This window comes from Acomys minous (assembly GCF_964271855.1).
Source record: "Acomys minous genome assembly, chromosome: 5".
NCBI classification, from domain to species: Eukaryota; Metazoa; Chordata; class Mammalia; order Rodentia; family Muridae; genus Acomys; species Acomys minous.
This window is the reverse complement of record NC_140494.1, coordinates 21,666,647-21,738,735: the sequence shown is the minus strand read 5'-3', so window position 1 is coordinate 21,738,735 and position 72,089 is coordinate 21,666,647. Positions and strand designations below refer to the sequence as shown.

General features: G+C 45.0%; 1 protein-coding gene across 5 annotated transcripts; it reads right to left on the bottom strand.

The window, feature by feature from the left end:
- Positions 1–21,313: 21,313 nt before the first annotated feature.
- Positions 21,314–65,937, bottom strand: MSRB2 (methionine sulfoxide reductase B2). Of its 5 annotated transcripts, none has more exons than XM_084781509.1 (5): positions 65,760–65,937; positions 49,526–49,626; positions 42,208–42,284; positions 31,399–31,546; positions 29,565–30,267 (listed from the first exon to the last, which is right to left on the bottom strand). In XM_084781509.1, the coding sequence occupies exons 1-5, from the start codon at positions 65,920–65,922 to the stop codon at positions 30,163–30,165; spliced, it is 594 nt and encodes a 197-aa protein (XP_084637635.1). In that variant the 5' UTR covers positions 65,923–65,937; the 3' UTR covers positions 29,565–30,162. The 5 variants fall into 5 exon arrangements, with proteins under 5 accessions (XP_084637638.1, XP_084637635.1, XP_084637634.1 ...); XM_084781508.1 differs by lacking the exon at positions 65,760–65,937 and adding an exon at positions 53,157–53,361; XM_084781510.1 differs by lacking the exon at positions 65,760–65,937 and adding an exon at positions 52,912–53,058.
- Between the last annotated feature and the right edge of the window lie 6,152 nt (positions 65,938–72,089).

Genomic DNA, 72,089 nt, shown 5'->3' with positions numbered 1-72,089 from the left:
AAGATGGTGTAGGAGGTGGGTGAAGTTAAGTCCTTTCTGTAAACGAGATGGATGGAAACATGATGGCCATTAGCACCATGAAGATGACAGCATTTGAAACTGCTCTCCTTCTTCTTTGTGAAGACACAAAGGAAGACATCATCTTGGGAAGACATCATCTCTGGAAGACATCATCTCAGGAAGACATCATCTCAGGAAGACGTCATCTTGGGAAGACATCATCTTGGGAAGACATCATCATGATCCATACAAAGTCTGCTGGTTCCTTGATCTGAGATTTCTCACCTCCAGAATTTCTAGAAACAAATGGTTTTGTTGTTGTTGTTGTTGTTGTTTACTTATAAATTACTCACTTTCAGACATATTATTGCAGCAGCAGGAAGAAATTAAGATAGACCCTGTTTTCCTGTCACCAAAGCTAGTGACAGCGTATCCCTTTGAGCACCTCTTTCCAATCGCATCTCCTTCTGCCTCTCTAATCTGTCCAAAGAACCCTGCACAGTGCTACTAGGAACACCCAGGGAATGTCCCCATATTAGCAACCTGTATTCTATCTGCACCTCTAATTCCCCCTGCTACCTAGTCCGTTAACTTAAGAGTCTATGAGGATGTGCACATGTTAGGGGAACATTATTCTAACCATGCTTCTTGCCTGAAAATGGTTGCCTGGTCAGCTGTGAGCTGTAGAAGAGAGAGAAGGCTCTGGCTGCTAGTGGGAATAGGAGGCTCAGCTTCTATGTAATACAAGTTGCTCCTCTCAATCTCCTGCTTCCTCTTGGCGAGGCAGAGTATAAGTGATGTGACTGTACCCTTCAGTCCTGAAAGCTGAGTGCCTGTATTTACTGAGAACTTCCAGAAACTGTCAGGCAGCAATTTGAATTGTTGTCAAGACAGTGTTGTATGGAGTGTTTCTTCACGTGTGTATCTGAGCTTATTCCTTAGTCAACATAATGTCACTGTGGACAACTTAAGAAGGGGACAGATTTGTGACTTCAGGTTCATGGTTACTTGACCCCATTTGGGGGCAGGTGGTGGCTTAGTGTAACCTGTGGGGTGTGTGATAGAAGAGAAGAGGCTTCTAGAATACCTGGCCATGACTAGAGAAAGCTGCTTTCCAATGCTCCCCAGTGATCAAACTTCCTTCCACTAGATCCTTTCTCTTAGTGGCTCTACCATCTCAAATAGCACTTGCTTATCACATAGGCCTTACCTGGACATCTAAGGTCCAAACTATAATAAGAGATGCCTAAATGTTGCTTCAAGGAGTGGAAGGGTAGAAATCCCAGGTAGAGGGATTGAAATATTAATACCAGCAAAATAATTGTCATCACTGCAAACATGGGTCCTTCCATATGCCAGATGCCAAGAGTAAGCACTGGGCACATGTTGGCTTACTGTTGCCAAAGTCAATGCCATTTATTATAAATTCCATTTGGAGTAAAAGGAAATGTCCTCATGGATGGGCCTGCTGTGGTGACCCAAGGAAGGGAGCCAGGAAGAAGAGTTGGTGCCTTGGAGCTGTCCCACTCAGGGGACATCATTTGAAAGGAGGTCACCATTCCTTTCAGCTGTGTAACTCACAGAGCGCACAGGCTGTCTGCACCTTCTCCCTGCCAAAGGGAAGCCCGGAAAAAGGAGACAAGAAGTCGGTCCATTCCTGATTGAGCAGATTGAAGATGCCTTTTCCCAGGGGTTGATGGCATCACTGTGCTCGGTGCCACCTGGCCCCTTTGAGGCCCCAGCCATGCCAGGCGAAGGGTAGGGGGCTGGGAGTGGCTAAGGGATTTAGCTCCCTTTTGTCCCCAAACTTCTGTTTGGGTGGGGCCGCATCTGTTGTGGTGGATGGCTGTCCTGTAATGAGGCCAGTGTCCTGGCTGCTTCTGCCTCTGGCCTCATTGACACCACACCAGCCTTGCTTGGTGGCATGTGCTCTGTGCCCTGTTTGTCGAGCAGGGTGGGCAGAATCTTGAGAAGGGTCTGCAGGCCACCACTTCTTAATTTCCAACTGTGGTCCTCTCCTTCTGGGATTATCACGTGATAAAACGAAGATGAGGAAGATGAAGTAAGATTAAGTGCCTTCCGCATCAACGTTGACATTTGCCTTTTTTCATGTTCAAATCATTTCGCACGTGTTGTTTTCTAGCTGATTCCCAGACGGCGGATCCCTTGCTTCAGAAGCCATCACACTGAGACCTGCAAGAAGATGGACAGCTGTTGGTTCACTGTCGTTGTCATCCTAGAGCTGAATTATGGCAGCAATGAGGTAATCCACTGACTTCTGATGTCAATGGGCCTCTGGTAGAAAATGCCGAGATCGGAGCCGTGCAGAAAGCACTGCTTACTTTGTTGAAGGCTGGCTTCCTCCGGGGTTTTTAAATCATAAAAACAAAACTTCACAACAGAAAATTCTTCAGCTATTTTGTGAGTTGATCCTTCATGCCTTCCTGAACAATAACTATTTTTTAATTAATTGCAGTAAAATAAAGACTAATGAAACAATTGCTGAACTCATTCTGTTGTCTTTCTCCCGAGGAGGAAGAACACAGGTAGTCACCCCCTCTCAAAGCTTTGATTTTCCATGCTGCCCCCTTGGGCTATTTCTGGAAAGGCAGAAAGAGAAAAGGAGAAGGAAAGAGGGTTTCACAGATGTTGCAGGACCATCTGACTGTCAATGAAGCCCAGTGCGTGCGTGGCTTCTCAGAACCACCGTATCTGCACTGCTCTGGAGTGTCTTGTTTTCAAACCCGCTTTCTCCCTGGCTGCCTCCACCCCACTTCCGCTTTCGCTATTCTGTGGGCGTAGCCGCCATGAAGCAGCTAAGGCAGATCTACTTCACAGCCAACAGCTCTCCACTCGGCTTCAGTGACAATTGTGGGGTCTCCCAAGAATAGGAGTCAGCCTGGCCTGATACCTGGCATTCAGGTCACAGGACTGAGGCCAAGCAGACAACTTTCCCATCTAGAATGTGCATTTAGTACACTGACCGAGTGCTGTAGCCATCTGTATAATCTGTAATCGCCTCCAGTGAGACACTGCAGTTCTTCACTGTCTTTCCCAGAGCCTGTCACTCCTATTTCCAGGCAAACATGGCTCTACTTTCTGACTACCTATATGCTGGAGAGTTCATGTCGTTGGGCCCATGCGATATGTGGGCCCTGTGTGACTGGCTCCTTCCACTCAACTCTTGTGCAGCCATGCAAGTATCGTTATGCGATTCCTTTTTCTTTGCCAAATCATCTCATTAAGTAACTATATCACATTAGCTGATGGAGGATGGAGTTTGTTTCTCCAGTTTGACAGAAATAGAAAGGCTATGATTATAACTATATATAATTTTTTAAGGGAACATGTATTTTATTGGGGGAGGGTCCAAGTGCAGACCTGTCACGCCTCGCTTGACCCGCAAGAAAGACACGACCACCAGTTCTTCTCTCAAGCGGTTTATTCAGGCTTTGTTTCTTGGAGAATCCCCCGAGCCACTCCTGTCACGCTCATTTATACCACCCAAACAGCCAATCACACTAAGCCACGTCTCACATGCTGATAGGCTCGTAGAGGCGGAGCTAATGCAAGCAGCGGGCGTCTTCCAAATAAGGACTTGTTTACCTCCACCGTGGCAGCTCTGGCTGCATGCCAGGCGCCATCTTGGGGCGAGGTCCACAAAGGGCTCTGTGGCTCTCCACACAGACCTTTTCTAAGCACCTGAGCCATTTTGCATTCTCACCACCAGTGTGTGAGATTTTTTTTTCATATTCAACCTCCTCTTCATCATCATCTCCTTCTTCTTCTCCTCCTCTTCTGCTTCCTTTTCCTCCTCTCCCTCCCCTTTCTCTTCTTCCTCCTCCTCCTCTTGAAGGAGAGATAAACCTGTTTTCATTACAATCCCAAGTGTGGGATCGGAATGGTCTTGTGAGAGAACAGGTGATGTTAATCCACTTGAAGACAAACCACCTTGTGCTGGAGCTTGATTGTTGTCAGCTGAAAAGATCCCGTGAGCAGACTCTGGGAGGAGATATATAAATGAGCCCAGAACTGGAGAGGAGGCTTTTGGAGACTTGGGACAGTTTTTGGCTGTTCATTACTCCACTTCAAGATGCTCCTAGAGAGAACCGCTCAAGGGAAAGCTTCGGGGCTCCAGCTCCTGCTGAGGTTCCGGGTTCTGGTTACTTCAGGTTCCAGCAGAAGAAATCCTGCTGATTATGCCAGGAGAATTGTTCCTCGGAACTGATATCCTTACGGTTTTGTTATTGTGTCCATTAATCCTCTTTTCCTATTGCTTCGGTTAGTCGGGTTATAAGTGATGTACGTTTGGTTAATAAGTTGTAATAAAGTATATTGGTTAAGAAAAGTGAGCCTACATCCTCTTCCTCCTCTTCCTCCTCTTCTTCCTTCTCCCCCTTCCCCCTCTTCCTTCTCCTTTTCTTATGAGATAAAATTTTTCTGTGTAGTCCAGGTTGGCCTTTAACTACTTCTTTAGCCTCCAGAATATTAGAATTATAGATGTACACCATCATGCCTGGCTTAAAGCTCTTTTATTTTTTACTCATTCATTGTGGTGTGTATGTGTATATGTGTATATGTATAGTGTGTATGTAGTGTGTGTATACAGTGTGCGTGGTGTGTGTGTGTGTGTGTAGTGTGTATATAGTGTGTGTATATAGTGTGCGTGGTGTGTGTGTAGTGTGTGTGTGTAGTGTGTGTGTGTGTGTAGTGTGTGTGTGTGTGTAGTGTGTGTGTGTGTGTAGTGTGTGTGTGTGTGTGTGTGTGTGTGTGTGTGTGTGTAGTGTGTGTGTGTGTGTGTGTCTGTATTCATGTCAGAGGCAGACTTTGAATATCTTCCTTCATCATTCTCTGATTTGTGAGTGTCAATGTGCCTGGGCATCTACTTGTCTCTATTCTACTAGTGCTGGGATTACAGGGGTGCATCCTAATGAGCTTGTGCAGCAAGCAAGCATTTCTCCCACTGAGCTTCCCCAGCTCAGTTTCCCTTTAATTCTTTTCCTAATAGGCCCCATCCTCAGCAGTGTGCCCATCCCCAGCAGTGTGCCCATCCCCAGCAGTGTGTGTGCCCATCCCAAGCAGTGTGTATGCCCATCCCCAGCAGTGTGCCCATCCTCAGCAGTGTGCCCATCCCCAGCAGTGTGCCCATCCCCAGCAGTGTGCCCGTCCCCAGCAGTGTGAAGGGCTGACTCACAATGGGTTGTCTGTATTTCTGCATGGCTAATGATGCTGAACAGCTCCTGTGTTGATTGGTCATTTGTATATGAAATTTAGACATAATTCAGGGCTTAGGGGTTGGTTTAGATAATCAATCATCCTGGTTGGATTAGTGAACACCTAGACGGTGAGTGAATCTTCAAAGCCTTTACCAGATCAACTAAGTGGACAAAACCTGCCTTTAATGTGGGTGCCACCATTGCAAGGTCCAGGTAAGAATGAAAGGCGGGAAAGGAGAGTAACAGGTCATTACAAGTGTTCCCTTTTCTGTCTTCGGACCCAAGGAAACATGAGAGGTCCCCACAACCCACTCCCTTCTCCACCCTGCTTGCTCTGCCATGAAGGACTGTAGGCTCTTGAACCGTGAGCCAAGTAAAAAAAAAACTCCTCCCCTTTAATCTGCTTCTTGTCAGGTATTTGGTCACAGCAAGAGAGAAGCTGCTGCTGCAGACAGTCTATTCTCTTGAAAACTAAGCTGCTTATCCTCCCTTCCCTCTCTATGTCCCCTGTCACTTTCTCTAATAGTCCTTCCCTTTTATTTCATAACTAAAAAAAATCTAGTTTCCAAATTTGAGAATATTTGTCCTCTTGAATCTTGTCTGTTTTGTTTGACACGATGATTTCCAGATCCATCTACTACTATCTCGTGAGTGACACAGTCTCGTTCCTTGTGCATGAAGAATACTCCATTAAGTGCCTGTACACTACGTTCTCTTTACTGATCTGTCTGTTGCTTGGCTATTGCGGAAGATGCTTGTACAGGCACCGATGTGGGGCCGGCAGGACGGCTCAGGGGGGAGAAGCCACTCGTTGCCAGTCCGATGGTCTGGGTTCTGTTCCTGTGGCAGCCGTGGTGGAAGGAGAGAGCTGACTCTCAAAAGCTGGCATCTGCACAGGGGCCGTGCTGAATGCACCCACATCCGTAAGCAAACAAACCAATACATAAGTAATCGTAAATAAGCACTTAACAGGGACAAGTAACAGACATGGGATGCTGACTTAGATTCCTTCAGGCGCCTACCAGGAGTGGTCTAGCTGGGCCACATGGCATTTCTCTGTTTGGTTCTTTAAGAGTCTTCATGCCAATTTCTGGGATGGCTCCAACAGCCTTCATTACCACCCTCTAGTCTCATTTCCCCCAAATTCTTGCCAGAATCTTTTGTCATTTGTTTCTCCAAGAATAGCTCTTTTGACTTGGGTGAGGTAGAATTCCAATGTGATTTTTATTCAAAATTCTCTGATGATTCGAGCCCCTGAGCACCCAGGCTAACTTTTTTTTTCTTCAGGATTTAGTCCTTATGGCTTATCTACAGTTTTACTTCTTTCCTAAAGCAATCTCTCTTTGACTATTTTCCACGAAGGGAGACAGAATTCACGATCAAATACTTAACCACCACAGTACTGTTTGCTAACGTCTGCGGCCAAAGTAAGAACATACGGAGGAATTTGCTTTACGAATGCTGTTTCTCTTTCTTTGTTTTCAAACGTCTTGGGCGGGAGGGGGTGATGGAGCAGGAAGGAGTGCAGCTCAGTGGGTTTGAGGTTGATGTCTTAGCAAGGGAAAAGGGCCTATGAAACATTCTAAAGCAGTCCTTTGGCTCCCTCTGGTGGAAAAATACGGAATTACTTGTACGGAGGCATCCCGAACCGGGTGGCGGGGAAATCACCTCCAAACCCTCGGTTGTATGATAAGGATGGAGGACTGCTCTAAAGACTTTAGATAAGCCTTGTTAGACCGAACTTAGGTGGTAAAATAACTAAGCTCTTTGCTAAAAGGTTGTGTGACATTTTGACAATATTTCTGCTAGCTTTGAAAATAACCATTTCTACACCCTCTCCAATGCCTTAGAATTCAACAGAAACCTCACATAGTAAAACTTTCAGTAACCCCAATACTGCTAGAGAATTGTGAAGCTAAGGTGCGCCCTCTATTATTTTAGATACTGTCTGTCTTGCAGGCGCGTCTTCATTTCGTTTAGAAGCCCCAGAGTCCATGCCTATACAAGGACCTTTTCTTAGCCTTTTAGAGTTGTAAATCCTCCCTCCCTTCACGAGATTGTAATTATACATCTACATCGAGTTTATTAATAGTAACAACTAAGATGATGCATATTTTAACCCATCTTTCTTCCCTCTGGAGCCCAAGGAGCCCGCCGCCTGGAGGTCAGAGCCGGTACTGCAGGGCTTCCCTTCAACTGCCTCCTTCCCAGGCCCTGTGCTCTGGTGTTTCTCTCTTTACCACCCTCCTTTTTATGCTTCTGCACCATTAATAAGATGGTACCTCGAGCTTACTCCTCATTGTGATGGCAGTCACAGGTCGCAAGGAAAGAGACATAGGTCTGGGGATGCATCTTGCTGTCTCAGGCTTCTGCTTTGGTTAGCTGGGGGCGAGGAGGGGCGCTTTGCAGGGAATGCATCAGAGCTCTTCCCCACCCCCTTTCTATCGCCTCTCTCTTTAAGACGAGGTAGATAGATCTCAACCCTACAGAGATCCACCTGCCTCTGCTTCCTGAGTGCTGGGATTAAAGGAGCGGCGCCACCACGCCCAGCTTTACCCCGTTTCTTGCAAACCCTCAGCACACCATCCCCAGGAGGCGTGGTCCAAGCTGACTGTAGGCCGGTGGGAGATGCACATCTCCTCCAAGCCAAGTCAAGGGTGGCCTCAGAAACTCACCTATCTGCGGGGTTTTCTCTTTGCCTTAATTCAACACATTGTTCTTTAAAAAAAAAAAAAAGTGTTGAAATGAAAATAGTTACCAAAAAACCAGGTCCCTGCTCCACAGACCTCAGTCCCATGTTCCCTACCTATGTTGTTTAAAGGAAACCTACATTAAAAATTGCTTTATGTTGTTGTTGTTGTTTACATCCTTTTTTTGTTTTGTTTTGATTTTTTTGTTTGTTTGTTTTGATTTTTGGTTTTTCAAAAATAGGGTCTCTCTCTGTAGTCCTGGCTGTCCTGAACTCACTTTGTAGACCAGGCTGGCCTCGAACTCACAGGGATCCGCCTGCCTCTGTCTCCCAAGTGCTAGGTACCATGTACCTTATGCTGGATTCTGAAAACTTCTGTCAACAAGGAGTCCCCTCACCCCCACCCCCGACCCTCCCACGTGGAGTAAAAAACACAAGCAGCCATACAGAGGCAAACTGTGTGACTTGCACAAAAGCAGGGTGCAAACGTGGAGCCAGAACTTACCAGGCGGCGGCGTACGTACTGTTTCACGAATCTGTTGCCTGGGTTTCCCCTCTTGTCCGACTTCGCTTTCTATTGCTGTGGTAAACACCAGTGCGTCTTAGTCACTATCCTGTTGCCGTGAAGAGACGCGATGACTGTGGCCAGTTATAGAAGAAAGCATTTAACAGGGGGCTTGCTTGCTTCCTTCCGTTTCAGAGCGGGAGTCCGTGACCATCAAGCTGCGGAGTATGGCGACAGGCAGGCGTGGTGTCGGAGTAGCAGCCGAGAGCTCACATCACGTTCAGGCAAGTTTCTGCCAAAGAGAGACAGTCTGGATCTGGCACAGGCTTCGGAAACCTCAACATTCACACTCAGCAATACACCTTTAACTAACAAGGCCACACCTCCCAATCCTTCCCAAACAGTTCCGCTAACCGGAGACCATGCATTCAAGCATATGAGTCTATGGGGGCCCGTTCTCATTTCAACCGCCACAATGAGTGGAAACAACCTGGGGTGGGGTGGAGCTTTTATTTCATCTTACAGATCTCAGTCCATCTCTGAGGAAAGCCACGGCAGGAACCTGGAGGCAGGAACTGAAGCAGAGACCACGGAGGAGTGACACTTACTGGCTTGCTCTTGATGGCTTGATCAGCCGGCTTCCTTACACAACCCAGGACCACCAAGCCCAGGGGTGACACCACCTAAGGTGGGCTGAGCCCTCCCGCATCAATTATTTCACCAAGAAAATGCCTTACAGACTTGCCTGCAGGCCAATCTGATGGGGGCGTTTTCTCAACTGAGGGTCCTCTGCCTAGCTCCTGTCAAGGTGACAAAAACTAACTGGCATGTCCCCTTCCTCCCTGTGTCTCTTCCTAGTCTCTTTCCTTCTTCCTGTTTTCTCTCTTTTCTTTTATTCAGCACAGTGCCTGCATGATGCAGGCCTGTAAGAGTCTTCAGCCTCTGCACGACTGAGGTGAGGACCTGGGCTGGCTCCCATGGGCCAATGAAAGGTGAAGTAGGGAAGGGAGAGGCGGAGCCCCCCCCCCCACCTCTTTCCAGTGGGCATTAGTCTGTGGCAGTGTGTGACACCCTTGTTTATGCACAGCCGTCTGATCAGTCACTCTCCTGGTTAGACCGTAAGCAGCCAGTGGGAGCATGAATCCATCGCCGCTCTGCTCCTTTCTGATTCTACCCAGCCCAGGCTAGCTGGCAGGTAGAGTTTTTATCTTGGTCTTTTGCAGCTGTTTCTCATGGGGCCTAGTAGCAAAAGAGCAATGCTCTGACCTTCTCTGAAAGTCTTTTTTGTGAGATGTTTGTTCAGGCAGTGGTGGCACCTAGAACATTCAGTTCTAGGACTGTTATGTGATCCTGTAACGGGCTGGTATTTAGAAAATTATCTCAAGATTTACTGGCTTAAAACAATCTCCTTTTTGTTCATTCTACTTTGTCGGCCTCAATCCAGGCAAGCTCACCTGAGGCATTCTCTCCACGTGAGATAAGATTGATACTTAAAAAAATTTTTTGTTTTTGTTTGTTTGTTTGTTTGTTTGATGACAGGATCTTCCTCCCTATCTGGGGTTGGCCTTGAACTTGTGATCCTCTTTCTTGTACCTTGGAGAAACTGGGAGGCAAGTTTATGTGTCTGCTGACTCTAGCTTTCTGGAACTTCCTCCTAGATGCTCCAGTGAAGCTGTGAACAGTTGGGAAGACACTGCTGGGATCTCAACCATTGGCCATTATTCCTAAATGTCTTAGTTAGGGTCACTATTGCTGTGATGAAACACCATGACTAAAAAACAAGTTGGGAGGAAAGGGTTCATCATCGAAGGAAGTCAGACCAGGAACTAAAACAGGGCAGGAACCTAAAGGAAGGAACTGATGCAGAGGCCATGGAGGGGTGCAGCTTACTGGCTTGCTCAGCCTGATTTCTTATGGAACACAGGACCATCAGCCCAGGGATGGCCCCATCCATAATGGGCTGGACCCTTCCCCATGAATCACTAGTTTAAAAAATACCTACAGCTGGATCTTTTGGAGGCATTTTTTAAAAAATTGTTCCCTCCCTTTAGATGACTCTAGCTTGTGTCAGGTTGGTTTAAACTACACAGACACACAGACATACATACACACACACAACACACACACACATACACACACACACACACACATCCCAAAAAGCCTATATTCATTACATTTTGGAAAAGACCTTGTGGAATTGATCTAAAACAGATCCGTGAGACAAAGGGGTAGAAGAAAGCTCCGTGGGCTCATAATGGCCCTAACAGATGGAGCCTCTGCCTGCAGGCACTGGCTGTTGGGCCCGGCCAATGCTTAGAGGTTAGGTGTGCCCTGGCTTGCTCTAGAGAAGAGGGCATATCCAGGAGCAGGAGTAGGGTGCCTGGGTTGGGAAGGGCTGCCTGCTTCTGAGCAGCGTGCAAGTCTGAGTGGCGTCATCCCTCTATCAGAGAAGTCATCCACAGACAATTAGAGCTGTTGATTTATTAGTGGCTGCACCCACAGATCACACCCCTAAAGAGGCTGGCGCAGCAGCGGGATCCTGTTTCCTACCCCGAGCAGAGGGCATAACTGTGTGCACCTCAGCATAGACTCCCAGGCTTGCTTGCAAGCTACCCCGAGGCACCTGGGAGTAGCGTCTACCTTGCGCCCTGAGCAAATCGGCATCCGCTTTAGTATCTGTGGGCTGCCCGACACTGCCAGGCACTTCTTCTGGGGACACAGAGTGGGTATGACCAGAGGCCTGCCGGATGGATGGTGCTTCCGGGTATGCGTTCTTGCCGATCTGTTTGGTCCTTATGGTTCACATGCTGGTCCTCCTGAACCAGCTGTCCTTGGCTCGAGTCTACTCCTTAAACTGACAGAAAGCAGCTGTGGGAACCACAGGACAAAGCCAAGCCCAACTCCCGCAGGGTTTGTTTCTTCCATCTGGGCAGGTCGTAATTAATTGTAAAGATCCTGCTTGGGTACCCAAACTCAATCTTATTTCAAGTACACTCTAGTAGCACGCAGATAGCAAATCCTACTTATCCTAAAGTGTTAGGCACGGCGTGAGAATCAGTCAACAAACTTCTAAGGTTTTCTTGGTTTTCTCCTTGCCCCTGAGGCATAAGGAAGATTTTACAAACTTCCTGGGTGGGAATGACACAGCTTTTCAGTGGAGGAAGCAGGATTCACATGGGTGTGGAGCGATGAGACCCTGGAGTGGTGACGTGAGTCATGTTTTTCTCTGACCGACTTGTCTAGGGGTGCACAGCAGGGAGGGGAACTGGGTTCTGAGAGAAAGCCAGGCTCTAGTCTCTAAAATCTATCTTCTTTTTTTAAAAAATTATTTATTTATTTTTATTTTATGTGCACTGGTGTTCTGCCTGCGTGTGTGTCTGTGTGCTGATGTTGGATCTTGGAGCTACAGACAGTTGCGAGCTGCCACATGGGTGCTGGGAACTAAACCCAGGTCCCCTGGAAGAGCAGCCAGTGCTCTTAACCACTGAGCCATCTCTCCAGCCTTACCCTGTCCTGGGATGATAGCCTTGTGTGTAGTTCAGAATGGCAGAAGTAGGTATGTCCAATGGAGGAACATGTGTTAGCCAGACATGGCACAGCCGTAGAGAGAGGCACGGGCTGGAGGAGCACAGGGAAGAGGGATTGTGTGGGAGGCGCCCAGGACACCGTGCTGTGGAAAGCCTATCCCAACAGTGAACGTTTCCACAGTCTTAGCTGTCTACAGAGACAGATAAGGAGACAGAAGAGTGAAGGAGGATTTCTAGCCCTTGGCATTGATCCACAAGAGCTCGGTCTGGCAATGTGAATGCTGATGGTAGTGTGCTAGGTTGGGCTGTAGCTACAGCTCGAGGCGGTGTGCAGAGAAAATGGGCACGGCTGCTTTGAAATGAGTGCGCCCCTCAGCCCAATAAATAAACATCTTGAACAACACTGACAAAGTGATAATGCTCATTGGTAGACCATGCCATTAGTATGCAGGAGGCCCCGAGTTTACTCCCCAGGGTCAAAAAGACACATACGAGGAAACTCAAGAAGGAATTCTCGCATTTGCTATAGCCATAAAACATTGGAGAAGACCTAAATTTCAACAATGGAAGAATAAAAAAAAATGATACACTGACCTAACAAAAACCACATAGCCAGTCAAGCAAATCTGTTAATGCCACATATAACTTTAAAGCCATTTCAAGTCAAGCTGAGTGAGGTAACCCAGACCCAGAAAGACACGTATGACATATACTCACTCATAAGTGGGTGTTAGCCACTTAATTCAGGATAATTACATTACAATACAGAGATTGATGTCCCAACCAAGGTCCATGTAGGATGTGGACCTAGACCCTGTGCTCAGATGTAGTAGACAGGCAGCACAGTCTCCTTGTGGGTCCCACAATATGGGGAGTAGGGACTATTTCTGACATGGCCTCGAGCCTCCTAATGTTGATTACTTCCCCCCTGGCAGGGTAGCCTTGCCAGGCCACAGAGGAAGAAGACACAGGTAGTGCAAATGACATTGGATAGGCTGAGGTCAGATGCCAGGCAGGGAGGGCTCCCTTTTCTGAGCATTGGGGGTGGGAGGGAGAGGGCATGAGGGAGGGGGCTACAATGGAGATGTAAAGAATTCAAACTGCAGAACAAGCAGGGAACTTATATTGCTAATCCCACTACATGGGGATAGCTCTGAGACTGGCTGAGACATGAACGTCTATGCATAGACAAGGCTTCGTGTTGGTCACAGAATCCCTGTGACTTATTAGATGCCGTTCTTTGTATGGCATGAATGAAGATTTGCAGATGTCTTACTTCTGCTCATACAAAGAGAAGATAACCAGCCTTAACTGTTCTGTGCATCCTGCACACCACATACAATTATAATTTTAGAACTGTCTAATGCTTGTGAGAAGTTATATGTTTTCAGAACAAAAGAACTGGACACTGAGGCTGGATCAGACTTGACATGATTCATTCTTCTCAGCATGCTGGATGCTGACATCCTGCATCCTTCACGTTCCAGCCCTAGGCATTTCAGTTGCTGTTACCCATCAGAACAGGATAGCTTCGTAGAAACCCAATTGGTCCAGCGCTTCAGACTGTCCCTCATAGGACTCCCGGTCAGCCTGGAATTTCTCAACATTTAGAAACTGGACCACAAATGCTCTCCCTGGCTTGTTTAACCATTTTCCCCAACTTTATATGGGCCTCTTTAAAGGTATTATTATTCATCCCAAATATGCGTAAAGAAACCTTAAGAGAATGATGCCTCGTTTCCCCTAAGGCGGGGGGGGGGGGGTTCAGTAGGTTTCTGTTTGCTCTTTTGGGCTATAGATGCTTGTTTTCATCTGGAGTTGGTTATAAGTTATTATTGGTCTTATACAGAGAGAAAACTAGGTTGGACTCAGAGATGTCTCTCTTTTCCTTTATCTTTCTTTCATAGGTAAGGAGATATGAGCTGAAAAGAAAGAAGGAGGATATAGAAAATATATAGGGATGATAGAAAAAAAAGTAGATTATTAAATCTACTCCTCAACTTAAGGCCTTAATTGTTACTCACAAATAAGGTTATTTTTAATTCATTGGTATAGAATTTTGTATATTGATACAAAGTAAGTTAACTTTGATACATTGGAATAGAATTAAAATTTAAGATTATGCTCCACATACATTATATATATGTATATGTGTGTGTGTGTGTGTGTGTGTGTGTGTGTGTGTTTCTACTCTAATATAAAGTATTGAACCCATACAACTCAACTATAATACAAAGCTTAATACCAATAATTTGAAAGTGCTACTGCAGACTGGTTAGGATAATTAAGTAATGCAAGTTAATTGTTGGTTGATCAAATCATTGTCATGTGAACTACCAGTCTGTTTTTATGACAGGAATATACAGCCTAGGTTTGGCAGATGGATATGATCCTAGATATAAATAAGGTAAAGTAGTTAGATAAGGTCTTCAAAAGCCTCAAAGACCTACAGAATATGGCATTTAAAGATTTTTTTTATCATTCTAAAGATTCTTTGACAAGAAGACAAGTTAACTCCTAGCAACATCCAGCCTGCCTCAAAGATGATGAGCATCAAAGAACCTCCTTATGGAGATGGCTCCAAATGCAGCAAATCAGCCACTGGGCAAAATGTCCTCGTTTTTGCCACAGACAGAATTCTACCTAAAAATGGGCAAGCTTGGATGCAGGCAGAGTCAACAGCCAAACTCTGCCAAGACAGGGTAAGCAAGTCCTCAATAGTTCCTGCCTCACAAATATGTGTGTCAGATATATTGGGCCAGAAGGCTGAAGATGACACTCCACCATTATAGAGAGTTTTGGGTGAGTGTTCAGGCAGCAAACTGTCTCTGTCATTTTTTCATTTTGGAAGCTGCTAGCCTGCACTTCTGGTTTATTCAGGTAATTAAATTTTATTCCTTCTCAAACCTCTGATGGGATTGAAGACCAGATAGTTTAGTCTTACAATTAAGTTTAGTTGTTTAGGGGTTAAGATGTTTTTCAATCTAGATAGATGTTTTAAGTTAGTAGAGATGAGATATGATAGATATTGATTTCCATTCAGAATTTTAGACTCAACAAGATGGGAATGATGTTACTTCAAGTTTGCCAAATACAAATAGCCAAATCACTATGAGTGTAACATTTATATAATTCCTGATTGTCTTGCTGTTCTTCCTGCTGTATGTAGTTTATTTTATTTATGTGTAATAATATAAATGTATATGTTAAAAATATAATTAAAAAAGGAAAGAAAAATACATTTCAAGTCAATGTGTTTGGCTATATGCATGTCTGTACATCGCATGCATGCAGTGTCCCCCAGAGACCGGAAGAGCCCTGAAGCTGAGCTGCAGATTTTTGTGCGACACTACATGGATACTGGGAATGGATCTGAAAATTGCAGGGTGGGCGCAGGAAGTTCTAGACCAATACGCACTATTTATGTTAATTATATAAAAGCACACGCAATTCTGTGCTGCTTGCTTGTGGGGAAAGAAAAAGGGATCAGAACATCAGAGAGGAATAAAGAGGCAGTATTTAATTTACACACACATACACACAAGCAGACACACAGACAGAGGTGTTGTGTATTAATACCTTCTTACTTACTTCTTTACAGGCTAGTTCAGGCTACACATCTTGTGTCAAAAAATTTTAAGCCATCGCCTATGTGCTTTTATTGCTTTGTGTATACATGTATATATGCATGTTACATGTGTACATGTTAGCCAGGCAGTGGTGGTGCACGCTTTTAATCCCAGCACTCGGGAGGCAGAGGCAGGTAGATCTGCGTGAGTTTGAGGCCATCCTGGTCTACATAGCGAGTCCAGGACAGCTAAGGCTACACAGAGAAACCCTGTCTTAAAAAAAAAAACCCAAAAAACATGTGTACATGTTAAATGTGTGTATGCATGCTACGTGTGTGCATATGTATGTTACATGTGTGTTGCACGTATGAATGTATACATGTCACAAATCCTGCCTCAGCCTGCTGAGTGTTGATATTCCAGGGCTATACCACCATGCCTGGATAAAATGTCTATTTTCATCAGCCCCAGATGTGCCTCTGTCCTCCTGATCTGCTCCCCAAGCTGGGCCCCATCAGGCTGCTGCCCTGAGCCCGATCCCCCCATTCCCACCCCCACCTTACAACATTCCTAGGCCTGACCCAGGAACAACAAGCCGGAGTTGGGGGTATCAAAACTAACAAGCTCATAAAAATGCACCACGGGGCCATTGATAGAACGCAGCTGCCAGCCTAGAAGACCCAGCCAGAGGGGACAGAGGAAGCACAATTCAGAGACAGTCTGCTGTTTCCCAGTGGTGAAGTTCTCTCTCTGTCACCAGTTCAGGGAGGAACTCACCAGCTGTGCTTCTGGCTGCCATGCCCTTCCCTGCCCTGGAATCAAAACATACGTGGAGATGGATTTCTTTCTTTCTTTCTTTCTTTCTTTCTTTCTTTCTTCCTTCCTTCCTTCCTTTCTTCCTTCCTTCTTTTCTTTCTTTCTTCCTTCCTTTCTTCCTTCTTTCTTTGTTGTTGTTGTTGTTGTTTTTCCAAGACAGGATTTATTTGTGTAGCCTTGGCTGTCCTGAACTCGCTTTGTAGACCAGGCTGGCCTCAGACTCACAGATGTCCATCTGCTTCTGCCTCCCCAAGTGCTGGGGTCGCAGGCACGTGCCACTGCACCCAGCTGAGACTGCTTTTTCTTAAAAAACGTGCAGAGAAAACTTTAGTTCTGTGTTAGCTACTCAAAGTGAAATATGTTTGGCATGAGCAGGATATGATTTTCCTTTTTGAAAAGGACATAAAGCAACAGAGGAGATGAAATCGCTCTCTGTGGGTCTGTGGAGGCAGAGCTGATCCTCTCAGCAGAGGTGACGTCAGTCTTTGCGGTCACAGCTGCTTTCCCAGATATGCAGATGCCTGGCCTACAGTAGGCAGTCAGCTGAGCGACAGAATGGACCACAGTCAGCAGTCTGGTTGGGTACTGAATTAATAGCTTCCAAGAACTCAGTTAGGATAACCTTTGCCCCATGACTCAGACAACGCTGATCTAGGTTTTTTCCTCTAGAATGATCTACTTTAGATGACAATTTGTCTTGCCATGGTGGAAGTACCTGGCAATACCGACTCTCTTTCCTACTAAATAGCTGTTGTTCAATGAGGAAATTAAAATCAAGCAAGTCCAGGACAGCCAGGGTGACACAGAGAAACACTGTCTCGAAAAACAAAAAACAAACAAACAAACAAATCATTCCTAGGTACTTTTATTTTTGAGCCAACCTTTGTATTGAGTTTTCTTTTCTTTTCTTTTTCTTTCTTTCTTTCTTTCTTTCTTTCTTTTTTTTAGGCAGTCTCCTTGAGTAGCCCAGGGCCACCCTGGATTCAAGATTTTCCTGCTGTTGAGCACTGGGTTACAGACAGAGGCATGGGCCACCAATCCTAGTATGAACCCGGCTTGAATCAGTTTTTATACCGTCTAGACCAGTGCTCTGAGTCGTAAATGAAGATAAAGATTCTCCCACCCTCCCTCTCTCCATCCTTCTCTGCCTTTGTCTTGTCTACAGAAAGTGATATATCACCAGCCCACCGTTGCCAACGAGTTTTACAAAGGTCCATGCTGACCTCAAACATTTCTTTCCACAGGAAGGAGCCAAAGTTCTAGTCATGCTTACTTAGCATACGTATGCATGTAGTGTACACACACACACACACACACACACACACACACATGGATAGCATATATGCACACATGTAACATATATACATATACATACCACACATGTGCACGTGTAACATATGTATATGTGTAACATACATGCACACATATAACATATATGCACACATATGCCACCAGAGTGAAGAGGAGCTCCTCTCTGCTTCCTGAAGTCAGCGCACCAATACCCGAGCTCCAGGTGCCTCTGCAGAGTCACACTACCGCAGGACCAGCCTCGCCAGTGTAAACTCCCATGCAGTGCAGGGAAGGGATCCAGACTTGTCGATACCAAAAAGTATAAATGTTTCTCATTTATCTATTGAGTTTTTAAGTCTTTTTGTTATTCGAGGTCTTTGAAGAGATACCATGACCATGCAGCTCCTTTAACAAAATTATTTATTTATTTATTTACTTACTTACTTAATGTATACAGTGCTCTGTCTGCATGTGCACCTGCAGGACAGAAGAGGGTATCAGATCACATTATAGATGGTTGTGAGCCACCATGTGGTTGCTGGGAATTGAACTCAGGACCTTTGGAAGGGCAGTCAGTGCTCTTAACTAAAGAGCCACCTCTCCAGCCCCCAAGGAAACTCATATAAAAGCAAATATTTCATTGGCACTGGCTTACACTTTCAGAGGTTTATTCCATTGTCATCATGGCAGGAAACATGGCAGTGTGCAGGCAAACATGGTGCTGGAGAAGGAGCTGAGAGTTCCGCATCTTGATTGGAGGCAGTCAAGAGGTGACCGTCCCATGGGGTGTGTCTCATATGTATGTATGTATGAGACCTCAAAGCCTGCCTCCAACAAGGCCACACATGGGCTCATGGGGGAGAATCCACTCAAACTACCACACTTGATTATGAGATCTCAGATAGTGTTTCTCCCACTTGCTTATTTCTCTTAACTTTTATTTTTCTGCAGTGTTGAGGGTTGAACCCATGACCTCATCCATGCTAGGCAAGCTCAGTACCACTGAGCTATACCCGTAGCCCTCCTTATAAATGTTACTGAGTGAAACCAGAAGTTGCCAAGACCGTCCCTCTGTCCCCTCAACACCTGCTTGGTATTAGCCCATGATCAGCTCTGTGGCTTCTCTTTCCCCTTGGCTACCATGGCATCATGGCCTTCTGCTCTTCACCCTCTTTGAACAGTCCTTTCTACCCTCTCAGGAGCTTATGTGCTGATGGCTCTTGCATCTCTGCTGTCACCTTACATCTTACACCTTACGTCATCCTGAGATTCTGACCCTTGCTTCTACATGGCCTCTGGGCATCTTTTCTGGGATGTCTCTGGGCATCTTCTCAAGTGGCCACCACCCACCAGTTACCAAATTCTGACACATGGGTATTACTCTTCATCCTCCTTTGGCATCTCTCACTCACTGAGAGAACCTAGAACAGAAGACTTTGCTCCCCCCAAATTTCTCCAGTTCTGCATTTCCTGCCCATTCTAGAACCCTCATCCAGACAACAATTATTCCTGTTTTCTTCCTATATCTCTTCCAACCCACCCTCGCCATTCCACATAGAGTGAGTTTCCCGAACATTCAAATCTGATCAGAAAAGTTCGCTACTAAACTTTCGTTGTTGTTGTTGTTGTTGTTGTTGCTATTGTTCTTGTTGCTGTTGTCTCAGGTACTGGGTATTAAATCCAGGGTTTCATGCTATGTAAGGTTCTACCACCAAACCTCACCAGCGTTCTGAGTTCTATGGTTTTCACTACGTTCAGGCTGAATATCTGAACCTCTTGGTAAGGGGCACACAACTGTCTCATTTTTTCAGCCATTTCTCTTGCGTTTTCCCCTGACCTAACAGAACTACAGTGTTTCGCTCAGTCTGAAACTTGTCAACTGCAAGATGCTTCATTACTTTGTGTGGCATTAAGACAAAGAACTGTAGAACAATTTTTTGCTTGGCTAGCTGGTTGATTTTTTTCAGAGAAGGTCTGTCTGTGTAGCCCTGGCTGTCCTGGAACTCACTCTGTAGACCAGGCTAGCCTTTGAACTCAGAGATCTGCTGGCCTCTGCCTCCCAGGTGCTGGGATTAAAGGCCTGTGCCATCACCTCCCAAGACAAAGTATTGTAAATCACATCAATCTTCATGGATGGGAAAATATGGATTTCATATCTAAATATTGTTCTTCCACTGGCTTAGTGGAACTAGATTTCTTTCTCATACACACACACACACACACACACACACACACACACACACACACACACACACACACTTCATCTTAGCGTTTGACAGGAGTTGCCATTATTCTAATGCGAGGCCTTTCCAGACTCTCAGATGGGTACCACAGGAGAACTCTCTTGCCTGGCAGATCTAAAACTAGAGTATTCTCAGCACCCTCTGGCAGCTGCTTCCCCTTAGGCCCGAAGAAGCCTCTTTCTCATAACTAGAGAGTAATGTCTCCCATCCAAGTGTTAACCAGGCTGGACCTTGCTTAGCTTCTGAGCGCAGATGTGATCATGCCCATTCAAGTTGGCACTGTTGGCTGTGGCCTGGAAAGTAATGTCCCTGTGTGTCTGTGCTTCCTGCTTCCAGCCCTCGCCACTCTCTGCCACTGGGAAAATACCATATTTTTTACATTTGAGTGATTATTTTGGTGTCATTGGCAACTGGGGTCATCACTGTAGAAAAGAGAAACACAATGGAAAATAGATAAGAGGAAGTAAGGCCCCAGGCCAGTGAGACACAGCAGAACACAACACAGTCAGCCTCGGCTCCAATCTCTTTGTTTTTCTCATCCTCTGCAGTTCCTAAACTTCAGATCACTCATGTCTTCAGTGATGGTCTCTGTTTCTGCAGCTCAGAAGATCCAATCTCTGCTTGGACTCTGGCTGTCTATATGCCACAGGCTAGGTAACTGTGCCTCTCACTTGTGCATTTGTCATCTCTCATTGCTAGAGCAATGTGCTCTCTCTCTTTTTTTTTTTTCTCCAGAGCTGAGGACTGCTCCTAGGGCCTTGTACTTGCTAGGCAAGTGCTCTACCACTGAGCTAAATCCCAACCCCACAATGTGCTCTTATAGCCCATCATTTGGCTTTACAGTGCTCACTAAAAGACCAGCCTTCTTTTATGACTTAGAGCAAATTCTAGCCATATCATCTCAGCCACAAATGTGTCAGCAATACATCTCTACGCAACAGGAATTCTCACCAAAGCTGTACAAAACTGCTATTCTACACAAAATATCATAACTTGTTAAAATCATAATACGTACAGTAGTCTCGACTTGTCCAATTCTCCCATAAATTATAGTTTGTTCAAATCCAAATGCAAGCAAAGCCTATGCTACATCTCTTATGTGGTTTTTAATCTGCAGTTTCTTTACACATACACACTCATGCACACACACACACACACACACACACACACACACACACCAACAATTGAAGCAGTTTTAAGATTTATTTATTTATTATGTATACAGTGTTATGCCTGCATGTATTCCAGAAGAGGGTATCAGATCTCATAGACAGCTGTGATCCACCATGTGGTTGCTGGGAATTGAACTCAGGACCTTTGGAAGAGCAGCCGGTGCTCCTAACCTCTGAGCCATCTCGCCAGCCCCAGGTAATTTTTCTAATTGCATCCATTATACCATTTGTTATGTTTTTCTGTGTCTGGTCTCATCTCTCCCCACCCCACCCCTTTCTTCTCTCCTACCTCCTCCCCTTTCTCCCTCTTCCGTCTTTATGTTAGAGATGGCACCCAGAGCCTTGTACTTGGTCAGATTACACAAAGCAAACATCCTGCCATTGAGCAAACCCCCAGCTCATATTCCTGTAATAAACTACTGAGAACTTGATGCGATACTCATTGTACTTTCTTAGTAAAGAGATTTCGAATGTCTTCTTCCCGCGGTCATGTTCACTACCTAAGCCATTGCTTCACTAGGGTTGCAAGCTGGTGACACTGAGGGGCGCACCAAGCCCTTTCCTGTCTAGATGGCTCCGGCAGAAGAGAGTATCTCCAGACTATGATCTGATGATCCCAGAAGCAGCCTCTTTAGAGTTATTTTTTTATTTGTCAATCTTCAAAATAGTGATTTGGTTTTTTCATATCCAAAAGAAAACCAACACACATTTTATTTCATCATGCAAAAATTCATGGGCTTACACACATTCGCCTTGTTTATTATAACACTGTCCCATTCGGGTCACGCAAGCTTTTCCTCGGGGATTCTGAGAGTTTTAGGGATGACTCTAGGCAGATCTTTGACATCGCCCTTCCTTCTGGAGATCACAAAATGGCTGAGGCCCAACCCATACCTCTCCTGTCCCTGATCCAGAGCCAGCAGTCTCTTCAACGAGCCCTGGACCATTTCAGTGAAACACCTTCAGACAGGACAGCTGCTCACTAACACCAACTTCACATTTATTATAAATGTGAAGTACACATAGAATTCTGCACCACTACAGATTATCCCCAATTCACCATATGGAAAACTGTCACGGTGTCACTTGCCATTTTTTTATTTGTGTATTTACTTGTTTATAATTGTTTCATTTGTTGTTGCGTGTGCGAAAGCAAGTGAATTAATGTCATGGAGTACATAGGGCCAACTGAAGACAACTTTCTGAAGTTCACTCTCCCCTTCTACTGTGTGCTCTGGGTCTCAAAAGGTGACGGGGCTTGCACAGTGAGCACTTTAGCCTGCTGAGGCAGCTCACTGGCCTGGGGTGTTACTTAGTCTTACCTATCTCCCATGGTGTTTCCTTTTTCATACTGATGGTCCCAGCTCCCACTGACACCAAAATAATCACTCATATGCCAAAAATGTGGTATTGAAGGTAGCTTAACTCTTTTTCCTTAGGTGATAGCCCATTTGGGTGCTGGGACTAGAACTCAGGACCTGGGAAAGAGCATCCAGTGTTCTTAACCACTTAAACGTCTCTCCATCCCCCATGGTTTTTTTTTTTATTGAAAATATTTTGAGAATTTTATACATAAGTACTGCATTTACATAATTTCTACCCCTCTTCCAACTACTCTTCTCCCTGTCCACTCCATCTCAAGTTCATGACTTTTTCCCTATAATTATTATTTTATACACACACACACACCCTACTGAGTCAATTTAGTGTTGCTCTTATGCACATGTGTTTAGATCTGAGCACTTAAACTAAAGAACCTATCAGGGGCCTCATCCCTGGAGAGAACTGATTCTCCCTCTCTTAGCACCTATTGGCTGCTTGTCGCTCTTTATCTAGAGGAAGGCCTTGAGAGATCGTCACCATCCATGTGTCCACTGGAAAGCGGTGTGACTACTGAGCACTGCTTACACGAGTCCCCTTAGTGAGCTTAGTCTTCTAAAACCATAGAGATTTAGGTTAATTTGTTTCACTTTGTTGTTAATGGCTTGAAGATTTCTCTTTTAAAGTTAACTTGGTTGTATAATTACATAAGGCATTCCCATGGTTAGAGACCCATCTACGAGGTTTATTGAAGGAGGCTCCGGCCTTTGATGAGAACAGTTTTTTCCTGCACACTGTTCTCCCCCTCCCATTTCTTGCACTTAGCAGATCTGAGGATTCAGGCCACAGTGATCCACAGACCTTGGCTTCTTTTCTTCTCATAACCAGGCAGTGTTCTGTGGTGTGGCTCACCTGCTCTGGAGCTCCTGAGCTTTTGAATTCACAGTCAAGGATGCAACACATGTCCTTCCTCTTCCTTATCTTTGCTGTTGTGTCCCCAGTACAAGTTCCTAGAAGTGAAACTGCTCTGCGTAGAGGTCACACCATGCGGTCTTATGACTGGCAATGCAAACACGTATCTGTTTCTGCACTGTCTTACTTCTAGTCGTTTGCAAGTTCCATTGGTGAGACTGAATACCCCTATCAAGTTCTAGTGTGCTACAGATAATTTTCTTACCATAGAGACTACAGGAAAGTGGTAAGGAAAGTTTTCTCTAACTAATGTTCTTACTAGCATGCCAAGACATCTGAGATCTGGGCTATGGTTCAGTTTTAATGCTTGTATTATACCAGACACAACCCAAGAAGGGCGTATCTATCCTTAGGTCTCAAAGCTCACTGGGGGAGTCTCCGAAAAAAGCCTCAAAGGTAGCCCCTAGGCTATAGTCAGTGCAAAGGCAAGACCCATGTTTTCCCTGTCGTTCAGGATTTCTAACACTGATGTGTGTCCACTGATAGATTTATCTGGCATCCCAGCCACCAGCTTTGCTCATATGCAGGACATCAAGGCTGTGCTATCGCCCGCTTACTCTCTCCTTCCAAGCATGTGTCTAGGGCCCCGAAGTGAACTCAGAAGAGCTAATTCTGTCTGTTCCTGGCTTCTGACTTGTGTCTTACTGAGATTTTTTTTTTCACAGGAAGAGTTTCTTCTTTGGATGGTTCAGGTTCCCTCCAATAGGCCAGCAGGAGAACCAAGGCTACCCCTTGTGCTGCTGAGCACGGGTGGCCACAGATACTGAAGCGTGAGGGCTCACTTTAGAGGTTTTCTATACACCAACGGCCCAGCATTAGTTGTCTCAGTAGCGGGTGGACCTGCACGTGCACGTCAGGCGTCTTCCTCAATCACTCTGAGCTACCTTATTTTTTGAGACAGTCTCTCATTGGGACCTATTCAAGCACCCATTCATCTAGATTGACTGGCCAGCATGGCCAAAGAAGCCCCCTGTCTGCATCCAACGGTGGTGGGATTACAACTACACATCAGCACACTTGTCTTTTACCTGGATGCTGGGAATTGGAACTCAGGTTTCCATGCTTATATGGCAACAATTTTACCCACCAAGGCATCTCTCCGGTCTCCTGAAAGATTCATTTTGATGAATATTCTTTCAAAGATTTATCCAGGAATCATATGGAAAAACTAAAACCTTGAAAAACATTGTTAAACAGGAAGAGCAGAATAATTCTAATTTTGGGAAGATATGCCTAGAAAAAATTATAGGAAATACATTGTCTAGAAAATAGCCCTATAACATATAAATATTACTATTTCCTCCTTTATTTCAAAAAACCCTCATGCTGAGTTAAAAGTGTTGCTCAAAGACACATACATACTAGTTTCTGGAAACTATTATTATTATTATTATTAATTTTTTTTAGAGTCTTTTTCAGGATTTGGTTATCCTACGACATGAACCATCTACTGGTTTATTCTTGAGTAAATCAGAACTACTTTTCCTTCTGTTCTTTTTTTAAATTTTTAATTATTTATCCTGGGGTTGGGGCACATGCTTGGAGGTCAGAGGGCCAACCTTAGCTGTGAGTCCTTGCCTTCAACCCTGTTGGGGACAGGGTCTGTTGTTTGCTACTTGTGACAGGCTAGCTGGTCCACGAGCTTCTGGGGATTTTCCTGTCTCTGCTTCCCACATCACAGAGGGAACACTGAGGTTATAGATGTGTGCTACCACACTTAGCTTTACAAGCTTGCTGAGGATTTTGTTACACTGGTGCAACTAAAGCTTCACTCAGCGAGCCATCTCTTTAGCCTAGAACCACCTATTAAGTAAAACTACTTGTGGAGATTCATGGAAGCTCATGACCCACGGCAAAGTCATGTGATGAGACCTCAGACATTCTGTGTTTCTGATCCTAGCTTCATTCTGGACTTTTCCAGACCACTGAAAGGCCTTTTATAGCCTCGGGGTATCTTAGCAACAAGATACCTTTGGGTTGTTTTCTATTGCTAGGATTTCCTGAGATCCTCTGACTCGGAAGACAGAGAACTGGGCAGAGATGCGTTCCTGTCTAGGGATGGCAGTTTAAACATGCGACCCAGGACTGGCAAATGTGTTAGGTCCATGTGAAAATGGCCATCTTGGTGGGTCTATACGGAGATCTGCCTTTCTGTTTACAACGTAGGGCCAGGATCCGGTCATAGCTGGCTTAGTTCCTGTCAGACACGGGTTCTTCTCCTTTGCTCTTCACCTTGACGACGCTCCTCGGCCCGATGCCACCTCAGCCTCACTGCTTTCATTTCCCTGCTCTTATGTTTGTGGGATGCTCTGTGGAGAAAAGAATGAGAGAAAAGAATGAGTGAGTTGCCTGGACGCCGACTGGAAGGATCTTCTGAGTACCAGTAAGATTCTCTTTCTGCCTCATTGATACCCAAGTGTTAGGCTCAACCACCGACAGGAGGGGTTCCAACGGAAGAGGGAGAGGAGCCGCACAAAGTCATCTCATTTTCTGAAGCTGTACTCAGTCTTGGATCTGACCGTTGCCTTGAGAACACCGTTCTTCTCATCAAATCCATACTTCTCAATGAAATCTGACCCATTTCTGAACTGATCTTGCAAATGCAGTGTCTTGCTTTTCCCCAAACACAAACCGCCTAACCCAATTCCTACCTGCTAAGAGGCTTCTGTGGTCTTCTGCTTCGATGCTGGCTTAGAAACCACGGAATTGCCTACCTTTGGCAGTAAGCTCTGAAACCACGGGCCCAAACAAACCTTCCCACTTTTAAATTACTCCTCTCAGGTCACAGCTGTGGAAAGAGTGCCGCGCCGTTCGCCTAGGCACTCCAGCTCTTTAGCTGCCATTCTCTCTGGCCAGGGGGCTTCTTGCTGAGACGCCAGTCCTGAGCTAAGGGGCCATGCTCAGAGAGGCACGTTCTCTGGAGAAGGCATCACGATGTATTCTAAAGTTAATGAGGCACTAATGAACGGCTGAGAGCTGCCTTGCAAATACTTAAGGCGCCGCCGATGAGTCTGAGAGCTGGGGAAAGCGAACAGGATGCTGCGGGCAGAGAAGCGCGCCCGCCGCCTGTGAAATCAATCACGCAGCCGTGTTTATATTGCAAAATGTAGGAAATAGATTATTTTAATTGCTAATTGTTCTCAAGACCCCTACCAGGATATTTTTAAAAAACGTGGCCTAAATGTTCTCCTTGACAGGCACAGTGAAGGAATTACAGTCCATTCAGCCGCTGACATGCTGCTGATTGAAATACAAAGAAGGGTAATCAGGGTTGTTGGTTTTTTTCTTGTGGCTTTTAACATTTACAAAGAAAATGATTTCAAGGGGTATACCGTCGAAAGACATACGTCTGTAAACAGTTACCAATCAGCCAAATACTCCCATTACTGGAAATACCCCCTCTCCTTCCCCTCTCTCACCAGCCCCTACACCCCATAATCAGCATCGAAATGCAACATGAATAATTCTTTTGTTCCTGACTCCGAGGGAAGAGGATGAAGGGTTTAGATGCTAAGACCAGGACCACATCTGGGATAGCTTCACAGACACAAACCTGTCACCACCCAGCCCTAGAAGGAGGAAGGATGTTCTAGAAGATGAAGGTGAGGGGAGCACGGGCCAGGAAGCAGTGGGGCTGCTGGTACCTAATTCCTTGTCCAGGCCACATCCCTCCTGCTCCTGAGAACAGGGCTGGAGAACTCAGAGTGGGCTTTAAGGCAGGCAGAAGTCCCAAGAGAGTGAAGAGATAGCACGAGCTTGTCGACCACTTATTCTTTGTAGATTCCCTCACTTACGCACTCTTAAAAACATGGTCTCTGGGAAGACTGTTAGAAACAGGACAGGGCTAGCTGTGAAAGGAGAGAAGACGAGGAGGGCGAAAGAAGGGACGAAATATGACCGAAGTATATTATGTGCATGTGTGAAAATGTCAAAATGAAATCTGTTACTTTGAACAAGTAACGTTGGCTACTAAAGATTCCATGCCCTGGAGTCCTGAAGTGTCTCATGGGACACTTTGTGATGTCACCTCAGAACAGACTAAGAATCTTGAGGTCACTGATCAGTGACCGAATGTGGCATGGTTACAGTAAGGCCCCCAGTCATTGAGATCTTCTTCTTTCTTTCTTCTTCTTCTTCTTCTTCTTCTTCTTCTTCTTCTTCTTCTTCTTCTTCTTCTTTTCTTCTTCTTCTTCTTCTTCTTTTCTTCTTCTTCTTTTCTTCTTCTTTTTTTCTTCTTTTCTTCTTCTTCTTCTTTCTTCTCCTCCTCCTCTCCCTCTTCCTCCTCCTCTGCCTCCTCCTCTTTCTCTTCCTTCTCCTCCTTCATCTTTTGGTTTTTTGAGATAGGGTTTCTCTGTGTAGCCTTGGCAATCCAGGACTCAGTGGACAGGAGCATTAGCTGCACAGCAGGAGGCCCTGAGCTCAGATCTCAGCAGCCATATTAAAAGCTGTGTGTGGCCATATATACACCTGTTACCTCGGTGTTGTGTGGGAGACAGGGATCAACCGCTGTGGCTTGTTGAATGAAGTCCTAGCTCCAGGTTCAGGGGAATAGGAGGAGATACTAGAGCTGGACACTGGATGTCCCACTGGCTCTGCACACACATGTGAGCACACATATCACACACATGTATAACACACACACACACACACAAGAAGAGTAAAAGGCATGGAATTTAAAGAAAGAGGAATAAGCAGGGGAAATATGCAGGGCAATATACATTAATGTTGTAAATGTAAATTTATAAATTAATCTTACATACTGATAACAATCAGAGTGTTATATGATGTGGTGGCTTGAATAAAAATGGCCCTCGCAGGCTCAGAGGGAGTGGCACTATTTGAAAGGCTTTGGACTTGTGGCCTTGTTGGAATAGGTGTGGCCTTGTCTGAGGAAGTGTGTCACTACGACTGGGCTTCCGGGTTGCCAATGCACAAGCCAGGCCCAATGTCTCTCTCTTCCTTGCTGCCTATGGATCCAGATATAGAATTCTCAGCTGCTTCTCTCTGCCCGCTGTCTTCGGATCCGGATGCAGAACTCTCAGCTGCCTCTCCAGCACCACATCTGCCTCTGTTCTGCCATGTGCACCACCATGATGATAATGGATGAAACCAATGAAACTGTAAGCCAGCCCCAGGGAAATGCTCCCTTTTATAAGAGTCGCGGTGCTCACGGCGTCTCTTCACAGCAGCAGAGCACTAAGACACATGATGAAAAGTCACTTGCTGCCAAGCCAGAGCCACATGGCAGAGGAAGAGAACCAATGCCAGCATGTTGACCTCTGACCTCCATGTGTACCCCCAAGGCATGTGAGAGTCCACATCTTACCAAATACTGAACAACTGTAATTTAAAATGTTGCTAAAATTCCTTTCCAGAGACAAAAAACACACACACACACACACACACACAAAAAAAACAAACAACAACAAAAAACAACAACATCTAGCCCTTCTCCTAAGGTCTCAATGATACACCAAAATTTATTCTGGGCATCCTTACAGAGCATAGGAGAGATGCCACCTCCAGAGGCATATGCATTCCTCCCTCAAAGGCTTCACCAAGAAGTTTTTACCCGGTGGGGACCATGGCTTCCACAGCTGTGTGGATGGAGCACTCCCTCCCCTCCTGTGACCTGGAACTCTGCCCCCCCCACACCCCCGCCAGCCATGTGCAGTTTGGATATACAACAGGGAGGGAGAGAGGCACTCAGATGACCCTTCTGAGCCTCCCCGATCCTCTAGGATCATCCCAGCAGGGATGACCTGCTCCACGTGGGCACAACTGTACGTTCCAAGATCACCATCTTGGCTCTGAGGTGAGTCCTTCACAGCATGGGTAAAAAATCAAGTTACGTGGCAATGGTAACACGTGTATGTAGAGTCAAGTTACGTGACAATGGTAGCAAAAGCAATGGTAATAGCATCTGGGCTATTCTTTTAGAATCTGCGTTCTTGTTCACGGTCTTTTATAAGCCAAAAGAAGTGCATGAGGATAGATGGTAAATGAAATGTCAAATAACATACAACAGATTGGTAAGAAGAAAATGGGGCAAGTAAGTTTCCAGCACTACAAAAAGAACTATCTAAATACTTTTCCTAACAAATAATCCAAGATTCCCCATTTGTAAAACATCTGTGTGGTTACTGTCCTGGTGTGTCCAATTGCTATATCCTTTTTTTTTTTTTTTTTTTGGCATTTTGATTTAGAGTCATGTTCATAAAACAGCAAATTAACAGACCGAGACAAAGAGTAAACACCAGTCTTGTTTTTGTATTTGAATATTTTGAAGTTTACTGTTGGAGCAAAGGATACCAGGAGAGTGTTATTCGTAATCATGGAAGTCGACTCAACTCACATGGCCCCCGCTTGTGAGCTGTAAGGTTGAGCCAGTGAAACTTTTGATGAGAAACCACAGGGGTCACCCATCACTGGGTGTGTTTCCCTTCCTCCTCCTTCTGTGCTGGGATCTCACATCCCTTCTATCCTGCATTTGCCTTCCTCTCTCTCCCTTGACCTCTCACCTGTGCACATCTATGAAGGAAGTAACTGACTGGACAATTCCGGGTCCCTTCAGGCGCTTTGGGGACCCTCATCAGCCCAGGACCTGAGGAAAGCCTGCAGGGGTCCCACCCTGTGGTCCCACCCAAAGCTGTGGCAGCCAGCTGAAATTCCACGGCCGAAGTAGGGGGGGCAGATCGAGCTGGTTTTAGGTGACTAAGAAGCTGTAGCTCCCCTGCTGCCAGTCACGACCTTCACCTACAGGAACAGGAAATAAAGCGAGGCATCAGTCTGAATTACTGAGGTTCCGCAAGGAAGGGCAGGGCACAGGCCTCCAGGAGATGCTCACTGCTTGCTTGGTTTGAACTTCAGGGCCACACTGTTGATGCAGAACCTTTGGCCACTGGGCTCAGGTCCATCAGGAAACACATGGCCAAGGTGAGCTTCACACTGCAGGGGAGAGACAGCACTTTGTCACTCTCCAGGAAAATAGCACCACATGGCCCACCACACTCCAGAGCCTGGCAGCTAGGAAACAGGGTCTTTTGCATGAAAATTTGGTTCAAAAATGGACAAATGGATATACACAAAACGCTGTGGTAGTGACCAGTGCTACTTCCCCCAGGGACCATGCGGGCACATGGTTAAACTGAGGCCTTGACTTGCTCATCTATCAAATGGGAATAATACTAAAGGAGCCATTATGAAGGTAAACACACACAAGGCAAGTAAGCATTAATACAATCTGGGAGAGCTGTTCTTTTCTTTCTTTTTTAAAAATTAAGAGTTTATGTTTTTTTAAACAATTTTTATTTATGTATTATTTATATAGTGCTCTGCCTGCATGTAGGCCTGCAGGCCAGAAGAGGGTATTAGATCACATTATAGATGGTTGTGAGCCACCATGTGCTTGCTGGGAATTGAATTCAAGATCTCTGGAAGAGCAGTCAGTGCTCTTGACCTCTGAGCCATCTCTCCAGCCCGGGGTGAGCCTTTCTTCCTGCAGACAAAACTTAGCCCTTTTCATTTGCTAGCCTCTGCCGTCTTGTAAAACGTGAGTGCCGAAGAATATAAAAGTGAATTTTCCTTGGGCTGGCAAGATGACTTGGCAGATAAAAAAAGCACTTGAGCTACAAGCCTGAAACCCGAGTTAACCTCAAGAACTCATGATAGAAGGAGAAAACTGACTCCTGAGAGCTGTCCGCCTACCTCCTCACATGTTGCCATGATGCTGTGTGTGCACATGCACACACACAATAATAATAATAATACTCATAACAACAACAGCAACAACAATGAAATTCAAAGTCAAGTTTTCTGGCTTGATCTGAACTCCCTCTCCCTCCAGGCTCCCAGAAGGAGTCTCTGCCTGTTGGTGGCACGCTTCCAAGCAGGAAGGAGGTGGAGAGACGCCACCTTCATCTTCAGTGCCTGGTGGGATGGGAAAGAGGCATCACTCCAAGTGTGGGTTCGAGTCCAGTGCATTTTGATAACAAAGTACCCCATGGAAGAGCAAGAGAGGCACCCAGGAAAGGACAGCTCCTATCCTTTCAGAGAAAACAAAGCAAAGCCAAACATCACCTGCTTGCAGACCACCTCCGTGCGAGCACACCCTAAGGAAGAGTCCAGACGTCTCAAGATCCCTGTGTGACTTTCATCTGAGCCTGCTGTGCCATAAGCCTCAGAAAACGAAGGCCAGCCCGTGCCGGAACAATACTTCTTCTCAGAGCTGTGGGTGACAGTGCAGAGCCACAGCGTTAGAAGACAGCGCAGACCTACAGTGTTTGTTTGAAGACATGCAAACTCACAGCCATTAGACCCCTGGGTGTTGGCATAACAGGAGCTTCTTAGACCCCATCCCTTTGTTCTGAGCAGGACCTGACTCCCATTCCTTCCGCCAGATCCCAAGCCAGGCTTCATGAATAGTCAGTGCCACGGAATTACTCCTGCAGCCCCTTTGCTGTTCAGCACATTGTCCGGCCATAGTGAAATGAAGTCTTTTTCCTTGGGTGCCAATGGCTTCCTTCTCTATATCTGGCCTAAGAGAGCTAAACAGACTAAGGCCATGTGAATTCATTTGCATATGAGGAACCACAGATCAAGTCCATGTACTCCAAAGGCAGAAAAGGAAGAGACCAAAAAGAGACCAGCGGTGGGCGAGGTAGGCCTGAGGAGGCTCATCAGTGTAAGATGGGAAACAGTAGCCGTTTGTAGCAGTGGAAACTTCTAGTATCGGAACACAGGCTGCCAGTTCTGGAGAAGGAGATCTCTGCGTTTGCCAGGTAGAGGAGTGAAGGTGGGCAGGCCACTCAGTCTCCTCACTGGGCACAGCAGCACCTGCCCTGCAGGGATCCTTTGAGGAGGTCAAGAGACTGCTCTGCGGAGCCAGGTGGGCCCTCAGCTGAGGCATGTGGAAAGTGCTTGTGAGCACTCATCAGGATTACTGTCATCAGCCAATTAGCCTGGCACTCCCAGTAATCATGGAGAAAGCCTGATGGGGGGGGGATAGTTTCTGGGGGAGGAAGGATGCTAATTGCTGGAGTGGGCGGGCCAAAGAGCTGAAGGGAGGCGGCAAGAGGACTACTGGAGACCTGATTCTAGAACACCTCACCCTTGAGACAAGGCTGTAGCTCAGTGGCAGAGCATTTGCCTGGCCCACACGAGGTCCTGGGTTTGACTCCCAGCATCTTTCTCAAAAGGAAGACTTAAAGTTTCACCATCTTAAAACTCATACAGAAAAGTGACTGTAAACAACATCAGGAAAATAAATAAAATTATAGATGGCACAGAGATGTTCCTCTCTACATAAAGAAGTGATTTGAAGGTGAGCCTTGCCTAAAGCTGAACGGACAAGAAATGAGCTGGAAAGAATCAAAGTCCTAACACAGCCGAACACTCAGCCTCATCAGAAATGTGGCCACGTGACAGGAGCGCAAACAGTTTGGACCCAGGACTCCTCTGTGCCCCCAAATTATTAAGGGTCCCTGAACACTTCAGTATAAGTTACAAATACCAACATTTAGCAAGTTAGAAACATGACTTGGAATTTTAAAATGTGTACTATTAGAGTCCTTTCTTTTCTCTTTTTCTTTCTTTCTTTTTTTTTTTTTTTTTTTTGAGATAGTTGCATTATGTAACCCAAGATGGCCTTGAGCTCATAATCTCCCTGCCTCATCTTTTCTAGTGCTGGGACACAGGCACCAATCACCATGCCTGATTTATACTGATTTTAAAATTAACAAATTCTTGCCAGGTAGTGGTGGTGCACACCCTTAATCCCAGCACTTGGAAGGCAGAGGCAAGTATATCCCTTTGTAAGAGTCCTTCCTGGTCTACAAAGTGAGTTCCAGGACAGCCAGGGCTACACAGAGAAACCCTGTTTAAAAAACAACAACAACAACAAGAAGAAGTAATAAATTCTTTATATGTTAACAGAATATTTTTGTGACAATCATATTTTCTAAATTGAACCAGGCACTTTAGGAGAAGGGTTGTGTTATTCCCCAAATATTTTCATTGTCTATTTAAAAAAACAAACCCTTAGCTGTGTTTCTGCTTTCACTCTGCTTCGAGATTGTTCTAACTAAACCATAGAATGGAGAGGGGGCTGGGTGGGCATGGCACGATGGCCGAGGGTCACTTAGCACTCAGAAGGTGTGGCCTTCGAGCTTTAGCACCTCACTGCTCCCCTAGAAATATCCCAAGAAGCCCCGAGGTTTCTTTTTGAAAAAAAAAAAATCTCTGAAATGATAGCTTGACTTCCAAACGGTCTTGGTGTGAAGCCACACTCTGTGTCCTTAAGATGTTACTTGATTCTCCAATGCCACCAACTCATGTTGTTTGGGGCAACAGTGCCAAGATGGCGTCACAAGGTTGTTAGGGAAAAAAAAATCACTGAGGTGTTTTGCTACATGGTATGTTTAGAACAGTGTCTGATATGGTGCTCTAACATGGAGGCAGGAGAGAAAGAGAACAATTCACCATGTGGGAGAAGAAAGAAGGAAGGGGGGAGGGAGGGAGGGAGGGAGGGGGAGAAAGACAGAGAGAACAATTTACCTAAGTACTTCCCCTTAGGAAACAGTATTCTAAGTACCCTTTACCCTCTCCCCACCCCGGCATCATGTGCACTACTAACCATTAAAGGGATTTTGATAGAGTTATGGATGCAATAAAGCCTGTCCTAAATCGACAAATGAATCTAAGGCTAATAAAAAGTCATATGGGCTTTATGGGAAACAATAAACCTTTACTGATGGAATTGGCAAAAACTTAGAGATTTTACCAAGTAGTATAAGGCCAAGATATATCATCTAAGACCAACAGTGTAAGTATGAAGGCAAACCGGAAAGCCCAAAGCACATCTTTAATTGATTAGCAGGTTACACGGCTCCACCTCACAAACTCAAGCCACTCTGGACCATGTACTCTGAGAGGGCTTCTGTGCTTTTCTTCCTTTCTTTCTTTTCTTCTTCTTTTTTTCTCTCTCTTTTATTTATTTATTTATTTTTTGCATTTGCTTTTGAGTTTGTTCTCCCATGTTTATTTTCTCCTCATTTCAAGATATTCCACAGCCCTCACCCCACAAGCAACAGCACAAGCAGTGGTTAATCAGTGATAATTCTAAATGCAACCGTAGAAGCAATCCCATTCATTTCTGACATGAGGTTTTAAACAATATTACTTTGTTACTTAGGACATGCAGGACATTAGGGTGAAAATATATATATATTTATATCAGGCTTCCAAATACTCCTATTTTTAAGACTTATGACCATAAAATACATAATCTTGAAATAGTTTTGTTTTTTTTATTTTGATAAGTCTCACTCTGTAACCCAGTCGTCTGGTAAGTTGAAATCTAGATCCTCCTGTCTCAGCTTCCTGGTCACTGGGATTGCAGATGTGCTCCACCACTCCCGGCAACAATACAATTTAATAAACCCTTCCAGAGGCAGCTTGTGGGAGAGAGCAGGATCTGTAGGAGAGTGGTGGCATGCTTGAAAGTGTTGTTGGCTTGGCAACCCTCACCTCAGTTCTCAGACTAGTGAAGGCAGCAGTGTACCACAGATAGGTACCACTCACTGCAATGTAGCTGTGCCATGAGAGGGACAAGGGGAGCTCTGTGAGACATGGCTGGGGACCAGGCTCTGGAAAGAGAGCTCGTGGACAGATGTACCTTTTTAGAGTCTGGTAGTGTCTTACTAGGGACTCACGGCCTGAGATTCGGAAGGCTGCCAGCAGAAGGTGCAGACCCTAAGGTTAAAAGCATCATCTATATGGCTTACAGAGACTTGGATAATAAAGTGTGGCCTAGTGTGAGGCTGGTAGCAGTGGAATCCTGGGTAAGCTAGCTAAGCTTTCCAGGCCTCGGTTCCTCACATGAGGCGAGAAGGCCACTGATGTCTGCTGAAAGTTAGAGTGGACACAGCGGTACCTTTAGTGCTGACACACTTCCGGTTCCTGTGGCACATGAGCTCAGTGCCAGCACTTACTAGAGGGGTGACACCTGGGGTCTGGACACAGTTTCAATTAAGGGTGAAAGTGTATTGCTATGTGGCAGTGCTGAGAGGCACTGGGTCTAAGGAGGGGATACTGAAGTTCTCACAGGCCCAGATTAGCTAACCAGAGAGTTGGTTGGTAAAACAGGGCTACAAAGGTTTTGTTCGTTCCCAAGCACTTGCTCACCCTTTGACCTTCTCACTGTTTTGAAATAGCACCAAGCCCTCACTGGAACCCAAGAGGATGTGGCTGGCACCATCCCTTCGGACTTCACAGCTTCCTGAGGCCTGGCCCCAAATAAACTTCTCAATAATGCAACCCAAATCAGGTGTTCTGTCTCAGCAGCACAAAGGAAACGGACACAAGGATGCTGAGCAAGTTCCTCACAGACTCCAAGCACCAGTTCCCACATCCATTGCCTGGACACATACAGCTCCTCATTGCAAGCTGACAGCTTGCGTTGTACTGAACCCAGTGCTTAGGGCAAGTGTCCAAGTGGCTGGACAGATGGCTCAGCAGCTAAAATACATACTTCTCTCTCAGACCACCTATACTGAGAGGCACAGAACCAGCAGGACCTCCAGGGGGTTGGGCACACTCTTCTGGTTGTTGTGGTTAATATAAAACATGGCGAGTGTTTATTATTAGCCTTATTTTATATTAACCAGAACAAAATGGCACCCCATGTTGGGCACCATTATGTTGCTGTCAATTTAATGGTATGGCCTAATAATGTTTATTACTAGGCCTATAATTATTCTGGTGGTATCTAACCTGCTATCCTAATCACTAAAGACGCAGATACCTGATAGGTTTTAGAACAGCCTTATTTCACCTGGGACTTGGCAGATCGCGGCTCCTAAGCTATCTTTACCTCCCAAGCCCCCATATCATGACATCTGCTCTAATAAGTTGTACTTGGGCTACCTCCCATCTATGATTCCAAAATAGTTGCTAATGTTCTCTATCTGGGCCATTTTCCTCCACCCGCACCTCCTACCCAGCCATGCGTTCCTCTGTACACTACTGCATCTTGGCTACTCTGTTCAGCTTCCTTCCTTTTCCATACCTGTCAGCTCCTTTCCAAGATCCTCTTGTTCCCAAGTTCCTGGAACCTTCGCCACGCCTACCTTCCTCTGGCCCTGCCCAGGTATGGGCTTTTTATTCATCAAACAGGAGTAATTTCTTAGACAAGTTTTACACAACAAGGACAGGTATACGTGAGAATGTGCTCAGCTGCCTGGGCAGCAGCTAGATCTTGGGAGCTAGTAATTAGCATCATAATACACATCGCAACCCCAACATCTGGTCTCTGTGAGTGAGTACTGTACTCGGGTGCTCACACAAATACACAGAGAAATTTTTAAAATATATAGAAAATTAAAAAAATATATTTTCTAAAAAGATAAGAGTTCAGAAAAGCCAATGACCTCTGTCACATAGCCACAGGGGCTTCGACATCTTTGGGTGGCATCGACATTGTGGGGATGCTCAGGCCCAGGGAAGGTGCAGCGGGCAAGTGAGTCACGTCAGCCTCCTAGGGTGTCGTTAGGGAATTAAAGTGAAGTGGTTGGAATGCTCTTCTGGTTTTGAAGGCTGAAAGTCCAAAATCAAGATCTCAGCAGAGCCATGGCCCCTAGACCTTAGGAAGCGCTCTGGTCCTCTGCCGGCTTCTGGAAGTGGCTGGCAAAACTTGACACTGCTCCAGCCCTTGTGTCATTGTCATGCGGCAGTCCCCTCTGTGGTCCTGCTTCCCTTCCTCTTATCAGAACACCAGTCACCATTGGATCAAAGGAACATCCAATTTTGGTGTAAGCTGATTGTTCCGAATTCCATCTGCAGTGGCCCTCTCTCTACTTAAAGTCACAGCTCCTGGTGACAAAGGCTGCAACATGTCTTCCTAAGGGACACAGTGCTCAGGGGCTGGAGAGATGGCTCAGTGGTTAAGAGTGCCGCCCCCTCTTCCAGAGGTCCTGAGTTCAATTCCCAGCAACCACATGGTGGCTCACAACCATCTATAATGGGACCTGATACCCTCTTCTGCAGATAAAGCACTCATATGCAATAAATAAAATAAACAAATCTTTAAAAAAAGAGAGAGAGAGAGACAGTGCTGTAGCTGGCTTTTCCGTTGCTGTGATGAAACTCTCTGGCCAAAAGCAATACAGAGAGTAAAAGGGTTTATTTCATCTTACAACTCCCAGGTCATAATCCGTTGCTGAAGGGATCCAGGGCCAGAACCATGGAGGAAGAAACACTGCTCGCCACTTGGTTTCTCTGTGCTCACACTCCATTCTTATGTGACCCAGGACCACCTGCCCACGGTTGTTACTGGCCACAGATGACAGTGGGCTGGGTCCTCCCACATCAATCATCATCACAAATGTGTCCACCGGCCAATCTGATGTAGGCAATTAAAGCTCCTTCTTGCCGCATGGCTCTTAGGTCGGATCAAATCAACACTAAATAGCTAACCAGGCCACACAGTTCAACCCTTTAAGTATGTGAATAAAATAAATAAATAAATAAAAGAACTGGCCCAAGGCACTCAAGCAGCCTATCAGCTTTATCTCCTTCGCTAAATAAAAATGTCTGGGCCAATAGGAAGCACTTACATGCTGAACTGTGTGCTGACACAGTAATGGGAACTTGGAAGAGAAAACAAAGCCAAATACAGTGTATTTTCTCAAGAAGGCTTTGCAGAGAAACCCAGGCCCTAAGGAGCTTAAGTCAGCACACGGTAGGGGTGAACACATCCCAGAGAGTGCACAGTATGACCACCAGCCTGCAGGTGGCAGCTGAAGAAGCCAGGGTTCCTGAATTTATCTCCTAATTTCCCTAAGATTCGGTTTTCGTTGGCAAAGCTTTCATTTCATTCTGACTCTACGCCAACATTTGCAGGAACGGCATTTGTGTACCCCTGCTTGCTATGAAAGAACCTTGAGACTAGAAATAAAGAGGTAATATGAGTGAGAAAACAAGACATACTCCTAACACTATCTGTCTGAATGGTAAGGGTTTCTCTCTAAGAATACACTACTATTAGTGTCCTGAGTGCTCAGTATGTGTTACTCCTTGCTATGCTATGTTAATCTGTTAGCTCGCAAGGCAGTTAACCCTCCCAACAGCCCTTTGAACGGGGTACCTTGTGTTCTCATTTTACAGAACTGGGTGCCTTGTAGTCTCATTTTATAGGTAAATGGGAAAACCAAGGCAGAGCAACATTAAGAAACTTACTCCAAGTTACCCAACGATGGAACTGATACAGACATCTAGACAGCCGTCACCACACTCCTATAAAGGGAATCTCTTCACGATGTGTGTTCCAGAGCGGGAATGACAGGCAGGGGTTGTTTGATTTGGGTGTTAAAGGCCCCTCCAAAGCCCATGTGTTGAAGGCTTGCCTTGTTGAAGGCAAGAGTGGAAATGTCAAAAGATGGAGGCCAGGAGCAAGGTCTTCAGGTCCTGTGGGGGCATGGTTCTGAGGGGGATTGTGGAAGCCTGCCTGTTTCCTCTTCCTCCCATTTGCTCCTGGCCATGCAGTTGGAAATTTGCCTTACCACACATTACCACCACAAAGAAAGAAAGAGAGAGAGAGAGAGAGAGAGAAGAAGGAGGAAGAGGAGGAGGAGGAGGAGGAGGAGAGACCTCCAAGATTTTGAGCCCAAATAACCTTCTTATTTATAAATGATTAGCTCTTGTGGTTATTATGATAACAGGAAGCTAGGTGGATATATTTTTATTTTATTCATCAGCAAGAAAATGGAGGGCTGGAGAGATGGCTCAGTGGTTAAGAGCACTGACTGCACTTCCAGAGGTCCTGAGTTCAATTCCCAGCAGCCACATGGTGGCTCACAATCATCTATAATGTAATCTGCTGCATACTGTATACATAATAAATAAATCTTTAAAAACATTAAAAAAAAGAAAATAGAGCAAAACCTCAAAAGTTCTTTTTAAAAAAGGAAGCTACATTTAAAACTAAAATGACTGAAATAACGTAGGATCATGAACAACTGCCAGCTCAGTGAACTAGGTGCTTGGTAAACAGGCCTCCAGAATACTGACTGGATTGCCTATGGATTTGGGCTGTTTCATTGTGAGGTTGGTCACATAAACGTCTCAATTTGAACTATCACCATGCTAATACAATAGCCACTGGCCACATGTGGTCCTTAAGCTTAAATTTGCTAAAACTGTAATCTTAACAACGGCAGCTTGTCAGCAGTCCTGGCTGTACTCTGGAGCTTCTGTAGAGACTTCTCTAGAGGAAGAGCCTGTCCTTCACCACAGCAAGCCCTGCTGGCCCAAGCCCTTCACTCTGCTCTCTCTGCTCCTGCCTTTGTTTCTTTCTTTCTTTTTTGGTTGTTTATTTTCGAGACAGGGTTTCTCTGTGTAGCCTTGGCTGTCCTGGACTCACTTTGTTGACCAGACTGGCCTTCAACTCAGAGATCCACCTGCCTGTGCCTCCCTTAGTGCTGGGATTACACAGGCATGTGCCACCGTGCCTGGCTTGCACCCCTATTTTTCCATGCTGTAGCTGAGCCTGTGTGGTGAGGGGAGAGGGGCCATTGGCTGGCGGGAAGGCCTCCTCCAAAGATACACAGAAACCAAGACATCAGCTGAGTCAACAGACCCTTGGTCATTAGACATTAGAAATGCGTTCTCACCAGGATGATTTCTCATCTTCCAAGATGAAAAACAAGACTCCTGCCCAGCAGCTACATAGTAAGAATGTAGCCTTACACTCTACAAGCCCCTCCAGCTGAAAGCAAGCTGGTCCTCCTAACGTCTTAACAGAGATGATGGGGAAGAGAGAACTAATTGTTCTGAAACCCGAGTCTCGCGTTTTAACACTGCAATTCTGTACGCTACATGCTTGGTTCTTTCTGCCACTTTCTGGCACATACAGCTCCTAAAACTTGTATAATCTTCAAAAGGACAGTATACTTTCTGTAGTATAGTGCCCTAACTGATGGGTGGCAGCCCCTACTTAGATTCAGGCTGGGGACTTGTCATCAAAGCATGACTGGAGTTCTGGGACTTTCTGCCCTGCCCCCAACATTCAGGGAAGGGAGCTGAGAACTCATGGCCACAGTTTTGGAATGAAGCCTCCATAAGACCCAAAAGAACAGGGTCTGGTGACTTTCTGGGTAACTGAGCACATGGAAGTTTCTAGAGAACTTTCCCAGAGAGGGTGTGGAACCCAGTACCCTTCCCTCACACCCATTCTATTTATCTCGTCAACTGTATCTTTCATAATAGTGACACCCTTCCGGTAAACTGGTCAACGTGATTGCCTCCCTGGGTTCTGAATGCTACTCAGGAGAAGCAGGGAGCACAGAAGAGTGTGGAAGGCCTGACTGAGAGCTGCTTGGTCAGGAGCACAGGTCACAACCAGGAGAGTATGCCTCGCATCGGAAGTAGAGTATAGCATGTGGGGCCTGAGCCGGCCACCTGTGCGATCTGCCTCTGTCTCCAAGTAAACAGGGTCAGTCCTGAACTAAGACGGAGGGTGCCCCTAGCCTGCATCTGCTGCAGAACTGGCTGCTTGCTAGTGGAGAAAAGGCCTCAGGGCTCTTGATGTCAGGGATGCAAAGATGGCTCAGTGGCTGAAAGCAGGCGATGTTCTTGCAGAAGACACAGTTTGGTTGGCAGTATCTATGTCAGACAGTTACAATAGCCTTAACTCCAGCTGTACACACACACACACACACACACACACACACACACACACACACACGCATATACATACAATTAAAAATAAAATAAATTAAAATTAAACAAAAACAAAACAAAGAAACTGCTTGAGAACCCAGAAGTCTGTGTTCACTGCTGTGGTGTGACAGGGTAACTCGTGTGTTCTCCCAGCACTGCTGTGGGAGAGCTAACTTCACTCTGGTCTTCCCAGCACTCCTGGGCAGGTGGATGGCAGTGGGCACCTCCAAACAGTTTCTCTGTAGCACCATGTGCCTGGGCCGCAGCCTGGCCTCCTGAGCATGAAGGAAAATCAATCCTAATCACGCCTGTCCTTGCAGGAAGGTCTGGTTTCCTAATGTAGTTCGCATTAGCAGCCGGCTGGCCAAAAAGCCAGGCTGCTGAAAGCCCAAAGGACAGAACGAGGCTCTGCCTAATGGAAGATTCGCAGAGCTGGCTTGATTTATATTTTATTCTAAACCAATTTAAGGTTGATGCAAAAGAAAGGAAAACATCTTTGAAGTTCTGAAAAACAAGACTTCAAAGATGTTTTCTTTCTTCTTCCTTGAATCTACTTTTTTTTAAAAGACTATTTCCTGCATATCTAAACAACAAAAAAAAAGCCTTTGTTGAAAGATTTTAGATGCTGATTGACTTAAAAGAGGCTTTGAAATCAAGGGACAATTAAATTTACTTTTAGCTACATGGAAGAGGGCACGGTGCTCGCTTCTGTCAAGCACTGTGGGGCATCAGGCCTCATAAAAGTCTGCCTTGCTAAATTAAATTATAAACCCATTTTCCCTGGGAGAGGTATAGTTTTAATCATATGGCCAAGCAAATACTATTAGGGTTTTGATTTTTTTTAAATACTTTTCCCTCTAAAAAATTCTAATGGCTTTATCATGAAGTCCCCATCAGAATTTTGTTTGCTCTCTCTTAGAGATACATAAAGGAAGAACATTGGCCGGGAAGCTTTGTCAGCTGCATTAAAAGTCAGAAAAAAGCAAGACAGACAAATATCATCCATGAACAGCTCTCCTCCCAGCAGTAATAACAGAGGGCAAAGGCAGTTAATGGTCCCCTGAGGGCTGGGGCATCTCAGTGGTAGCATACAGGAGGCCCTTGTGTTTAGTCTTCAGCACCAAAAATAAGAGACTTCAAGAGCACTTATGTATCTAAGATTCCAGATCTTACCTGAAGAGTGGGCTATCACAGCATACACAGTGGTACATCCCTGTCTCCTTGTTGTTCAGATATATCCCACTGAAAGGCTGAAAGTAAAGAAGAAAGAAATGTCATCACACTGTGGGGTGATAGAGCAAGTCTAAACCCAAGAGTGAAGCTGAGGGTGTGGCTGGCTCAGAGCTTAAGTGTTTACCTAGGGTGTGTGAGGCCTCAGGTTCAATCTCCACCACTATCAAGAAATAAATAACCAACCAAAAATAAACAATAAAGTCTCAATCAAGGAATTATACTAATTTGACAAAGTGCAAGTATCAGCAGAGAAAAACTGCAGCCAGTTAAGGAAGCAGCTGGCAAGCTTCTTTACAGCCTGGCCTTTATCACGCCAAATATTCAAATTGTGACATTAATAATGCTTTGTGTTTATGTATCACCTTTCATCCAAGAACATCAAAGTTCACAGGAAAACCATGAGCACCAGTCCCATCCTCAGCCAGCCTGGAAGATTTCACTCTCTCATTTCAAAAGAGCTAAAACAACAGGCGTCTAAACACCCGTCTAAGACACTTTGAACTCTCTAATTAAAGGTGGAATACAAAGGCCTGGCAGTGCAGCTTAGTGGTGGAGCTTGCTCAGCCCCTGAGATAGATCCCTGATAGGGGTGGGGGCAGGGAGAGGGTGAGGGAGGGAGCAAGAGAAAGGGAGGGGAAACACAAATACATCAAAAGCATAGAATTTGAGGCTGTGCCTTTAACACATCATGTGGTGTCAACACCATGTGGAGTCAGCCAGTGTTAAATGATGGGCCAGGGCCCCTGGTTATCATGTAGATGAAAGTGCTGCATCCACAGGACTTAAAAGACTGTAGGTTTTCCAGGAGAACTAAAGCTCCGAATGAATACAGTCCACATCTGATGCCCTCTTCTGGCCTCCTTGGGCACCTGCATACACATGGTGCACATAAATTCATGCAGGAACCCTCCCTCCAAATCCTCCCCTTCCACATGTGCACACACATGTGCTACACACATCTCTCTCTCTCTCTTTCTCTCTCTCTCTCTCTCTCTCTCTCTCTCTCTCTCTCACACACACACACACACACACACACACACACAATCTTTAAAACCTTTTGTCAAATTCCCTTATCATCTCCTCAGACAACAAAATTAAAAAAGAGTTTGCACACGCTAACTGTAAAAGCCATGTTATAGTGGCAAGCATTACATGACCACACAGGTGACAGGACTCAAAGCATAGAAGGCTGCCTGAGCTGCCAAGGAATACGCTTTTCTGCCTCTCCAGATTTACCAATTCAAAAATTCCCCATAGTACTAACTGCATTGAAAAAGAGAAAAGCTTCTCGGGAAACATGTTCAAAGCCACCTACTAGGTCTGCCAGATGAACACACTTGGGTGCTATCTCTCTTCAAAAGCCCTAAACTTAAAGTCTGGCTTGGTGGCACATGGCCGTAGCCATAGCACTGGGGAGGCTGAGGCAGGAGGATCATGAGTTCAAGACCGGCCTGAACTACACAGCCAGACCTTATTATCTGAAAAGCAAGTAAATAAATAATGTGATAGTACAGTTAGCCACAGAAGTCTAGTGAGCTGTTCCTTCTGTGACTCATGACATGAGCATTGTGGACACCTTGTCATGAACGCTCATTAGAAAGCCCTGGCCATAGAAACCAGGCAGTCTATAAAATGCAAGATATAAATTCATTGTTATAAGAGCCAGGGAGTTGCTATAACAGTAAGAAAATGCATAATCCAAATGGACATGGCTGATTACTTCAACCACATCCTGCCATGGCGTCTCCTTGCTCTGCCCCGCCTGACTTCTAATGTCTCTGCATTGACTCCTTGATGCAGCCCAAGCCCTTTCATATAGTAGGAACAAATTCATCTTTTATTGTAACTGCTTGTTCTAGTATTTACTGATAATCTGCTCATCATTTACTGATAATCGGTGCTAGACTGGGTGCCAATGTTGCAGAAGGAAAAAATTAACTCAAAAGTTAGTTATCTTCCCCAAATTAAAACCAAAGTTTTTGTACTGCCCCGATGACAAGGAACTGTGAGCAGACAGTCACACTTTGTGATGACAGCCGTGAGAGAGAGTAACACAGGCAGGGCCCTTGCTTGGAAGCAGGGTATCATTATAATGTGCATTAATAAAATGGCTGATAGGTGCTGATTATGGAAAAACTGGGAAAACCAATCACTCCTGAGCTCAGCTTTTAAAGAACGGGTGAGAGTTGAGCAGATGGAGATGCAAACTGCTTCAGAGAGGGAGGACATTCAGATAATGACAGCACTGGGCAGTCAGGAGAGGCCAGGTCACGCTCGGCTGTGAGCATACAGTGATAAGGAACGTATATATGTGGTCCTGCTGAACATGGGGTTGGAGAGAGGGACACTGCAAACTTGTTCACTGGATGTGCTCATGATCAGAGGGGTGGTGCCTACTGCCAGCCTGGGGGAAAGAGAGAAAGAGAGAAAGGAGGAAGAGAGACAGAAAACAACCATACACACACACACACACACACACACACACACACACACACACACACGACCGGAAGGGCAAAGAGAGAGCAGAGACAAGAGAGAAGAGGTTAGTGGATGCTGATCATTAACTCAGGCATGGATGGTGCTGCTGCTCCAACAGGGAACTGAAAGAGAAAGGAGGGAGGGAGGGGGAGGGAACAAGGGGGGAGGGGAGAAAGGAGGGGGATGAGGGAAGGGGAAAAGGGATGATTCAGAAGCCAGAATTAAAATGCCTGTTTGAACAGGGGAAGGGAGCAGGGCAGAGACAAAATGAACTTCTAGATCCCCTTGAGATTTCAGGTCTGTCTGGACCACTGGCAGTCCCCTCTTCTTTAATTCTGTTAGTGCTGGAGGCGGAGGACATGTTGGAAAGGGATGGCTGCAGGTGATGTCATACACAACTATTCCAAGAGGACGGGTCACGGCCAATGAAAACTAACAAAAGGAGGTGAGGAGCCATTGGGCTTGTGGCCGTGAGGACACAACGGGGCCTGTGAGAAAAGAGAGGACATCACCTTTGGTGAGGCCGTAGCCGCCAGGAAGGCATACACGTGTAGGTTGCCTCACGCAGAGGCTGCTTGGTCCGGACTGCTTTCTGAGCTCAGGGTGTCTTCTGTACCCTCAGTGAGAAACCTCACGGCAAGGAAGCTGGTCCTCCTCCTGGGGCTCAAAGCAGGTGGATCAGATCCGGAGGAGGGCAAAGAAGGACCCGAGAAACTCCTCTTCTGGAGATACCTGACTCACCCTTGGTTATTACTCAGGCAGAGTGAAAATTCTTTCAGTGGCTGCAAGCACTACTAACATACCACTACTACCTAAAAACACACACACACACACACACACACACACACACACACACACACACACCTGAACTTTAATTAGGAGTCTCCAACCAGGAGGCTTTGGGAGTGTCCCTCCCCTTAGACTAATGAAGCTGGCTGATGCTTGCAGCTCTGCACAGCTCTAAAAACTTGAATGTGGAGTCAGAGGAATGGGAAGGGATTTATAACATTTGTTAAAATGATGGATGATGTTCTGTAGGCTCAATTTTCTTAACCAATATATTTTATTACAACTTACTAACCAAGCGTATGTCACTTATAACTCGACTAACCAAAACAATAGGAAAAGAGGATTAAAGAATAACAAAACTGTTAGGATATCAGTTCTGAGGAACAATTCTCCTGGCATAATCAGCAGGATTTCTTCTGCTGGAACCTGAAGTAACCAGAACCCGGAACCTCAGCAGGAGCCGGAGCCCCGAAGCCTTCCCTCGAGCGGTTCTCTCTAGGAGCATCTCAAAGTGGAGCAATGAACAGCCAAAACTATCCCAGGTATCCAAAGGCCCCACCTCCATTTATGTATCTCCTCCCAGGGTTTGTCACAGGATCTTTTCAGCTGGCAACAATCAAGCTCCCTCATGAGGTGGTTGGTCTTCTAGTGGATTAACCTCACCTGTCCTTTCACAAGACCATTCCGATCCCACACTTAGGATCCTAAAAAACAGGTTTATCTCTCCTTCAATGCTCCTCTTGTAAAAAAGGGCCAAGTGTAAAGGATACAGCACCATCCATTTCAGAAGCTCATGGATTTATTCTCCTAAACATCTGGCATACTGTCTCCAGGCACACCAGAACCAGCCTGGCTATTTACCTGAGAATCAGGCTTAGAACATTCTGGGATTACATACAGTTGCTCAGAGCATCATACTTGGTTCCCCTGTGCTGTCATCAACAATGAAAAATAGTCTCACTCTCATTACAGGAAGTTGAATGAAAACATAACTTCAAAACACTTTCACAAGAATCTGTAGGGACTAGCCAGCCTGACTGGTGACTGTGGCATCAGAGAAACTAAGCCAGTGACCATGTCCAAAGCTGCCTGCACTTTGCCTGAGTCCCAATGGGCAAATACAGTGGACACAACACTGAAGAGCCACTATACAGGGGCCTGTCTGTGGGGGTCTACTTAAAAAGGAAAGCATCAACACGTATATTTGCCTACCTATCTACATATGTATCCATCTATCATCTGAATATCTACGTATACCTTTTCATCTATTTCTCTCTCCCCTCTCTCTGCGTGCTGATGTGGACTGTCCCTGACCCTCTTGCTTATTCGTGAGTCCTTTTTCTTCCTACTAGGTTGCCTTGTTCAAACTTTATGTGATGGTGTGTGCTTGGTTTTATTGTGGGTTGTTCTGCAGTGCTTTGTTGATATCCCTGAGAGGCCTGATCTTTTCTGAAGGGAAGCAGATTGAGGGTGGATCGAGGAAAGAGGAGAAGTTGGGGAGAAAGATTTGGGGTAGGGAAGGCAGGGGAAAACTGCAGTCAGACTGTAATACATGAGAGAAGAACTTAAAATAAAAGAAAAAGGGGAGGGGAAAAAAAAAGGAAAGCATCTCACACGAACAGCTCAATAGTTAAACTGCAGTGGCTGCATTTGTGCCTGAGACCACTGATTGTGAGCTATGGTGCCAGCACAATGCTGTTGTCTGAGGAAATGAACGGAAGCCAAGACTGTCCTGTGCAGTTGAGCGTTTCAGCCTCTGACACGCAACACCTGCCAACTTCTCTGCCAGGTACCACAGCAGGTACCAGGAAACAGAACATGGAGGTGCTGCTATGAAGGAAGACACAACCTAGGCTTGGGTAGAGAGAAGGGCTCCAGGGTAAAGTGATTTAGGCTGAGTTAAAAATATGGTCTAGAGGGCTGAAGAGATGGCTCAGAGTTCACTTCCCAGCAACCACATGGTGGCTCACAAGCATCTATAATGAGATCCTGTGTCCTCTTTTGGCTGCAGGCACACATGCAGGCAGAATACTGAATGAATGAATGAATGAATGAATGAATAAATAAATAAGTAAATAGATAAATAAATAAAAATGTGGTCTGGGGGTGATTGGAGACATAGCTCAGCTGTTAAGAGCATTTGCTTGCTCTTCCAGAGGACCTAAAGTTCGGTTCTGAGAACCCACATCAGTGACAGCTCACAATAGTCTGTAACTCCAGCTCCAAGGGATTTCCATGCCTTCTCAGGACTCTGAGGGCACCCACAAATATGTTGCACACACACACACTGTATATATATATATATATATACATATATATATGTGTATGTATATATATATACATATATATATGTGTATGTATATATATGTGTATGTATGTATATATATGTATGTGTATAGATGCATATAGATGCACATATACATGCACATATATCATAGTAAATCCTAAAAAGAAAGTACGAATTAATTATGAGAGCAAATGGCTGAGAGAAAGGAACCCAAGATTAAGATTTTATTTATTTATTTTATGTATGAGTGCTCTATCTGCATGTACATCTGCATGCCAGATGAGGGCATCAGATCACATTATGGATGGTTCTGAGCCACCATGTGGTTGCTGGGAGTTGAACTCAGGACCTCTGGAGAAGCAGCCAGTGCTCTTAACCCCCGAGCCATCTTTCCAACCCTGATACAGGGGCTTTAAAGGGAAGAAAACAGAACAATTACTTTTTTTTCTCCTTTATTAATTTATTCTTGTTACATCTCAATGGTTATCCCATCCCTTGTATCCTCCCATTTTTCCCTCCCTCCCATTTTCCCCTTATTCCCCTCCCCTATGACTGTTCCTGAGGGGGATTACCTCCCCCTGTATATGTTCATAGGGTATCAAGTCTCTTCTTGGTAACCTGCTGTCCTTCTTCTGAGTGCCACCAGGTCTCCCCCTCCAGGGGACATGGTCAAAGGTGAGGCACCAGAGTATGTGAGAAAGTAATATCCCACTCTCCATTCTACTGTGGAGAGTGTTCTGTCCATTGGCTAGATTTGGGTATATACCCAGAAGATGCTCCAGCACACAACAAGAAAATTTGCTCAACCATGTTCATAACAGCCTTATTCATAATAGCCAGAACATGGAAACAGCCTAAGTGTCCCTCAATAGAAGAATGGATAAAGAAACTGTGGTACATATACACTATGGAATACTATTCAGCTATTAAAAACAAGGAATTCCTGAAATTTGTGGATAAATGGATTGAGCTAGAAATGATCATAATGAGTGAATTAACCCAGAAGCAGAAAGACTCAAATGGTATATACTCACTTATATCTGCATATTAGCCCAAGGGGCATGTCCCACCAAAGCCTTCACTTACCAGGAAACTGAGACAGAGGGTAGGACATTCTAGTGGGACTCTAGATGAGAGAAGCATGGGAGAATGGCAAAGTAGAAGGATCCAGAGGGTCCTAGAAACCTACAAGACGAACATTATGATAGGCAGGTTTGGGCCCAGGGGTCCCGCTCAAACTAAGGCACCAGCCAAGGACAATACAGGCGGTAAACCTTAAACAATTACTTTTGAGAGGACATCGCGGCCCTAATGCAGGGAACCAGAGACAACATGGCTGCATCTAAGGATGGAGGGCAGGTAGGGACCACTGCTGGGAGGACCTGGTTAACATTTAAATGCTGTGCTTTTTCTTTGAGAGCAATGGTAAGCTTCTGAGTGAGTCTGGGCTGGGAGGTTCTCAAAAGGCCCCTTTGGGGAGGGAGAGAGAAGTAGTAGAGCCAGGTGGATTGAGAGCGTTGGCCTGGTCAGAGGGACAGGGCGGTGGAGCTTGAAGAAGGATGCAGAAGGAACCGATGGCCTGACGGAGAGACTGCCGGCTGGAGGCCCTCCAGAGCGTCGTACATATGTGAGGGCCTCAGGCATCTCTACTCCGCCTGCCCTCCCTAGGGACTTCTTATGAGAACAGTGAGGTTGTCCGCTTACCGCTTCAGTTCCCTTCTCTCTGGTGACGTAGAACTGCTCAGGTGTCAGTTTCTTCTGCCAGTCAGCCTTGCTCAGAGAGAGCTTGGACCGTGTAAGAGACCCTGCGTTGTTAAGTAAGGCATTTGTTTGATTAACATAAAGAGTTGCCCTGTCCCAGTTTTGGTTTTCACTATCACCCAGAGAAATAATGCCAGCTCCTTCTCCCAGCTGTGACTTCATTCTTCACAAGAAGCGGAAGGCACAGACACGACATGCCTGGCCCATTTCATTAGCAAGAAACAAGCAATGAATAGAGAGCCAGTGATCTCTCTCTGGTCCTCCTGGGGCACAGACCCCCCCAAGGAGTGGCTCCAATAGGAAATACTACCAAACAAATTCTCCCCAGGCACCTCACAGTGACAATGCACTTTTCTTTCTTTCTTTCTTTCAGACAGAATTTCTCTTGTAGCCCTGAAACTCACTCTGTAGAACAGACTGTCCTCGAACTCACTGAGAACCACCTGCCTCTGCCTCCCTAGTGCTGAGATGGGTGTGCCACCACTACCACCCAGCTGAAAATGGATTCTTCCTCCCATTTCTGCTTTTAAAAATTTCAAGTCTTTATTGGTTTAGTTTTTCTCATGTAGCACATAATATCCCCCTTCACAGTAGGGTCCATCAGTCTTACATTTCCTGACCCTTCTGGGATCTGTTGGTTAGTCATGTGACTTTGAAAAAGCTTTTCATGCCCAGTTTCTTTTTTGTAATAAAAAAAAAGAAAAAAACTAAAAAAAAAAAAAATAGCAGGCAGAGTAATGGATTTCATTATGGCTCTCCATATATATGCTCTTTTTGTTGCTTCCCTTCTTTCGTTCTCCTCCACCCCCTCCCCCCTCCCTGCTCCCCCCACTCCACTACCCTCCTTTTTCTTGCACACATGCTCTGTTACCCTTCCCCTGACTTTCTATTAAGACCTCTCCTCAGCTCCACATCTCTCTTCTACTTTTATGACCTATATCTTAACACAAATTAAAAATACATGACTAAAATAGAGGAGCGGCATAAGAGAGGAAATGTGAAGGTGTCCGTCCGTCTTTCCTGGTCTGGGATGCTATAATAAATGATTTCACGTCCCATTGATTTTCTTGCAAATACCATGATTTCATTTTCTTTAGAGCTGAATCAACTCCGTTGCCTGTGTGTCCTGCAATGGCTAAGAAATTCCGGTCCATGATAGGCAGCCATCTTGGCACCTAAGAACCATTTGTCTCTGTCTCAAGTTCCTAAAAGATAAATTTCTGACAACTCTGACTCCTTGAACCCATCCCCACCACCAACTCAAAAATGTGCAGTAGTGACCATCTTTATGTTATGATAGGACTGAGTCCTGGTTTTGGCTTTGTAACTTGTTTTTTCAGATACTCAAGGAATTCTTGTGATGTTTCACCTTTAGCAGCTAAGGGTTTCCTTCCCCTACCTCTGGGCAGCGTGTCTCTGACGTGGATTAAAGCCTGTGGCCCTGCTAGCAGTTTTAATAAATTGCTTAATTTTTATCTGAATTTGAGTCTGGTGGTCTTTGTGTGTGTGTGTGTATGTGTGTGTGTGTGTGTGTGTGTGTGTGTGTGTTCACCAACTCAGCAACAGCACCATAGTTTCCTGACTTGCTGGACATCTAGGCTGGTTCAGGGTCTTAGCTACTGTGAATCATGCAGCAATAAACTATTTCCAAAGCAGGACTTGGAACCCTTTAGGTATGTGCCCAAGAGTGGTACAGATGGGCCACATGCTGTTTCCATCAGGACCAGCTGGGGGCAAAGAGGGATCGGGTAGAGATGGTCTTTGAGGAAGGAGTTAATAAGTTTCTCTCCCTAGCTATTTGGGTTTGACTGTTGTTATTCTTCATGTGTATGTGTGTGTGTGTGTGTTTGTTACACACAAACAAATATGTATTGTTTATGCTTTCCCCCCATAGTATTTGTTATGGATGCCTTCACTCACACATCAAAGCCGTTTACCTTTATGGGGTGGGGAGCTGGGACTGGAACTCACACCCACTGACCTCACCACCACCTGCTTCTCATTCTCAGTGTTGACCTGTACCTTCATGCTTTACTCAAGTTTACCTTAACTGATGGGAGCGAGGCCAGTTTCCCATCCTGAGAGTAACGCCGGTCCACATACAGCTTTGTTCTTCTTTTGAATTATTTCCGTAGAATAAACTCCCAGGAGAGGCTGTCTGGTAAGTCACACAACCCCTGCTCAGTACTGGTGTCTGGCCAAATTTATTTTTTTATTTTTATTTTTTTAAACATTTATTTATTGTATTTATTGTATATGATATGCCTTATCTGCAGAAGAGGGTATCAGATAACATTATAGATGGTTGTGAGCCACCGTGTGGTTGCTGGGAATTGAACTCAAGACCTCTGGAAGAGCAGGCGGTGCTCTTAACCACTGAGTCATGTAATATGACTGAAGACTCTCAGCTCCCAGCGCTATTCATCAGGCTGGTTTTTTTGTTTGTTTGTTTGTTTGTTTGGCAGCACCAAGTTCCTTGAAGTTTCCACTAACATCACCAGGCTATAAGGACCAGTTCCATCTAGCCCAGTAGACTCGCAACAGGGTCTGGCTGAGACATCAGTTAATGCTTCACAGTGGCAGGGCATTTATTTATTGAACACTAAAATTTTAAACCAGCAAGGGTCTAAAATAACTTCCAAATGAATTGGCACCCATCAGCACCATCTGGGCTGGAAAGAAGGTCAGGAGAGCAGCTGCCCAGTGCTAAACCACAGGGGCACGAAATGAAACAGAATTACACTTGATACTCCTCCAAGATTCCTAAGGCCTCCTCGGTAAGGTATAAAAAAATGCCCCAAATAGGGGGGCGGGGAGGCGCTTACCATTCCACCCTCAGTCTCTCAGCCACTAACAATGACTGTAGGAACATAAGACTGATCAGCACACACTTCTCAGTTCCTAGATTCACACAACAACCCACAGCAAGCACCAAGACTGCTGTGGGCCAGCTGGCTGCTCACACAGGACAGGAGGCGGCTGGCAGTCCGCGGAAAGGGGCCGTGCAAGGCAAAGGACTAACCCCGGCTCAGGAGAGGGCGCGCGAGGTCCAGTTGTTGGCCGCCACTGGTCCCTGGCCAGTGTAACATATAAACGAACTGTGTGCCGGCATGGGAGAGAATTCGATCCTCACAGGGATCAATGCTCCCCCCTCCCCCCGCCCCCCAACACACCGAGTTTACCGACCGCGGTGCTCGACAACTCCCCCGGCAAGGGGCAGTGGGCCGCGGGGGAACGGGCTCTCAGGGCCTCACCGGAGGCTGCCACCCGGTCAGCCAGGGCAGTGAAACCGAAAGCCACCAAGCGGCGGCGACTGAGGACCTACCTACCTGCGTCCTCGCCTGCCGACCCGGCGCAACCCCGGACCGGCCGCCCAGCCGCCTCCAGCAAGGGCAGGCCCCTCAGCGCTCTCAGTAGACGCGCCATGACGTTGCCACCAACCGGTTCCCTCCCCAAGCCCCACCCTCCCTTGGGTCCCTCCCCTCTGACCAGGTCCCTTCTCCTTTGCAAGCTCCTTCCCAGCTGGTGCGTCACCCAAACCCAACCCCTTAACTTCTCCGCTTGCTCTTCTCACCCATCTGCCCTTGACCTTCGCTGAGTTTCTGGAATGTCCCCGGGCTCCAACCTTTCACTGCGTTCTCCAACTCTTGCCTCCTCCTACCCGCGCGCGGGAACTTCACTCCTTTTGGGATCATTCCTAGCCCCAAACTGTTGTGTTTTATTGTGCTTTCGTTTCCAGAGTCATACCAATTATAATTGGTCATATCTGACTTCCTTTACTCAGCATAATTATCTGGGCATGGCTGCTCGGCCTTTGGCGTTACAATTGTGCACAAATAATTTTTCTGTTCTGAATAGGATTCCATTATACTAAACTGTATTCAACTAGTTACTCATTATTTTAGGCTGTTTCTAATTTTTTAACATCAAAAACGAAGTTGCCAGGAACATTCCTGTACATGCCTTTGGGTGGATGGAGGCAGTCTGTCTTGTGTGCATACCTGGGAGGAAATGGCACTGCTGCTTCACCAGCAGTGTATGAAAGTTCCTGTTCACATCTCCGTTGTCTGCACTCGATTACTCCGGCCTCTTCGTTGTTTGTTGTTAGGTTTTGTTTTGTTTTTAAGACTGGATCTCTCCTGTTCAAGCTGGGGTTAGGGTTAGGGAATCTTCTGCCTCAGGACTGAATTTATAGGGGTACATCACTACATCCTATAGACTTAAATTTCCCATAGTAGGAGGCTTCTCTTGTGAGGTGTTACTTTTCAGTGTCTGACAATTATCAGTACCCAGCATTTTTTATGTACTTACCTGCAGACCACAAACTTCCTTTGGCAAATTATCTACACACGTTTTTTGCCTATTTAATTATTAGATTATTTGTTACGGGGTTTTCAGGGTCCTTTATATATTCTCTGAACATAAATCCCTTATCAGATCTTTTCCTTACAAATTTCCCTTCCTCTAATCTGTGGTTGTGTTTCCTATTTCCTAGTTGTGACTTGGGAATGAAAAGTTTTAAATTTTGTTGAAATTCATTTTATCGTTTTATATATATATATAGTTTGTGGAGCCTTGTATCATATTTAAGAAATGGTTCTTAGTCCAAGAACACAAATATTTTTGTCTTGGTCTGCTAATTTTATAGTTTTGAGTTTTACATTTAGGTCTTCTACTAACCTGAGTTAGTTTTTGTTGCTGTTATTTTGGTTTGTTTGGTTTGTTCTGGTTTAATTTCTTTTTCATAAGGCAACACTCGTTGTTCTCCACTCTCTGCCTTTTAATCCTTGTCAAAAACCAGTGCTTTGCTCTGTGGTAGCGCAGCTGTTAGGTTTCGAGGCCTCAGGTTCCCACACAACCAGTGGGAGGAAAATCAGTTTTAGTTTTGCTCTGTTTTTTAAGCAATATAGGAGTCGGTTTCTGGATTTTCCGCTTTTCCCAGGTGATCCACATGTCACATCAATACTGTGCCGTCTGCACCCTTGGGGGTGGAATCAGCTAGCATTGGGCCCATCACTCTGCCTTTCTTCACACTCCCAGAAAACACAGAGGAAGGCCTTCCTCCCCTCTTCCGTCTCGCTGCGCCCTCTCTCCACTGCCTTGAGAACTTTGACCTCGTCCTTTATTTCCACGCCCCCTTCCTGCCCACCACTATTTGCCAAGTCCAACTTACCATCAAGAATGATCATGGGCTACATGTGGTTTTAACCTAACAAAACCCACTTCGGTTTTACCCTTGCCTTAGACTGTGAAGTGTCTGACCAACTATGCTTTTCTGGCTTTAGTTACAAATAGATGTTTCAGTTTTGTTGTTGAGAGTCACGATGCACTCAATGTACTCACTTTCTTGCTCCTGGTGATCACACGGCATGTTTCTGGTACATGACAAGAGCGAACACCACCAGAAGGAACTAGGAAAGCTAGTGAGAGGGGAGCAGACTGCACTAGCTACTTTTGCCTTTCCTTTTCTTTCTGCTTGGGAACGGCTGGAGAACTACCAGTTTTCTGGTATGCACAGAGATAAGACGTACTTCCTGGTGCTAAATAGGAGATGCATGGAGCCCGAGTTTAATGGACGGTGGAGGGAATAGGCAAGCCTGGAGTTATGTGCATTAAAATGCTCTGTTGTATAAGAGGCGAACAAATCCATGTTTTGTTTAAACTGTAATTTTCTGTGTTTTTGTGAGGAACAAACAGTACTCAGCTGGTCCCAGGTGTGGTTGTAAGCTCAACAACATGGTCTCTCTGAATATCTTACACATTTCTCTGCAAACGACATTCACAAGGGGGAAAAACATAATGCTAATTAAGTTCTTAAATGAAAAAGATAGCGTATCCACCAAAACGATAATGAAATCTACAAAGAATAAGACAGGCTGACTGCTAAAGTAGGACACCAGGCCAAAAGTCAACAGACTTTTCTCTGCTTACAACTATTTGGGAAGGACTGACAGGATGGGTCAGCTCTGAGCCATTCTCTTCCTCAAAGAAGTGTAGCTTGCTTTCGTCTGCCCTCAATCAAATACTGATGGTCAGTCTGCTCCCACTGCACCCTGCAGAGTTCCTGGAAACGATCCTCCCATGGCAACTCCGGTACCTGTGAAAGATTTGAACAAATGGCTTAGTAGAAAAAGAGTAACATGGCACAGGCGCTGGCTTCTATATTCAGCTATTTCCTTATGGCACAGGTTTTTGTACAAGTCAGTCTTTGGCCTTGGATCGGTCATCTGAAAATATAATACCAGTGAGGAGAAAAAGTAGACTTCAAACAATGCTTAAATTCTCTTAGGCCTGTTATTATACAGCTTTTGGTAATAAGTGGAACGATGTGCTGTTCTGGTGAACCACGAGCTGAAACGCTGAAGATTAAACTCCTGTTAAGGTATTTTACGTGTACAGACATGAACCATACACATTGCCCAATAAAGCACAGCAACCGTATTCTTCCCCAATTGGAAAAATCAACAGAATAATAAGAGACCCCTGCAGGACACATGACAGGTAGACAGTTAGTATTATACATGTAAGTCAAGGTAATATCCATGTGAGCCATAGTCAGGCCAGACAGGACAGATGCTTAAAAGATGGGAGCAGAGCATTTGCACCAGAGAAAATCCAAATAGTTAACAAATTCTTGGGAAAATGTTTAATTTTACAATCATTATAGAACTTCTAATTAAAATATCTCCATATATTTTCTCACATGTATCAAATACTAATGTTAGATTTTTTTTTTTTAAAGAAACGATTGCTAACAAAGCTTGGGGATTGAGGCATATTCATATATTTTCTGTAAAAAGGGTGACTATTTTTCTGGTAAAAAAAAAAAAAAGTAGGCTATAGAACTCATTGCATTCCTCATTTTGGAACATTTGTTTAGGGGTACAAATCTCCAGAGGGAAAACCTTGATATGAAAGGAAACATTATTTTTGCTGAGAGATTTACAGTTATGTTCTTCATAATGGCCAATGAATTTTTAAAACTCATTAACAGGCAGTTAATGACTAAGCAAATCTTGACATAATAATTTAGTGAACAAGTATATAGCCACTAAAACATCAAATGAGAAGATGACTTGGGTTTGTGTGAGATGAAAGCAAAAGGGAGCAACCGGGACGGAAAATAGCTCAACAAGAGCATAGGGAGCATGCGTGATGAGAGCTCCTGCTCATAGGCAAAAACACATGCTGGTACTGTCTGATGAAGAGACTGCTTCATTTCAGATGATCCCTCAGACTTCGCGGACACTTCATATTTGTTGTAGATAAATTACAAAACAGAAGCATGCAAAAAAAAAAAACAAAACAAACTATGTGTGGTCTGTTTAACATGTACAGTAATCAATATGTTATTTATTTTTCTTTTCATGCAAAACATGTGTTTGTGTATTTGCATGTGTATGGGTACATGTGTGCATGTGTTCATGTGGTGGCCCAGAGTTTATGTAGAGTCTTCCTCAATTGCTTACGACTTTGTTGTTTTGAGGCAGGGCCTGTCAATTAAGCTCAGAGCTCCACCTATACAAGTAGGCTCACCTATACAAGTAGCCAGTTTGCTCCAGTGATTGCCCTGCCTCCACCTTCTACACCTGGAATTGAAAGTGGGCTGCCCAAGCAGCATTCAAGGCATTTACATAGGTTTTAGGGATCCAAACTCAGTCCTCTTACTTGGGTTACAAGTGCTTGAACCATCTTCTCGGCCCTATAGATAAAGTTTTCATTCCTTCATTCGTCTTTAAATACCCCCTTTTCCTCATCTTGAGCCCTTTGATATGGGGGGAGAGGGAGGATGGATCATGAGCTAGGCTTCTCCGCCTCATGACTATAGTCATTTAGGGGCAAATAATACACTAATGTGTGCACGAGAGGAGAGGGGACTAAGTTGCAGTTATCTTGTGCCTAGTACCAATTTCAGCATCCCAAGCCTTCACTCCAGATGTCTCCAGACAATGACTATGTCCTCTGGGAGGCAGCTCCACCTTGAGTTGAGAACCACTGATCTGGAATTGGAATTCGGAGGACCTCTGCCACTTAACTGAACCCCAAGATTCCTATCAAAGATGAACACACAGGCCAGAAGAGCCACTGAGGAAAAAAGACTCATTTGAGGCGAGCCCATGGGGAGGGCAGCTGAGCCTTCCTTTCCCTGGATTGCATAGATTGAAATGAGAATTGAGATCTAGAGGCACCTTTTGGCCCAAAGGTAATTTTGGTAGCAGGGTTGTGGGAACTTAGGTAGAATTTATGAAGAAGCCCACATCCTGGAAAATTGGCTATATGGAGCAGAACAACCTGAGCTGTTGATGTCTGCTAAGACTCCTGGGCCCTCATCTTTGGCTTTTCTCTGATGCCCTGTTGGCACTTGTTTTTAAACTCTATTTTATTTGGAGTATTGAAGCCTCTACTTCCTTTCCACTTACCTCTGGGTAAGAGACAAAGAAGGTTATGCAGAGAGGAGGTGAAGACCCCCTTACTTCTCCCAGTCTTTTAGGGTCAGTTGAGTTCTTTTGGGGCAGTACCAATCTCCATCAACAGTAAACGCAGCACGCAGTCTCCTCTGAGCCCCTGAGTTGAAACGTTTCTTTCAGTTGCCACACTGTCTATCTCTGATCTCTCCAAACTGCTACACGCTGCACACCACAACTGCACACCACACTTTCTCTCTCCAGGCTCTTCTATTTATCTCCCTCAGTGTCCTAGACAGTACCCTTCCCCATGTTGCACAAGGTTGGCTGTTACCAGCTGACAAAGACCACGCCCCACATGAGACAATTAACAGCTGTGGGCAAACTAAAGCCCAAACTAAAATCCCACACTTGAGATTAAAACAAAATCATATTTACATAAATAACTGAGTTTACAAAGAAACCAAAACTTACATTACAGTTCCCTCAATCTTCTCCCACAGTGTTGAAACACCAATCTATGTGAGTCCGTGTTTCCCCAAATTTTCACCACTATCTGATGTTAAGAGGGTCAATACCCTTTGCCAATATTTTGGTATTTCACTGCCTTCCAATGTTCACGTGTCTATTAACAGAATTAAGAAGGCTTTTTATATCTTCTGTGTAGAAGTTTAAATTTGGGATAAGTTGGGTTTATCTATGGTTTATAATCTGTATGCCGTTATAGCATATTTATTCGTCTGTGTGTATACTTCATACCATTTCCCAACTTAATTTTTCTCCCCTTCTCATGCCTCCTACCCTTTTCTCTTTTGGTTTGTTAAAGCAGAGTCTCACATGTATCCCTAAGCAGACCAGGCTGATCCCAAACTTGTAGCATCCTCATTTCTCTGCCTCCCACATGCTGGGATTGTAAGTATGTGATGATGTGTCCAGTTTTGACTTGGGTTTCTTTGTGTGGAGGGAGGGGCATGCATGCAGGTGCAGGTGTGTGTGTGTGTGTGTGTGTGTGTGTGTGTGTGTGTGTGGTACGGGGTCAACCTAAGGTGCTGTTCCTCAAGGGCTGCCCTCTTTGTGCTGTGCACAAGGGCTTTCACTGGGGCCTGGGGCTCCTTCATTAGACTGGGCTGGCTGGCCAGCAAGCCCCCTGGGATCCTCCTTGTTTAGACCTGTCCAGTGCTGGGGTCAGGAGCATGGGTCACCAAGCCAGGGTTTTAAGGTGGGCACTAAGGATCAAATTCAGGTCCTCACACATGGACAGTGAGCATTTTACCCATTGAGCTCTCTCTCCAGCCTACAGAATACATTTTTAAAAATGTATTCCTATGGGTTTTCAAGCCTATTTAAATGAGTCTTAATAAAATGCTAGTTTTCTCTTATGTTGTATTCAAAAGTTAAAATTTCAGTCCGCACAAAATTGATTCCCATTTGTAGTGTGAGACAGGAAATGATTTTGGCTTTTTCTATATAGATACCATGTTTTTAGAACCATTTTTTACATTTTCATTTATTAACCATTCATTAAGATGTCTATTCTGTTTTATTGCCTAATGTCTATCACTTCCTTGATGCTACACTGCTTCAGTCCTATAACTTTACTTTAAGCCTTAGTGTTTGATAAGCATGATTCTCACTTCTCAAACATTAGGTCTTGATACATCAAATTAAGTATTGAGCCATTTTCTATGTAAAATTTAGTAGCATAAAATAACTATTTCAATATTGGCTGAAGTTGCATTGATTTTTTGATACTAACGAATAGACCACTGCTGTTTTGAATAATTTTTACCATCAAAATGATAAACCAATGCAGAAAAGCATATTGCAGTTTCTGATTCATTTATGTGTTATCTACATTTCAGCTATTACCCAGTTAAGAGTTAGAATTCTTTCATTAAGTTTATGGGTAGAAGCCTTGTAAGTTGTGCTGCTGTTATCCATATTTATTTACATGTTCCAACTTATCATCTGCTGTTTATATGTAGTTTAAGCATACTGGTATTTGTTGGGATGATTTCCTATACATTGTATAAGGGTTGCCTTTGTATTATCTGAATCCTGATTTCTGTGACAGCAGAGAGTTGAGTACAGGCCAGACTTTAGTGGTGTCATTTTTATGAAGCATCACCTGTCTCAGTGTTTTGCGAACATCTTCTCTGTCACCTTCTGATTGGCTTAATAAAGAGCTGAACTGCCTATAGCAGAGCAGGAGAGGATTGGCAGGACATCTGACAGAGATAAGAACTCTGGGAAAGAATCAGGTGTGTGTGGGGGAGGTGGCAGATTCACTAGACAGACACAGAGGAAGAGACTGGTGCCCGACAGATTGGAAAGAGGAGAGGTAACGGGACCCATGGCAGAGAGTATATAAGTATAAGAGGGTTAATTTAAGTTACATGAGCTAATTAGGAACCAGCCCAAGCTAAGGCCAAGCTTTCATTTTAATAAAAAGTCTCTATGCCATTACTTGGGCGGCTGGTGGGTGGAGACATCCAACATAGATATTTTCTTCAGTAGTCTCACCAAACTCTCTCCGTATAGCCAACAGTTCATCTTAAAGCATTTCTTCAAGTTTCTATAAGAACAATCATCATCAAATTATCTTATTTCCTTTCTTGCCCATGCCTTTAATTTCTTACTCTACTGGACTGGACATGCAATAAAAGTTGACTAGAAACAGTGACAGCAGCCTCCTTGGCTTTTGAATCTCACAAGAGGGGAATGCTTTTAACAACTCCCTTGCTTGTGTATTTGTTGTAGTTTTCCTTTTTCTTTTCTTTTCTTTTTCTCAGAACCAAAAATAAAGCCCACCCTAGGCAAGGACTGAGCTATAACCCTAGCCTTTATGGTTGTGTGTTTTGTGTCATTCAGCATCGATCAGATGGCCTGGGTTCCACGTGCAGTGGGCCAGTGTAGGCAGCGCATCCTTCCAGATGAGAACACACAGACCTCAAGATCAAAGGTGCCATTTCTCTTAGGAACTGCTAGAGTGCTTTAGGGCGAGGCCCATGTGCTAGAACAGGGTGTGGAAAGAATTTTCAATGGAGTGTTACAGTTAGCTCTTCTAGAATGAGATGGCTGGTATCAGACAACAGCAGAGACTCAGGAGCTCCACAAGCCTGTGAGGATACAAAAAGTATGACAGCTCTTCATTAAGCTGCCGTGCTAAGCACAGCATAGGATGGGGGTGAACATCCAAAACCAGTGAGAAGGCAAGTCTGGTGGGTGCTTCAGTGGTTGTCCACACCAAGCTAGCAATGGCAATAGAGTGGGCTTCAGCAGCTGCCAAGGCAGGTCCGCCATCACTGCCTGCCCATTAGCAGTCGAGCCCTAGGTGTCCAGTGGTGATTCTCCCCAGAACAAATGGAGTCTCAGATGGTCATGGTGGAGGAATGGCATGAGAGGGCAAGCCAGTCAACCTTTGATTTTCCTGAATCAGGGATTTATAAGCCTTGTGCAATGGGGAAGGGTTTGAGGGTGAATGTGCCTGATTCACTGGGGCTAGGTGTGACAGGATACTTGATTTACATGCAGTGGTACGGTAGCTCATTTATATGTTGTAGCATGGGGTCTTATCACAAGAAAGAGAACACAGTACTTAACTATCCTATGGGTTGGGGAAGAGCTTCCAGGTACAATTAAAGGTCTTTTGCTGAAGGCTATGATCTCCTCAGCGTAGAGTGGAGTATTTACAGGAATTCCCAGGTTCTATCAGGAAAGAGTCAGTCCTGAAATGTTGTTCCCTGAGGGCTATGTGATACTTCTTAGGGGATCTGGGGATCCCTAGATCAGGGGAAGAGAGAACCCCACTGAGAAAGGGAGTCTACTGTTATAGACTGAGCTCTGTGGCTATATGGAAACTTTGACCTTAACTAGCAGAGTCCCACAGTTTTTGTTTTTGTTTTCTTTTCTTTTCTCTTTTGTTTTTAAGACAGGGTTTCTCTGTGTGGCCCTGGCTGTCCTGGAAGTTGCTCTGTAGACCAGGCTGGCTTTGAACTCATAGAGATCTACCTGCCTCTGCCTCCCAAGCACTGAGATTAAAGGTGAGTGCCACCATAGAATCTTACTATGGACCATAATAAGCTGGTCTTGAACTTGAGACCTTCCTATACCAAATGGTGACATTAGAAGCATGTACAAGAGTAACCAAAAGCCAACTTCAAGTGTCATAATTCCTCAGGCATTGTCCACCTTGGGTTTTGAGATGGGATCTTTCGTTGGCCTAGGCCTCATCCTCCTGGCTCTATCCGCCACCGCCCCTCCCAACTCCAGCAGGCTTTTCATGCAGGTTCTGGGGTTGGACTTAGGTGCTCATGATTTCACAGCAAGCGCTTTACCAGTCCAGCTATCTTCCAAGCCCTGCTATAAGGCTTTGGTGATTGTTTTTTCTTGCTTTTTTTTTTTTTTTCCTTTTCTTTCTTTTTTGTTTTTTAATGTTGTTGTTGTTTTGGTAGATGCCCTAGTTTGCTTTCTGTTGCTGTGATAAATGCCATAACCACAAGCAACTTAGGGGAGGGAAGAGTTCATTAGACTTACAGGTTCCACCTACCATCTAAGGCAGCCTAGGCAGAGACTTGCACACAGGAACTGAAGCAGAGACCACAAAGGGATGCTCGCTATTGGCTGGCTACCGCACATTCCTAGGCAGCCCAAGATCATCTGCCTGAGGAATGGTTCTGATCAATAATCAAGCTAATTCCCCACAGACAAGTCTATGGGCCAATCTGATCCAGGCAATGTCTCAACTGAGCTTCCCTCTTCCTAGATGACTAGTTTGTGTTAGGTTGATTGCACATACTAACTGATACAGGATAATTTGAGGTTTTTTTTGTCATGAATGAGTATTGTCTTAGTTAGGGTTACTATTGCTTTGATGAAGCACCATGACCAAAATGCAACTAAGCAATTCAGAAAGTGCCCTACAGCTGGAACTTCTGGAGGCATTTTCTCAGTTGAGGTACCCTTCTTCCAGATAACTATAGCTTGTGCCAAATCTAGTTTTTCTGCTAATGTTAAACTGCCATTCAATCTTGAGATCAACACTTTTTGACCATTATGTATGGAATGGTTCTACACATTTTTAGATTAAATTTGTTAAGAGTCTCTCTGTGTGGTCTTGACTGTCCTGGAACTCTGTAGACTAGGCTGGCCTTGAACTCACAAGGATCCACCTGCCTCTGCCTCTTGAGTGCTGGGATTAAAGGCGTGTGCCACCACCGCCCAGCATTATCTTTAATTTTTTTTATTTTTGCATTTATGCTCAAAACTGAGTTGAGTTGGAAAATTTCCTGTCTCATAATGCGATTGCCTGGTTTTTATATCAACTTTGTGCTAGCCTCATCATATGTGCCTAGAAGCCTTATTTATATCACTCAAAATCAATGTGGCTATGTATCATGATTTGCTGATCTAAGTGTTGTTTGAATGTATTGCAAATTTATTTGCAAGTTAAAGAAGATGCTTTTGAAAAGGCTATTGATGATTCTAATTGAAAAGACCTTAAAGATAAAAAAAAACTAATTTTAAATTAATCACAAATTTCTAATCAATCTATTTGTCTCTGCCTTCCCTCCATCATAGTGCTTTCCCAGATGGATTGTTATGGATAGCATTTGCTTTTTGGTATAGGTTAGCTTTGCCTCCAGAGACCTGCCATCTTGATTGCTCTGAAGGCTGGCTACATTTTAGCAGGACATGGGCTCCTTCCAGCATATACTGGCTTTGACTATTGATCTCCTGGGCTCCTGTATGGGTCACATGGTATCTCTGCTCTGAACTCTGCTACTAGGTGTTCTTCCATTGAACTGTGAAGCCATTCATTCGACTCTTGTTTTTCTGCATCATCTGCTTTCTGAAGTTAATCTAAATTTTCTCTCTCCCTCTCCCTCCCTCTACCTCCCCACTCCTCTCTCTCTTTTCTTTTTTCTTAACTTGGATGCAGCCTTATAGCCCAGGCAGACCTTTAGCCTTGGGAGTGCTCTAATTCTTTTCTCTTTATTCTGCGAGGAAACCAGCACTCCAGAATTGATCGAAAAGGCTGACTCTCAACTCAGTAGTGCCCATGTTGGTCTCTGCCTATTTGTAGCCTCACCAGCCTTTCGGTAAAGCTTGCAGTGCAGCTCAAGGCCCCTCTCAGTGGCTGTTCATTTTCAAAAACGGCTTACAAGGTGGCCTTTGAGACCATCCTGTGGCTCAGGAGAACTTCAGCACACGGGGATGCCTAGAGTCCATCCTAGTAGCATTTTGCTTTCACCAGGCTAACGGAAATGTCTGTCAGAGAAAGCATCATTTGCAGCTCGGAATGCCTTCAGAAGCTCCCCAAGCAGTGTGGCAGATCTGAGCCTAGTTACCGGGTAGGTGGGCGGTCTCCCTCCAGATGGCTCACCATGACAAGTTAATCCCACTTCATGTTACTGGAAATTGCATTCTCCCCTGAGAGGGAAAGTGTATGAGACCCATGGGCATTTGATGTATGGATATTTCTAAGCAGCCTGACTTGGAAAAGATTAAAGCAACCCTGTATTCCCAATCCCTGGACCCCTTTACCAGCAGATCCAAGGTTTTAATCTGCTCCAGGTGGCTCGACTCGTAGCAGCTCATACTCCTCAGCATCTTCAATTAATGCTAAGTGCAATCAGAGCTGGCAGGGTTCATAGGGTTCTGGCACACTCAAAGGACAGGCGTAGAATCTCGCTGCCAAGTCCAGGAGTACTATCTTTGGGACTATACTTTTCATAATCAAAAGCTACTGTGATTAATGAGCTACAGGCAGTGGGAATCTCCTATCTTTAAAAATCACAACCACGGCAGAAAACCTAAGAGCCAATTATTACATAGCCTTGAGTTTCTTGACCTCGAATGCTTTCTGAGACTCTTTCTTTGGGGGCTGCCGCCACATAAAGAGCTACGGGCTGATTGCTCTGTGTTGTTTGCAAGTGGGAGCCCCGGGCTCGCTGCTGACCTGCATCAGTGGGCGTGTTTGTTCTAATGGTGCTCAGAGGCACTGGGAGCTGGCCACATTTAAAAGCAAGATAACGCTGTCTGACGCTAGGCTTAGGAAATCACCACATAACTGACTTCACCATTGCCTGCCTGATTGCTGATTGGCTTCTGTTCTGAGGCAACAGGAAGTGAGAATAGTAGACATCAGGACATACCTCTGCTTGGGCAAGTCACAAAAATGGCCATTTACACCTCACAGCAATAAAATCAGAATTGAAAGGTTTGTTTGTTTGTTTGTTTGTGTCCTGTCATGTGATGGTTATGGTCAGAATTCCACTGGAAAAGGGAAAAAAATGGTATTGCAAACAGATGAATGAGACTACCCCTTGAATTTAATGTCTCTTCAGAAATATTATCAAAATGTTAAATTAAAAAAAAATCACCTCTAGAAACTTATATCTTGGTTTTTGTGACTGTCAAGAGGTCATTAGAGGACAAGAAAACAGGGTATATTTGTTTTCAGTCAAGTCAAAGAGAGTAAGACCTTGGCATTTTTTTTTCTTTTCAATTTTACAAGTGACTAAAGTTGGTATTTAAATTGTGTCCCGTTCATCATTGTAAAATGGCACATTGACTTCATTGTGCATTGTTGTAAAGGCTGGAGAAATGGATTCTATTTTATTTTATCACACACATAGCATAAAAGTCTTTGTAATTACCTTATTTTATGAGACTCCCCACCAGCTGGGCATATTGCAAACATCACGTTCCACAGTTTATAGATGGAGAGAAACACCCACACGGAGCCTGAGTTGCCCTCGGAGACGCACCTGAGTCGATATTTCTAAAGAAAGCCTCCATCTCCACCCAAGGAGACTCGGAATCCTCCAGCTGGGTCCTGGAGGCGAGAGCCCGAGAAATGACAACGACGCCCCAGAACCGGAGGAAGTTTCCACCTGTGTTCTCCAGTGTGCCCCCATGGAATGCTGCCATTCTCTCTGGAGCAGCTGGCGACCAGTGTCTTGCTCTGTCATCATGTGATAACTTACTGTGGTCCACTTAGCACAGCCCAAGAAAATGGATAATTCCCAAAAGAATGTGAGTAAATGCAAAAGCGAAATCCAAACGAGCAAAGATCAACCCTCCTCCACTAGACGCTACCTTGGCGTCACCGGGCCCAGAATTTTCCCACTGCTCCCTTCCGTATAACCTCCCCTGTGGTTATACGGATCCCACGCCATCACAGAGGATAAGGTTACTTATGTCTGCCGTATCCATGACCAGTTTCTCAGTCCCTCGTCCTCACCCCTCGGGTCGCTCTCCCACACTCATTGAAGACTTTTACATGCGGGGTTTGGTTGTGATGTTCCGATGACCTCATAGGTCACGTGAAGGCTCTGCAGTTCCACCTACCAGTCAGGAGACAAGGGCATCTGTGCTCAGAAGCCCTGGGCAGTGTGAGTAAGTCAGTGGCAAACCCAGAGTTTCCCATCTCAAGCAGCCAAAGTAAAAGTCTACTCGTAGAATCTGAACCCGCTCGGTGACTAGGGAAGGAGCTCATGGGCTTAAGGTGTGTTTTATTTGTGACCAAGCCGAACTTCCAAGCCGCTGCCTGAAAAAGTTCTAAAATTTTCTCGTGAGTACAAGATGGTAAATGGAAATTATTAATAACCCACTCAGACTAATTTAATCCGTACACATTATCATATATATGACTGTTGCGTCTGTGTGCTGCTGTGATTATATGACTTAGTGGATTTAGTGGTATGTGTTAGGACTCTTCCTGCAGGCTGCCAGGCCCCTCAGGAACCATCGTGCTTGGCTCAGGGGGTTATTTCCTATTTTACTTCCATTTGTCCCATCTGGTTTTTTGTTTCTCATTCTTTCATTCATTTATTTGCATTAGATTTTTGGTGGCTTTAGTATTCCATTTTCTCCCTCTATTGGCTTTTAAAATTATGCCTCAATTTTCATTTTTAATGGCTGCTCCAGTCGGGCTTGTCTCTGTGTCTATAACTTATCACAGCCTGTCACTCTCTCCCCACAGAAAATTCTCAGCTAGGACCCACTGCTGAGCAGACTCCTTCCTGTCTCTGTGCCACTGTTGCACCTCTTACCTAGGCGTAGGCTGCAACCTCAAAATGCACATTTTCATCTGTGCTTCCAGCCACTGTTTAACCCGTGAGGAAGCTCGATTAACAACAACAAACACAAATATGTGTGCTCATATTCTGCATGAATGATAAAACATGTCGTGCCTGGCTTATTGCCCTTAGCATGATGACCTCCAGGTCCCCCTGGAAACATTCCATTCTTCTTTATGGCTGAAGAGAACGCCACCGTGTGTTCCACCGTGCCTGGTGTATCCATTCATCTGCTGATGGGAGATGAGTCCAGGAAGGCTCCCTAGCCTCTCTGTTTTAACCTTCGTTTTTGATAAATAGTTTCTACTGATTGTAGGAGTCTAGGTCAACTTCCCTTTTCCCTCGCCCAGTAGCTCTTTAACCACGCCCTTCCATTGACTTCTGGCTTGCACTGTTTCTTATGAGGAGTCAACAGTTATGATCACACTAGAGTCTGGTTTTCAGCGTTTTTAACCATAATGTGCCTTGGCATGGCTGTTGTTCTGCTTGTTCTACATGAAATGTGCTACGATTTCTGAATCTATGGGTGGAAAAGTGTTTTTTTTACAAGTTTGAAATTTTCAGTCTTTTTTTTTTTTTTCTGCCTTGCCCTCCTTTTCTGTGACTCAAGCTGTATTTGTTCATTCGTTTTCTAAGGGGGCAGTGAAAGTCCTTTCCATGGTCTTTTCTTCCATCCTCTGCCTCCTGAATATCTAGCTCATTTTTGTGATCATCCTTAATAAAAATGACTCTGTGTTTGCTTATATGCAAATTAGTATTCTGGCAACTACAGAAAGGTTTTTACAAGGCAGTATGTCTGCACATGGTAACTTTTTACTCATGAGGAAGCAAAGAAGGATTTCTGTCTATGAAGCATGTAACCATCAAGGTTATAAAAACCCAGATAAATATAGTTCGCCGACAACGTGTTGCCTTTCTTCTGTCTCTGTGCTTTGTTTCTCATTATTCCCAGTGTTCTCAGAAGCCAGTGTCTTTTCCAGACAAAGGCGAGGAATTCTGCTTCAAACTCTCCAGCCTCCCCCAGAACTTTGGATTCTCTCCTCAGCTCAGGAGAACCGCCTGTTTTCAAATGCACAGCAGGATGGCTACAGTTCATAAAAGCAACCTTCCGTAGACTAAAGGGAAACTCCACTCTCAACGCTGCCCACACTACCACTGAGGCAGGCTGACAGGCATCAGACCTCCCACCATCCCATAGGCATGTGGAAGAACAACCCCCTAGGGACTCAGTGATGATGACATCCCCAAGAACTGATGCCGTGAGGGGACTCCACCCCTCCCAGTGTGTGCAAGCACTAATGAATGACAGGAAGATCCAACAGCCATCAAATTCAACCACCTCGTTAGTCAAATGAAGGTCATAAAGGCAGGCACTGCCCCTATGTTCCCCTACAAACTTAGTACAAAAGAGCTACACCCTCATCCCCTAGTGCATGCTCATGGGGCGACACACTGGGTAAAGGCACTAAGTGTGGGAGCCTGATGCTCCAAACTCAACCTCAGGAACTCATAGAGCGACGTGAATCAGTAATCCCTGCACTGCTACAGTAAAATGGGAGGCAAAGACAGGAGAGTGAATGTTCACAGGCCGTGGAACAGGTAGTGCACAGTGCAGCCACAGAAACAAGAGTGAGCTTGTCTTAGCAGGATAAAAGGAGACGGCTGACTCCTGATCTGTACGTGCGTGCATGCGTGCATGCGTGTGTGTGTGTGTGTGTGTGTGTGTGTGTGTATGAGAGAGAGAGAGAGAGAGAGAGAGAGAGAGAGAGAGAGAGTCATACTGAGCTATCTCAGTGGCCCTAATTGAACACATAGAGTTCTGTAGTTATGAATAAGTCACATTCACTAAATAAGTAAGTAGCAACTGGGAAAAAAGACCCATTTCTAGTTTCCTTGCTTCATGAGAGATGGGCCCCTGTAATAAGTTCTGTGAGCCACAAAGCACTGTAGGAGGGCGGAAGAGAACTAGAGATGACTAAAAGGCACTTAGCCACTTCGTCTCAATTATATCTATACATCCAATTAATGTGCAGTATATTACTTTAAAAGCCTGTTTTAATTAAAAATATTTGTTCTGCGTTATAATGGATGCATGTATTTTATTTAAAAGTATCCATTCCGCTGTCGGTCTCGACAGCTGACTACACAGGCCAGGGCAGGCTGCCTTGATTACATTTTAGCTTCTTTTCCTTGCCGAGCTCTGCCTCGGCGTCTAGATGCCTGGCTCACAAACTAAGAAGCAGAATCTCGCACACCATTTTCCCCTGCAAGCTGAGTTCCTGCGGCCACTGCAGTTATCGATACCACATTTCAGCTGCTTTCCTGCGTTTGTAAATAAGTTGCATAAGGAAATAAGTCAAATATAAATGTTTGCTACTGGATTACTTATTCGTTATAACTTCATAGAACTTCATGCTTTCTGTTAGGGCCAGTGAGGCGGCGCAGCAGGTAAAGTGAATGTCACACAAGCCTGATGAGCTTCAATCCCTGGAGCTCACATTAGGGCAGAGAAAATAGGTTCCACAGGGCTCTCTTCTTGTCTCTACTCATGTACCATGGCACACATGACCCCCCTACACACACGTGCACACGCACACACACATATTTGCACGCTTGCACAACCACCACTACCACCACCATCATCATCATCATCATCGCAATTTTTAAAAAGAAAAAATATGAATTAATGTGACTCCCCTCTGTAAATCCCAACACTAACTTTTAAGACTTCAAGGACTAGGTTAATAAATATTAAATTATTTTGGAAAGATCATAAAACAAAACCATAGCATGACCTCTGTCTTCAGGTTGTGACTAACCAACTTAGGTAGTTACAGTGTAACTCCACAGGAAGAAAATCTAAGTTGGGGAAATCAAATGGCTTCATACAAATAAAATAATGTGCTGGAGGGAGGCACAGGTAAAACTGGGGAGTGGGGGGAGCATTCAAAGCCAGAGTTACAAAGTAAACAGTGAAGGGTTCAAGGAGCCTGGGGAGAGTTAGAGAAACCAATACATAAGAAATTTCCCAGAATTCTGGACCCTCTCCACATCCCTGCACATCCTCCATCTTACTTAAGCTCCTAAGGATGCAGCAGAGGCTGAACCCGATCTTCAGTTGAAAACAGACATCAGTATCTGCAAACAGACTGGATCCAGAATGTTCCCCACAGGCCCATGTCCTGAAAGCTGTATACCTGGGGTGGTGTTTCAGGCGGTGCTAGAACTTGTGAAAACTAGAGCCTACTGGGAGGCCTCCTACTCCTCAGAAACAGGGCCCGAGACCCTGGCCTCTTCCTCTTCGGCTCATTTGCAACCTGACCATGAGATGAATGGTTTTGCTATGCCAGATGCCTTTGTCATAATGTGCTGTCTCACCACGTACGGAAACCCACAGCGCCAATAATCCACAGACTGGGACCCTTAAAACCGTGAGCCAGAATAAATCTCTTCTCTTTGTAAGATGATTATCTCAGGTATTTACGGTAGTGGCAGAAAACTAGTCAATCCGGAGCCCTTCTTCCAGAGAGGGAAGTTGACATGAAGAGAGCCAAGTGGCTCATCTTGGGATCTAAAGGCAATTGTGTGGGGCTTCAAAACATCATAGTCCAACACGCTGCACATCCCATTTTCTCTGTTAATAGCACGATGTTTTCAATTATCATTTGAGAATTTCATACTTTGATCATATCTATCCTTATTCCTCCACCTGACTGCCCCCCAGATTCACCCCTCACCTCTCCACCTGCCCCAATTTCATCTTTTTTTTCCTTCTGTTTTATTTTTAATAACCTCCCGAATCCAACTCGCACTACCTATGTACTCATGGAAACTGCTGGACTCATGAACTCACAGTAGCTACAGTTGCCTGCACAGGGCCTATATGTAAGACCAAGCTAATCACCATTTTACTGTTGATCTCTCACTTCGTAGACTGCTCAGTTTTCACCCAGAGTGGAGCGCCTTAAATCCAGACCACTCAGGTCTTCACCTCTGCCCTACCCTCTGACTCATGTTATTCTGAGTTTTACCTTCTGATTGTAAAGACAATTTTTGTCATAGCTAAGATTTTTATGGCTTGTAATCCTGAATTTTTAACTGTGGTTTGAACAAGAGGTAAGACACAAGAAAGGTCTCAAAAAAGTTGGGTTGAAGGTGGAAGAGCATTACAGCGCATGAAATCCCAGAGATGTGGCTATTAGTCAGAGTTCCATGGAGGAACAGACCCATAGAATGAGTATATGTTAAAAGGGGATTCATTAGTGCTGGTCTTCCAGTCCATGTTAGAAGCTGAGCTCCAATGTCAGTGAATGATGGCTGCAGCAGCGTCAGAGTGGATGCACTCCAAAGCAAGGAGCAATGGTGTAAAGGCAAAAGCAGCGATGCTTTCCACCATGTTCTTCTTTATATCTAAGCTACCATTGAAAGATGTTGCCTACTCCAGGAAAACCTTTTTCTTCTGGTTAATCCTTCCAGAAAACACCAAATAGATAGATCCACTCGGACATTTGCCTTGGCTGATTTCAGATCTAACCAAGTTGACAGCCAAGAGTAGCCATTGTAGTATAAAAACCAACCATACTGGCATTTAGGTTAAAAAAAAAAAACCCACATCATTAAAAATGTCCAGTTTGTTGTACAAACTCACATCGGGGTGGAAATGTGCTGGAAGCTGCTTCTGTAGTTCCGAACTCCTTGCCACCAAGGTTGGTGTGGCTTTGGCAGAATGCAAGCATTCTACTTTAATCTGCTATGATAAGGACTAAAACAAGAAGCCATGCAGGGTGGCATGCCACTTAATGCCAACTGCTCAGGTAGCTGAGGCAGGAGAATCATGAGTTGAAGGTTAGCCTGAGCTATGTAGCAAGGCTCTATCTAAATATCAAAAGAAAAAGGCTGAGGGGTAGATCAGCAATAGAGTATTTGTCTAGTGTCCATAGGGCTGAGGCATCTCTCCTCAATAACACAACAACAACAACAAATCAGAACACGAGAGAAAGACAAAATATGTTCATA

Excerpts from the sequence above, each read along its gene's own strand:
- MSRB2 (XM_084781508.1), bottom strand. The coding sequence starts at position 53,346 with ATGACCAATTATAATTGGTATGACTCTGGAAACGAAAGCACAATAAAA. Across the intron at positions 49,627-53,156 it reads CGAAGGTCAAGGGCAGATGG|GGTCTCTTACACGGTCCAAG; the intron begins GTGAGAAGAGCA and ends TTAACAACGCAG. Across the intron at positions 42,285-49,525 it reads GAGAGAAGGGAACTGAAGCG|CCTTTCAGTGGGATATATCT; the intron begins GTAAGCGGACAA and ends CTTTACTTTCAG.